Source organism: Aedes aegypti, chromosome 2 (genome assembly GCF_002204515.2).
Source record: "Aedes aegypti strain LVP_AGWG chromosome 2, AaegL5.0 Primary Assembly, whole genome shotgun sequence".
Classification (NCBI taxonomy): Eukaryota; Metazoa; Arthropoda; class Insecta; order Diptera; family Culicidae; genus Aedes; species Aedes aegypti.
The window spans coordinates 87916633-87988721 of record NC_035108.1 but is presented as its reverse complement, the minus strand read 5'-3'; the positions used below and the strand labels follow the sequence as shown (position 1 = coordinate 87988721).

The 72089-nt window shown below is 37.0% G+C and overlaps 1 protein-coding gene across 1 annotated transcript; it reads left to right on the top strand.

The window, feature by feature from the left end:
* Positions 1 to 46205: 46205 nt before the first annotated feature.
* On the top strand, positions 46206 to 47205 carry LOC5571838 (serine protease SP24D). Its single transcript, XM_001659920.2, has 2 exons — positions 46206 to 46488; positions 46549 to 47205. Exons 1-2 carry the CDS (start codon positions 46259 to 46261, stop codon positions 47072 to 47074), a joined length of 756 nt encoding a protein of 251 aa, XP_001659970.2. The 5' UTR covers positions 46206 to 46258; the 3' UTR covers positions 47075 to 47205.
* The last annotated feature ends 24884 nt before the right edge of the window (positions 47206 to 72089 follow it).

The following is a 72089-nucleotide window of genomic DNA, read 5'->3' as shown; positions in this document are numbered from 1 at the left end:
TTTTCGTAATGGAAATTTCTTTGACTTCCCTGGGCATAAAGTATCATCGTACCTGCCACACGATATACGAATGCGAAAATGGCAGCATTGGCAATGAAAGCTCTCAGCTAATAACTGTGGAAGTGCTCATAAGAACACTAATCTGAGAAGCAGGCTCTTTCCCAGTGAGGACGTGAATATCAAGAAGAAGAAGAAGAAGTATTTTGCCTATGTATAAGGCGTAAGGAAAGGCGTGCTATAATGATGGAAGAAGAGTAGAAGCTCAGGGAAACGGTTTTCTGTCCGTTTCTGGTTCTAGCGATTGCTATGAACGAATAGTTTAAGTGTGATAGGTTAAGATTGGAAGGAAGAAGCAAGTAAAAATTACAACTACAAAGCTTTAGAAAAGGAACTAGCCTAGGATTGAACCCATGACCTTCTGCTTATGAAGCAAAAGCGGTAGCCATTAGACCACCAACTCCGTCAGCTCCGTCCATATGCGATGAATTTGAGACAAACCGAATCAGGTGAGTACTATGCAATAGCTCATCAGATTAATTCAAATGCCATCTAATCCGTTTAATTTGAATAAATGTGTTTTAAAATGCTATTCAACCAAGCAGAAAATCATGATACTTATTCGAATGAAACACTACTTAGGCACTTTCAAGTTTCACTTTGGCATGGGTTTTTTCTCGAAATCTGAATTTCAGTTAAAACGATCACTTCAATACGACGCATATTATAGTCAAATATAAATTATGTGACTTTCAAAAATGCCCCTGCATAATCGTATCCAAAGTGCCAAGAGTGGGATCCAGCTCTTACTTGTTGCGAAATCATATTTGACGATGTTGTTTTTGCACAAACTGAAACCCCGCCATAATTCATTACAGTCCCACCAAGCTATTTGACATTTCTGTCAATTCCCGCACCAGAAAGTGGTCGAGGAAATTTTGCTCGGTCTGCCGTAATTAACGTTATTTATTGGCTCATAAATAATCGGCAGGATTCCACACGAGAGAAAAAATCCTGTGAATGTGTGCGTTAATTGTAATCAGCAGGTAAAACCACATCATCGACTGGATTACCCGAATCGGTGCAGCTGGCGAAATGTAATGTCTCTCGCCATGACATCCATGTGGCTTGCACTTTAAACCAACCGGCTCCCATAATCCACCAGTGCATATTTGCTTCAAATTGTCCTCAGTCAGCAAATTAGCCCGAAGTATCCTTGTTCTTGGCATGAAACGCTGAAAATGACCATGTGGATGACGAGGATGACGGATGCTAGCAAAGCCTATAATGGTTCAATACTAACAGCAATTATCAGCCATCAATTTCAATTACGAGGACCATATTTGCCGTCATGTGTCCATCTTATGATGGCTGCCTTCATCGGAAGTCCACAGGCTTCCATTCTGAGTCAGCTCAATCCACAGGATAATGATGTGTAGTAGATGTATGAGTCTTCCATGCTGCATCGCAATGCTTACCACAAAGGGTCCAATTTCGCCGGCCAAGACGTATGTGAGCTGTACTTGGAACATATATGAAAACACTTCCAGGAATGTGCAAATAACATTTTCTAAGATTGTTGGCCCAGAGCAAATATATATTCTACTGATTGAGTGTGCGCTGCTCCTCGGTCACTCGGTTATTCTCGACAATTGGGCTGCATCCATAGGAACAAACTTCACCATCCGAACTGCAAGTTACTACAATGGCTTGGAGGAATTTGAGCTCGGATGCATTTATGATGAAATGTGCAAGTTTCATTCCGGTGTGTTAGATATTGAATGTAAAATGAACGAGAAATTCAGTATTCAGAAACAAACAAATTTATAAGATAATATAATTAACATTGAAATTTGTCAGAAAAAGTCAAAATTGGTTTACTCGAAGAATTTCTCCAGAGATTTGATTACGATTCCACAGGATGTTTTCATGTTTTGTGATTATTTGGATAGTTCTATAATCAAATACTTTAAAAAATCCCAGAGAATCGTAGTACACAACAAAAACTTAATAGTAATATCTCGTCGTTTTAGCTGCACATTAGTCCTGTCGCAAACATGGTGTACAACTAAATCTTTTGAACGAAAAAATATCCAGGCCCTGATGGTTAAAAATCGGAACAATCAAAAAAAATAGATGAAATAGGAAAATAGCATAGGATTTGAATTCTGACCTAGTGTGCGGGAGCCACGTCTGATAAGCATAAACATAAACATAGATGACTGTACAATTCGTAGTTGCTACTCCGTGATTGACCAGAACAATCGAAGTTGCTCAGAGATTTAATGAATGGGGCTTGGGATCAGTTTACCATTCTCAACACAAATCGAGAGCACAAAATTTAAAAGTCAATAACGGCACTGGCCACGTCCTTAAGGTCATCGGGGAAGGGAAGGAATGTTAGTGTGACTACCGTAGTTACTAGAGACCGAGATCACCTCTGCATCTCCACGGTTGTCATGGAAAGGATATTGGGTTAGCCGTGCGGTTAGTGTCACCAAGGCACTAAGCCGTATCGTGCTAGGGAGTGTAGGTTCGATTCCCGCCTCAGACCGAAAAACTTTTCTAGAGGAATGTTTTCCGACTGTGCCACTGGGCGTTGCAAGCTAGTCCGTTGTCTAGTGTGGTGCTTCCTTCAAAGGGCAAATAGCCCACTGGAAGCATTAACGTGTAGTGTCTCTCTCTTCTCTTCTCTTCTCTTCTCTTCTCTCCTCTTCTCTTCTCTTCTCTTCTCTTCTCTTCTCTTCTCTTCTCTTCTCTTCTCTTCTCTTCTCTTCTCTTCTCTTCTCTTCTCTTCTCTTCTCTTCTCTTCTCTTCTCTTCTCTTCTCTTCTCTTCTCTTCTCTTCTCTTCTCTTCTCTTCTCTTCTCTTCTCTTCTCTTCTCTTCTCTTCTCTTCTCTTCTCTTCTCTTCCCTTCTCTTCTCTTCTCTTCTCTTCTCTTCTCTTCTCTTCTCTTCTCTGCTCTCCTCTACTTTTTTCTTGTCTTGTCTAACTAAAAAAAAATCTCGCGCATTTTTTTTTCCGAGTTTGAATGTGTTTCCAAGCATAATCTAATACAGTCATCTCTCCCTTACTCGATATTCTGTATCTCGATATTTCCCCTAACTCGATGGAATGCGCGGTCCCTTCAATCTAGCATGCTTTGATACCTCTGTAAGTCGATACCTCTCTAACTCGATGTTCCCTAACTCGATGCTATCTGTTTCAGTTTCCCAAGTAAGTTTACCTCTCTAACTCGATATTTTCATGAAAAGTTCCAAATGTCCTCCAAACGTTAATACATTACATGAATTTGATTATTATGATTAAATTGATAGTAAAATTAAAGTTTACTGCCAATTACTGGGTGCTAAAATTTTTAATTTTTACTGATCGGTTCAAAAGTGTCACAAAGGTAAATGTGGTAAAATTGTATAATTTTTCACGAGAAAATAACTATTCGGAATGCATTTTGTCAAAATAACAAGAAGTTTAAAATTTGAAAAATATGTGTTCTGTATCTCGATACCTCCCTAACTCGATGGTCCCTTCAATATCGAGTAAGGGAGAGTTAACTGTATATCTCTCAGCAAGTATTTGGAATATTAATGTGCAATTTCGCCATTTTATTGGTTTCAGACGCCTACAGCCACCAACAAAAAGTTAATTCAGTATCAATTATTTTTTAATTCAGTGAAAAATTTCTAAACCTATATAAATAAAATGAAATAGTATTTGTATGTCACGAGATGGTCTGAGAATGAATCCGACGTGTCCTTGAAATAATAAATAAGAAAAGAAAACTAAGAAATGAATCGGAATAAGTTAAGGCTTGAGCTTTATTAGCCGCCCGTGGTTGCTACTCCAGTATCGTCAGATCAGCAATAATGGTATACCACGTCAGAATGCAGACCGATGAGGGGAAGGGAGAGGACTTGATGATGCCAGATTTACCCCAGATATACCTCTGCATCTACGCTAGTTTAAGCGGGAAGGTATAGGGTGATAAATTTATGGCAGAGAGGCCTGCTGTTTGGTGAGCAGACTGCCTTTGTATCAGGCGTAAGGAAAGGCGTGCTGTAATGATGGAAGAATGGAAGCGTAGGGAAACGGTTTTTGTCCGTCTTGGGATCTTGCAAATGCTAAGAACGGTGATAAATCAAGTGTGATATATATATATGTGAAGTAAAATTTGAATCCATGATTATAGACGATGATCTTGAACTTTTTATCCGTCCTAATAAAGTGAGGAGAAGGCAGTTTCAACGCACTCGCGATCCTGCTATGAAAATTATATGGCAGGATTTGCAGAAAGAAATAAAAAACGTTTTTCACAATTAAGAAAAAAAAATTCTCAATTGGACCCTGGCTCTAAGCGCTTTTGGAAATTATGTATCTAAAATTTTGAAAAACCCTCAGAAGCCAATACCGGCATTGCAAGAGGAAAACAAATTATTACTAACCAATTGCGAAAAAGCTCAAAACCTACTTTGCAGTTTGCAAACGCGCACAATTTCAATTTAGGACTTATTAGTCCAATTGAAAATCAAGCTATTCAAGACTTCGAAAATATTCTCAATCAAGAGAACATTTTCGAAAATTCCTGGTAAACTGATTTGGAAGAAGTGAGAACTATTATTAAAAAATTCAAAAATATGAAAGCAGGAATTTTCTACATCCTCATCAAGAAACTTCTAAGGTTGAACTAATTATAAAAAAACGGCCAAAAATCCTGCAGAAGTTTCTAGCTATCGTCCAATCAGTTTGCTTTCCTCCATCAGTAAACTTCTTGAAGTGGTCATTCTGAATAGAATGGACCACTCATCAACTTTTACGTGTAACAAATTTGATCCGTTCCAACAAATATGAAGGCTATTCTACTGGTCTTGCCCTTCTAGACATAGAAAAAGCATTCAACAGTTTTTGGCATGAAGGCTTGATTGTAAAATTTTAAAAAAAAACTGTAATTTTCTAACAAACATTGTGTTTGCGGATGACACAGCTCTCTCCACCATCTGTAGTCGATTGCAAAAAAGTTTGGATATTTTTTCTTCTAATGCTTCCAAAACTCAACTAATAATATTCCCACATAAACCAAAAGCTCTTTATTTGAAACCTTCAAGTAGACATGTTGTCACGATGAGAGGGGTTCCAATAAATTGGTCAGATGAAGTTAAGTATCTAGCGCTCATGCTAGATAAGAATTTACCTTTCAAAAATCACATTAAAGGCATTCAAACCAAATGTAATTTCTCTATCCTCTTATTAATAGAAAATCAAAACTTTTCTTAAGAACAAGCTTTTGATATTCAAACAAACAAAATATTGTATGCTGTACCAATATGGACTAGCTGTTGTAACACCAAGAAGAAAGCTCTGCAAAGAATTCAAAATAAAAATTTGATAGTGATTCTGAAGCTTCCTTCCTGGTATAGTACCAATGAGTTACATAGAATATCCAATGTTGAAACAATGGAACAAATGTCAAATAAAATCATTAATAATTTTAGGAAAAAATCGTTACAATCTTCTATTACCACGATTAATGCGTTATATATTTAGGTTAAGGGGCCCAGATAGCCGAGCGGTAAACGCGCAGCTATTCAGCAAGACCAAGCTGAGGGTCGTGGGTTCGAATCCCACCGATCGCGGATCTTTTCGGGTTGGAAATTTTCTCGACTTCCCAGGGCATAGAGTATCTTCGTACCTGCCACACGATATACGCATGCAAAAATGGTCATTGGCACAGTAAGCTCTCAGTTAATAACTGTGGAAGTGCTCATAAGAACACTCTGAGAAGCAGGCTCTATCCCAGTGGGGACGTAAAGCCAGAAAGAAGAAGAAGAATATTTAGGTTAAGTAAATTGAAAACGTGTTTTTTTCTCTTATAAGCAGGTGAAATCAACTCACCTGTAAAAAATCTGAACTGCTACGGTAAATGAAATGTAATATGTTGCTAACAAAATGTTAATAAAATCTAAAATTTGTTTTACCAAATTTGGATGATAGTATTGTCTAACACAGAACACCTAGATATAAGAAATGGATGTAATGTTTGGAATGATACTAAGGCTGATACAAATATTAATTTACCTTTATGTCACCAACCCCCCCCCCCTTCAAAAATCCGAAAATATAGAAGGAGAAAAAAAAAGATCCATCTTTTTCAAGACACAGGCTAGGTTTTTTCAAACTTTTAAAGAAAAAACTGGTTGAACAATGATCTAGAGGACAATTGAGATAAGTTTAACAACTTCCGTTAAAAAAAACTCGGAAAATAACTTTTGTTTTTCATTTTTATTTTTTGTTCATTATTTATTTTTTTTAAGAACTCCTGGAGAAATCTATGGGCAAAGCACAGGAATCCCTAAAAGCATCGTTAAATTAAAGTGTTGTAACGATTTCTTACTTTCTGACAGTAAAATAACTAGAGTAATAAAAATATAGTATTCCTAAAAATGCCATTTGAATGAGCCATATAGATTTTGAATAAAGCGTGTAATTACAGAGATATGGACAAACAATTTTGTATGATTTGTAGAGGGTAATCCCAAACTTTTGCACGGAAGTGTATCTTGATTGTCCCCTGTTGAACTCCAAAAACAAAACAAATAAGGAAATTGCTAAAATTTTGCTGATTTAGCAGGAACTTTACCAAGATTTTTTTGAATATGTTTATAGCTCCTTTAAGAACACATAGAATAGCGTTCAGTAGATATCTAATGAATTTATTAAAAGGTTTTTTAAAAATTCTTGTAGAAATTACTTGAGGAACCACTTCATTGATTTTTCCTGAAACTCCTTATAAAATAACCAGGATTTCTTGTGGTAATCCGGGACGCAATTCATTCCTCCTGGGATTTCTCCGGGATTGAAGGGCGAACACGAAATTATTGCGACACCGAAAATGTCATGCCAATTTTCTTATAATTTTTAGAATCAAACCAAAATTTTAGGGTAGTTTTATACATACATTAACTTCAAAAATAAAAAAAAACTTAACTTAATCGATGGAGCCTTGAGTGTAAAATTGAAGGCATTTTCGCTTGATGCCCTCCATCAAAGTCTTTACAGTGTCATCCGGTTTCAGTTTTTTTTTTCATTTTCTTAACATGTCTATCTCGTCTTTGACTGTCTTCTTGCTCTTCCGAAGCTCCCGCTTCGTTTTTGCCCAGTACTACTCCACCGGGCGCAGCTCCGGACAGTTTGGCGGATTCATGTCTTTTGGAACAAAATGGACAGAATTGGCCTCCTACCACTGCAGGACACTATTAGAATAGTGGCATGATGCCAAATCTGGCCAAAATAGCGGAGCTTAGTCGTGCTGCTGCAAGAACGGCAAAAGGCGCTTCTAGAGGCACTCTGAATTGTAGATCTCGCTATTTACTGTGCCCTTTGTCACGAAAGACCCACTCCTCAGTCCGCAAAAGCAGATGGCCTGCCAAATGAGATATTTGGAGGCGAACTTTGACATTAGCTTCTTCTTAAATCTTAAATCTTCATCCACATTGAACTTGCTCTTGCCGGTGAAAAACTCTAACCCCGGAATTTGCTTAAAATCGGCTTTTATATTCGTTTTGTCGTCCATCACACAGCAGTCTTCTCGTAGAGCTTCCGTGCCCGAGTTTTAACCGTCGATTGTTGCCGCTCATCGCGGTTTGGGAAGTTCTGTACCTTGTAAGTATGTAGTCCAGCAATCTTCTTTGCATTCTGGAAAAAACTCTGCGACTTGCCGATCTGTTTAGCCAAATCACGGCTTGAGACGTTGGGATTTGCTTTGATCATCCGCTTCACCTTTCCCTCCGTCTTTTTGTTCTCCGGTCCCGGTTTTCTTCCAGCTCCTTTGCCGTGGTCCAACGTCAACCGCTCTTGGAACTGCTTCAACACTCTGGAGACGGTTCAACATTTTTCACAACTTCGGGTGCGACAGGTCAGGAAATTCCAGGTGTTTGGAAAGAATTTGTTCACTCGACTCGCGTTGGTTCACTTCCATTGTCGTTAAATCGAAAAACACGACTTCGAGTTTGACAGCATGTAAACAATGCACATCATTGAGAAAATATGCAAAATTTGGTTGATTTTTACCCAATTGTAGAAAAGTTATGCCCTGTTGAATGTGTCGCAATAATTTCGTGTTCGCCCTTTACGCCGAGAATTTCTCCATGGGTTTCTGGAATACCTACAAGGAATCCCTTTATGGATTCTTCTAGGAGCCCCTTCAGGGATTCAGGAACTCGGATTCTTCCAGGAGTTCTTTCAGCCCTTTTTTCAGGAGTCTCTTCAGGGGTTCCTCTAGAAGTTCTCCCAGGGATTCCTTCAGAAATTCCTCTAAAAATTCCTTCAGGACTTGCTCCAGGAATTTCTTAAAGATATCTTTTGGGAAATTTTAGGATTTCCAAAAGGTATTCCTCCTGAACTACTCCAAGGATCCATCCAGGATATCCTTCACAGATTTAGTCCTCTATGTCTGCATATTTCCTCCTAGGATTTTTCTAGTGTTTCACCCAGAAACATCTAAAAAGATTTTTTCGGTATTTTTTCTACAATATCTTCCAGGGATACCTTCTTAAAGTTCCCCAGGAACTATTCCAGAGATTTTTGCACTAATTCAGTGATTCCTCCAGGTGATCTTGTAGAAATTCCTTCAAAGTTTCGTTCAGGATACTCTCCAGAAATTTCCTCCGTCAGTAATTACTCCATAAACTCCTACAGCATATGCTTCAGGAATTTCCTCCTCCATGGATTCCTCCAGGAATTCTTCCAGAGGTTCCTCCAGGATATTCCAAGACAAAGATAAAACCATTCATCTACATATACATACTGAAATTGTTCCAGAGGTTACTCCAAAAATTGAATAGTAATATGCCCAGGAGTGTTTTTCCGAATCCCCACCGAAGAATTCTTAAAAAAATCTATTCAAGAATTCCTGCACGAATTTATCTTGAGGGTTTTCAGTAATTCGTTAAGGGATTTTTCCACTTATGCCTCCAAGGACTCTTTGAATTACTCCTCCAGGGATTCTTCCGGACATTACTCCAGGAATTTCCTCTGGGAATGCAAGAGTTTTCTTTAAGGAGTCCTTCAAGATTTCTTTCAAGGATTCCACCAAGAAATCTTGCAGAATACTATAAAGAAAATCATGAAGAAATAACTGGAGGATATCTCGGAGACTACTGGAGGAGTTCCCTTAGAAATAAATTGCGGAATGCCTGCATGAATCCCTTTTGAGTCGTGGGAAACATAGTTTCTAGAATTCCTACGGGAGTTTTTTTTTCACGGATTCCCCCAGGATTTTTCGTAAGAATAGGGTCCTAAAACCCTTTCCCAATTTTAGTGCCAAACGCTTAAGTTTAGGCCAAAAACACATGTTTACTCAATTTTCTAATGTTTTCCATTGGTTTAAGCCCAAAAAAACATTTTTTTAGATTTTGTCACATCCTTTGGCCTAAACTCAAATTTTGGGTGTATTTTGTTTTCCGTGTCCCTTACGAAATGTCAGATAGGAACAACCCCAGTGGTCGAACTAAAACCCCTGTGGTGTTTTTGTCGACTAAGCGAACGTCAAACATGATCCAAAGTGTCAAGGTTCATTTATGGACCAAATTTTTAAATTAAAGTTTAAACATGATATAGCCATTATTTAAGCGGGAAAAATTGCTAAAGTAGTTACAGTAACATGCTTTTTCGTGTTATTAAATAAAAACAAGATTTCATTAAAAATTTTAGGACCCAATTCATGAAGGAATTCGTTAAGAGGTTCCTGAATAAATTCCTTGTGGATCTTTTGATGGAATCCCAGCAGGTCTTAGAAGAATCCTTTAAAAACCCATAGAGGAATCCTTGAAGGAACTCGTAGAGGAATCGCTGAAGAAAATCGTGGTGAAATTCCTCAAGGAGCTCCTGGAATCGTTGAAGAAACTTCAGGAAGAATGCTGTAAAGGAATCCCTAGAAGACCTCCTGGAGTTATTCCTGAAGAAACTCCTGGAACAATCTTCAAGAAATTCAAGGAGAAATCCCTGAATGAACTCCTGGGAGAATACATAAAGGAACTCCTGAGAAAAGTTTCTTGAGGGTTTTGTACTGCAGAAGAACTGCAGGAGTATCCATAATGAATCCTTTAGGGATATCTCCAAGAGTTTGTTCCAAAAATTCTTTCAGGAGTTCCTCCTTATTTATATACGAATTCCTCCCTGTTTTTTTTTCAGTACTTAGGGGCTATCCATTTATTACGTAAGACATTTTTTGGGGTTTTTTCAACCCTCCCTCCCCCCATAGTAAGATTTTTTGTATGAAAATTAAAAGAAAATTGTATGGCGCGTAAGAAATCTCAGACCCCTCCTCCCCTCATAAACCCTTACGTAATTAATGGACCGCCCCTTAAAGAATACCTCCAGAAATTCCTCCAATAGTTCTTCTAAGATTTTTCTAAGGATTCCTCTGGATGTTTGTTCTCTTATGTTTGTTCTGGAAGGTTTTGGAAATACTGTTAAAATCTCTGAGAAAACTGAGATTTGTTAGAGAAATATCTTAAAGAATTCTTTAAAACTCACAGTAAAATTCATGAAGAAACACCTGCATGAAATTTTTGACATTCTAAAGATGTATTTGAAAAGTCTTTGAAGAATTTTTTGACGAAATCAATGGTTAAATTCCATAGGCATCCTAAGAGGAATACCTTAACGAGTCCTTTGAGCATATCCTGCAATTCTGAGAGAAAATTTTGAAAAAAATGCTAGAACTGGTGAATCTGTGAAGAAATTCTTGAACATTTTTTCAGGGAAACCTTTGTAGGGAATACTGAATACTGATTTGCAATGAACAAATAATGGATAGTATAATTTTATTGAATATAGGTCACTCCTCTACATTCGAAGTGAGTTATTTAGAAATGGGATTCCAATAATATCCCGGCATAAGTACGTTCGATTGAACTCATTAATGACCACTATTGACCATCATTAAACCCATATTCACGTTCCCGAGACCCACATCAAACATACAAGTCTAAGCTATAAAATCCCGAATGCTATTTAGTGATTTTGTTCCTGATGCTACGCAAACCTCACTTTTTGTTTTCCCGTTCCTGGAAAATTACAATAATCCTGCATCAGCTCACTCGAACTGTTTGGTGGTGTACTTTGCGGCCAGGCCCAACTGATTGTTCCACCGCAGCGTTCCCTTTTTTGTTCGTAGTTCGGGACTAATATCCAATAATCAACGCCTAATTGCAAACGCCAACTGTTGGACGACAATTAGTAGCTGTTTGTTTTTGGTATCCAGAACTGCATCTATTATTTGTAATGGTTGACTGCTTGAATAATTGAAACCCAATGGCGCTTTCCATTCACACAACTTACACCATTCACGTTAATCGAATTGTAGTTGATTATATAACTTTATCCAGGCCAACTACTCCGTGACGAAGGTAGCCTCGAGAGAGAAGTGCGCAATCTTGAGTGTCAAAAGGGCAAAAAGTTGATGGCTTTGAGAGAGAATCTGCATGCCAGGTGGCAGCAACGAAAAGTCTTTCAGTGATACATCACGAACTTAGCCATGAACACTCCGTCTGTACTTGCACAGAATTTGCATCAGCGTATCAAGTGAAAGCAGCCGAAGAATATCAGTCCGTTATGCTCCCACTGAATACGCTAATGGTGGTTCATTTCCCTTTGCGGCTTCAACTTCCTTACTGGAAACATGCATCAAAACTCTCGACTCCCACTCTTTTTCAGGAAACTGACAGTGATTTATGGTCTACCGGGTAGAACCTAGAACCCATCATTATCCATACGTCCACAAGGGCCACCCAAAACGCATACGTGAGAAGTCTCCAGGCTGACGTCAACCGCTGGTTAGCTGAGCGACCCTTCATCCAGACAAAAAAATTAGTCCTTCTTGCCACCTTATCTTCCAGCCAGTCGGATTTTTTTCGCCGATCAGTGATATAGGCGTACGTGCCTCTCGGTGAATCACGGTGAATCTATTTACCCTGTCACTCGGTGGCTTATCAACTGCGAACCGAAAGGACTTCCCTTTGCTGTCTAGCGGCCTATGTAAAGTAAGCTTTCAACCCGGCACACGGAGGAGTAAGTAGAACAAAATCTTGACTATAATTATTAATTTGAAATGTTGAGTTTTTTGGTCCCATTATATTTTTAAACATTTTCAAAAATTTTGTAGTTATATAGAGGAGACATTGATAACATTGAAATAAATGATATCGTGGAAAAAAATATTTTCGCATATTTTATCATTAATGAAACCAAACCGCAAACGGAGTAATTCCGTGGAGTACCAGAGTGCCCTACCTACACTACAAGAGCAATTGTGTAGGTGACCTTGTTTTTCTCCGAAATAGTAGGTTGTCCTTCTTTAGTCTCAAGCCTGAGACTAAATTAGGGAGTTTATATTTAGTATAAATTATCACCCGTATGGATTCGCATTATGCGTTTTACCCAGTGTATTTTGTACTTTTCCGCCTTTGGCGTCTTTTAATACATACCGATCTGATTTTCTCGCTTCTAGTCTTTTTTGTGCTGGGATTGCAAAAAACTTAATCCTGCCTAGTTTGGGTAGTGGCTACGGTAGAAAAGCTCAGATCAATCTTCAACACAAAACACATCAGAGGAGGTTGAGAACTAACAAGACACGACCGCTTGATGTTAACTACGCCATTTTATTTGTAGCAGTTTCTGATTTCAATTCCGTGGCAATTTTTCCAGCATATCTCGGAAGGAGATCACGCATTTGCCCCAAAAAAGTATATGCTGAATATAAGCAGGATCTAAAGTAAGGTGGTAGGTCATTTGGCATAAAGTCGTTTGGCATAAAGCCGTTTGGCATAAAGTCGTTTGGCATAAATTCGTTTGGCATAATGGTCATTTGGCATAAAGTCGTTTGGCATAACGGTCGTTTGGCATAATGGTTGTTTGGCATAATAGTCATTTGGCATAATGAGTCTGAAACCAAGAATTTCTTAAGATGAGATTCGGGCTTGTTTTGGAGTCAATAATTGACAATAATTGATACAAAATGTCACTTTATTCTACAAAAATATGCTCTTGAATAAACTAAAGCATATTAGGAAAGTTATTGTCAATAATATTTCATAATTTATGCAGAAATTATCCTTCTTTCAAATATTAATTTTTCTTTTGAGTTCCGCTATTGGACTAATTTTTTGCACTAAAAATTTTGATATATTTAGCACAAATTTACCCTTCTTTCAAACATTGTTTTTTTTTTAATATGATGTAACCATTTATAGGCATAAAACTATTCATTTGAAATTGAAACAAATTTCACCTTCTTCTATACATAGGCTGTTCTTTTAAGATTTCTTTATTTTTTAGATATATTTTTGTTCCCAACTGACAAAATGGCGGCAATTGATAACATTGATCTGCTCAAGTTATCAGCGAAAAGAGAAATCGATTACTGCAGTTACTTTGATGGGATGTGCTACTTTTCCCGTAATGTCGGTTCCCCGAATGTCATTACCCCGAACGCCATTATTCCGAATACCAGTTCCCCGAAAATCCCGCTTCAACAAAAAGTCCGCTTCCCCGAAAAGTTTGTGGCACTCATACTTGTCGTAACTTTAAACATTTCAGGGTGATGAGCGAACTGACCATCTGATATGCACCGTTCTTTATTTAATTGGCGGTTCTTTCGAGTTTCACTGTCCTCAATATTTTTGCCAACATGTGTATAGCCAAGAATGACAGAATACCAGCTTCTTTTGATTGCTTATCGTTCTTGCTCGTTAACCTTCCAGCCACTAAAGACTATTATAGCACCTATTTAAACTGCATCACTTTTCGGGGAAACGAGTCATTCTAGGAACTGGCATTCGGGGAACCGACATTCAGAGAAACGACATTCGGGAAAAGTAGGACAAGAGCTATGATTCTGAACGCAATTTTTGATGTCTTTTCGTTTTACTATGCCGCAATAGTTTTTGGCGTCCAATCTTCTATTGATTTAATCATAAATTTTGCCTTCTTCTAAAAATAGGCTGTTCTATGAATTTATATTGTTTTAAATTATATTATTTAGTCAAGCGAAATGATTTCCATTAATATATTTCGCAATTCTTGCAAGATGTGCTGTTAGAATAATAATTACTTTAGAACCTGTAAAAATTCAACATATTTTTTTGCAAACACAAGATCTCCTTTCAATATATGCTGGAAAAATATTATTTCAATCACAAATTTTCCCTCCTTTCGATATTAGACAGCGTTTTTGATGTACACTTTCAAAATTAAAATTTATATTGAATCGTTCAAAAGTTTTGCCACATATATTTTCTTTCAAAAATGTGTTTTTTTATTTGAGTTATGTTGTGAGAAGATATTCAGTGTTAGAGCCTTAAACATTTTAAACGAAAAATAATGTGCTCTCGTAAAAAGTCTATTTTTGCATTATGCTGCAATAATAGATCTTTGGATAAGAGCTTTTAATATTTTGCAAATAAATTTTTCCTTCTTCTACCTAGTAATTTTCATCAAGTGTTACGTACAAACTGGGACAGAGCTTGATCTGTAGCAAAATATGTGCGTTCCCTTTATTAATTACTATGAACTTTCTTTGGCAATTTACTATTTTCAAATATGTTTATCACAACAACTCAATGATACTTTATGTTCTTTTTGCTATGGTGCTGATCTCAGTAAAAGCTTCGAAAATGCCGATATTCATTCTAACTCAATCATTATGCCAAACGGCCATTATGCCAAACGACCATTATGCCAAACGACTTCATGCCAAACGGCTTTATGCCAAACGACCTTATGCCAAACGACTTAATGCCAAACGGGGTACAATCCTAAAGTAATTATCATTCTCACAACACATCTGGCAAGAATTGATAAAACAGTAAAACAGCTTTTCTAAATAATAAAATTTAAAACAGTTCATTTTAATTTATACATATATACATATACATATAATATTTATACATATACATAATATTAATACATATAATATACATAATACTAATGAATACATGAAAACGACTTGTTTAATTCACGCAAGGCCCTTAACAATAAAATCAGCAACAAACTGCGGTTCCCGTAATAATTTACACCGAAAAAAAATTTTTTTTTTACTACTAAATGTGAAAATTGTGACATGTTTGAAATGTCATAGCTTTTTTGTTTATTGGTTTACCATCACCAAATTTTTATGGTAGATAGCTAATATAATGGACCGTTTTCCCTCAAAAAATTACGTTGGTATTCCGATAGGGTTTTGAGATATTTGAGTTTTTGTGTCAAAAATTATGTTTTTTAATGCAAAAAAAATTTTTTTTTACTGCGTGTATTTTTTTTTTTTGGAATCTTTATTTAGTTCTCTAACTTTGTTTCTTTAGTTGTCTAACAATCGAACGAACCGTTTTTGCTGTGCAGCTTTTTGAATATTTTTGAACCATTTTCACATACACCCTTTTGAAAAGTTAGTCGTGACTCAACTTGAAGATTTGATATCGGAAAATGACGATTTAGATGGAACTGGAAAACTGTGCAAAGTTTCAGCTCAATAGAAAAAAATGAATTAAAAAATTTACCAAATTTTGGTGCTGTTGCTTGGAATCACTCAGTTTCCCAAACTGTAGGTCGCGACCCCCAGGGGGGTCGTTAACCGATGTTAGGGGGGTCGAGAGAAAATTTCTTGTTTTTCTGTTGGAACTGCTTAGGAACAATTTTACGTGGAATTGCGTTAAGATTTTTCAGCTATTCATTGTTAACCATCTTCAATGTCATCTTTAGTTTAGATAATTGTTCTCTAGAGTTCACTAGCTTCATTGTCATCTATCACTAGGGCCGAATATATCCTTGAAAAGGGGTCTCTTCAATTGAACAACTACATTTTTGCAATTTCTCATCGTAATAGATTTTTTTCCATCACGCCAATCTGTCATGAAACGGCCTACTTTCCTGCACTGAAGTGTGCAGTACGGCAATAGTCATTATGCAACTGAAACCAGTGTTGTAATGATTCATTACACAACGCTTTCTCATTACGCAACTGTTTTGAGTTGCGTAATGAACACAACAATATTTCAGAAATTGTAAAATAATGGTGAATGCATTGGGATATAATTTCTGATACTCTGAAGTGGTCTTCCACGAAATTGCACAACATTTTGTACGTAGCTCGTTGCAGAACTCGATTTTCACAGCACTCATTGTAATTATCCTACTCGGTAAGCCTCGTAGGATAAATCTAACGGCTCGTGCTGTAAAAATCATCAATCTGCAACTTGTTCCGTAAACTACTATTATCAAAGCCTAAAGGTTAAGCGGGTACCTTTTTTATATATCGAGGAGAAGCGATATGGTGTATATTTTCCAAATTTTGTGCTTGGTTATCGAAATAATTAAAAACTATTGTCACTATCTTAAAGTGGATTCACGGCACGAGAAATATTGTGAAAAATTGACATAATACTAAATTTTCATCGTTCTATTTAGGTGGGTCACGAAAATTAGGCCCAACTACTAGGTGCGTCGCACATCAAAAAAGTTTGTGAACCTATGTCCTACATTATGGAAGCTTTTGAAGAAGCATGTCCTCGGTCTGTAAAAACTGCATACGAAATACTTCTTTTGGCTCTCGATTAATGTGATTGTTCAGGTAAAGACTTTAAGAAATCCTGAATAAGCTATAACTTTTTCTCATATTAGGGCATAAGAAGAGAAAATCAGAACATATTTTTTGCCATAATTGACCCAAATTACCCCTGTGTGTGGCGATGACAACTGCCACAGCTCGTATCACACGGCAAAAGGCCGTGCCGCGTCCTCCTCCTAGTATGTAAAAAAAAGGAAACCAACGAGGTAGAAAACCATCCGCCCGACGGGACATGACGGATCTGTCTTATTCACTTCCAATAATAGATGATCCTAATTACTTTCCAGAGCTTGACGTTGAACAAGCGGAAAAGTCCATCCCCCCGGATTTGCAAAAGGCGGGAAAAAGTGGGAACGGACACATCGACTTAACATATGTTTCCGTCGACGTTATCCGGATCCGGATCTGTTTTGGACGGAAGGGCGAGAGGGCTGCTTGTTGGAAGAAAGAGCTTTTCGACTGGTTTGAAATTGAAACTAGTTTGTTCTCGAGTTAAAGCTGGGATGATTGATGGTGATTTATGGGTTTTCTAGCGAAAACAGTCGGTAAATGGGTGGGAATTTCCTTTCCGGACGTGTGTCCAGTGGCAAGGCGAGATATGATTATTCATGCGTTTTGCGAAGCAGAACGGTTCACATTTTCGGACGTGCCCCAGATCGGATCGGGTGCAAATTTGGCCTGGAGGCTGAATGGGACAAGCAGGTTAAAAGATTCTGTGTGGTTGTGGGTCAAGCCGTCGTCGTGTCGGTTGTGGCTTTGAACTTGCTGACCCATTGTCGGAAAATATGTACGTAATCGGATGATTTAGGGATAATGTGCAGGCTGGGGGAGCATGACGAATATTTTCCCTTGAATTTCTAGATAAACGAATGCATTAGGATATATGGTATAACCTAATTCCATATTAATCATGCCATTCAGATAGTCTATAAATCAATCAGCATTTCATAATTGAAAATTTGTTGTCGGATTATTAAATCGATGGAAATTTATTCCTAATTCATCTGCTTTGGAAACTATCAAAATCAATCGCTGCGAAAATCTACATCTGTAATAACGTTGAACCAAACATAAATAAATGAGATCCTTGTCCTAATCCTTAAAAATAATATAAGGTGATGTGCTATTATCCATCGTATTAAGCATTGATCAGTGAGAACTGCAATTTTCCAGTATTGCAGTGAATGACGCTGATACAAACCGATGCCAAACAATTCTTTCTCAAAACGGCTTTAGCATTGTACAATAACATTTTTATAAATCTTGATCTCTTTTTGGAAATAATGCAAAGAAAATGCATCTTACCGTATTCTCAATCCGTCGTATCGTTTTCAACTCCGTCGCAATCAGTTTCCAGATTCGTCTCACAACTTACGGCTCACTGTGTGTATTGAGTGGTTAAAACACAACATATCAACGCTATAAAAAATGTTTTACTAGAATATATAGATCTACGGGCATCTCCCTCCATTCCTTCAGCATGATGGAATATACTAATTTCCTTTAAAATTATTTGTTCGTCATCAAAATTCACCCCAAACAGCACAATTCCTTCTGACCTTACAATTATGGCATTTGCTCACAGTACAGCGAAAACAACACTATCAAAGGATCCGTATTTTTACGTCGAGCGTCGCGCACACATTGATGTGCAAAAGCTATTTTTTTCTCAGTACGACGGATTGAACTTTGTTTACATTCTCAATTATACGCGGCGGTTGAGGAAATTTCGTAAAATTTGGTGATTTTTTGAAGCTTTACGGCGTGTGATTGGAATGAAATCCTTCAGTGAAGAAGTACGAAGGTTTTCCATAGTGAAAATAAGTGCCCGGCGAAGTAAGTCACCCACGGGGGCGGGAAGAAACTTGTGTTGGAAAGTGGTGTGGCTCAGTCGTTCGCTAAACATTTCTCTCATATCGTGTTCGTCCATGCGATTTCAGTGAAATGGATGATTGAACTGAAGTTATTTACCGAAATACAGTAGTTTTATTGCATTTTTGGTGTACAAGTGTACAAACCATAACAGCTTTCACAAAATTACACTTGGATAATGAATCTGTGTTGCAGGTAAGTTTGAATATCCGCCGTAGTTGAACATTTAAAGTTTGATACGACGAATAGTAGCGCTTACGACGAAGTAGAACAAAACCCTAGTGCTTCACGCACTTTTATGAACTGTCACTAAAATTCTTTTAAGAAGTTGTGTGTATTTTGCTTGGTTGAAAGCAGAGCACTTCTAGATTGTTTGCTAAAACCCAATGTGAAGTTGCGAAAATGTTCTAGAAGCAAACATCGTACCGTACGTCAAACAAGGGAACCCATCTGAATCTATTACGAAATTCTTCATAATTTTTGGGAATGATATTCACGCAACGTGGTATGAGTAAACTAAGACATCACCCAAGTAACCACAAGCATTATATCATTGCATTAATTTGATCGAAAGTCAACATTTTTTACATTAATAATGTTATCATGCATTTATTCAATAACTGTCAAGCAATGATTCATTTGATTAACATTATAAATGCTTTGTTGCATTATTTTAATTCACCATTATGTTAAGCGTTTAGAGTGAATATACAGTTATGCTGTCATATAAGATTATAAGATTAACGCACTCGAATCTGTAATAAAAAAAAAGTCAGACGATCGAGCACGTTGGCACTCGCTCATTATGTTTTGTGGGATATGGAAGAAGAACAATTTTTATAATGAAATGATTTTCTTCCATCTCGAACCCCTATTTCATGATCTTAGGATATATGTATTCATTTAGAATTATGTTGTATTTTATCTATGAGACTCTTTTAGTTATATGGAGCGAGAAGAAATGTTGATCAATTTCTCTCCACTGAAATCCTTTCAATGCGCTAGGACTTTGTTTTGTGGGTTAATTTCTGTTATTTCCTCTACGAGAAAGAATGGTGATCAAATTCTTTCTATCGATGTTTCATTTGATGCGGAAAGGAAATCACTGTTGTTTAATCGCCAAAGAGAATTCTTTCTATTCGTAATAACTGGGTGAATGGTGATGGTTTACACACACAGTGGCTTCGTTTATAAGGAACTTTTATCCTACCTTATTACATCAGCAGCTTTAGCACAGGACACCAACACACCATCATCCTAGTTGTGGGGTCGGAACATGATTCCAACAAAAAAAATCATTGATATGGTAAAGGAAACCATTGAAAGTAGCCAATGGGCTCATTATTTTGTTTACTTTTAACGCATGCCCCAAAACACATTATTTTAAGCTAATATACATCATGAACCCCCAAAATACAACCATAAATGCTTTAGTAGGGCTTGTGCTTAAAACTGCTTTACCAAGTATTGCATTGATTTGGTTGTTGTGGAGCCCTTTCCCACTTTAATTATGCTCTATAAAGCTCTTAACGATTATGTCACTCTAAAACAAAATCTGATAGCACACTATAGAGCAAACATAAAGTATTCATATATAGCTTCGTGGTTACTTGGGTAGAGTCAATTCTCGAATTTCGTAATGCGAGAAAATTTGAAACTCTAGTGCTAGTGAATCTATGACAAAAGGTCGGAAGACAAAAAATCGAAAGGACAGAAAATCGAAAGACAAAAGGTCGAAGAACAGAAATGAAGGGACAAAAGGTAGAAAATCTATTTTCAAAGATGGAAAAATTTACCACCAATAAACCATTTTCGACCCTTTGTCCTTTCAACGTTTTGTCTTCCGACCTTTTGTCCATAAACCGTAGTCAACCGCCTGACAACCGTAAAGTTAAGTTCTTCAACAGTTTCGTACCGTCAATGGGGTAACAAGTAACAATTGGCAACTTCGAAGCTACATAGATGAAAAAATTAGAGAGGCGATGAGGCAAAAACAATCTGATATCCTAATCACCACGTAATGAATACCACATTTATTTAATAATAATTTGTTTGCCTAGGATTAGGAGAGACGGAGAATTTACGTTTTTTTTTTGTGTCTGGGGTAGAGTTTCATGTGGGATAACATGTAACACACTTAAAAATAATTATAAAAACTTAGCCAATAACGTGTGTTTTGATTATTCAATAATCGGCTACAGTAAAAGCATGACAATACGCAAAAACAAGGTACCTCACTCTTGGAATACTAGCTATTATTGATTTAGTATTGATGTATCGTAGTAATGAAGAATGAATTTGTATAGAATTAGGTCTCCATACGTGAAAATTTTAACAAATTACAAGTCTTGATGACTAGTGGAGAACCATCCAAATGTCTTAGTGCAACTTTTTTTTTACAAATACAATGGAATTATCGGCATATTCTTCTCATAACTATTTTTATAGATATTTTGATCAAAGCGTCGTATCACATATTGATGTGCTATGGTCAATGTTTGTCTTTTGATTTTGCTATCATCAAATTTCATTCAAAAAGTTCACAATGGCAGATCTGCAAACTCCCTTTTAAACAGATTTTTGAAATTAAAAATCTTCAATGCTGAAATATAATAATGCAGATCATGAAAATTTTCTTATATTTGGTACAAAATGTGTAGTTAATTGGTTGACGTACAACAATTTTAACATTTTTATAGCAATTAATATTCAATTTGGCTTCCTCATGTATTTTTGATGACAAGCGGCAAAATATATGGAACAACTGACATAAAAATGGCTGTTTCATGTTACCCCACAAGGGTAGTTGAAACATATTTAAAATTTTTCAATGTTTATGCGTAAAATTAGCAAAACTTTTAGCTAGTCCCTTTGAACACTACTAAGTACTGTAACTGATATCAAACATCTCGTCTTCCGTTTGTGTGGTGCGACGAACGATTTTCAGTCTTGGTTTTATACGACCAAACGTATTATTTTATTTTATTTATTTATTAAGTTTTACATCAATTAACTCGATAAAACCTCGCCAACAATATTTCGCCAATTCACTCCGTTCATGGTTGCTGCTCTCCATCTTCGACTGAGACCCACGCTCTCCAGGTCCTGGTGCACCTGGTTATTCCACCTAGCTTACTGCGCTCCACACCTTCTTGTTCTGACCGAATTCGTGGCGAACACTACCTTTACACGGTTGTTATCCGGCATTCTTGCAACATACCCTGCCCAGCGTTTCCTACCATGTTTTGCCACCTTCACGATACTGTGTTCGCCATAGATTTGAGCGAGCTCGTGGTTCATTCGTGACATTGCTTCCTAGGCGGGTCTTGTCGTGCTCAGTTCTGCCTACTAGCATGTACTTTGTTTTCGACGCATTCACCATTAGCCCGACTTTTGTTGCTTCGCCTTTAAGGTGGGTGAACAAATCTGCCACCGTTTCAAATTTTCTCCCAATAATATCCATGTCATCCGCGAACAAACAAATTGTCCAGATCTCAAAAAAAAAACGTGCATCGACTATTAAGTTCGGATCTTCTCATGGCTCCTTCAAGCGCAATATTGAACAGCAGACACGAAAGTCCATCACCTTGTCGTAGTCCACACCGAGACTCGAACAAACTGGAGTGTTTGCCCGAGAGCTTCACGCAGTTTTGCACACCGTTCATCGTTGCTCTAATCAATCTTGTGAGCCTCCCGGCAAAGTTGTTCTCGTCCATGATTGTCCATAGCTCTACACGGTCAAAACGGTCAAAGCGTCATACCTTAGAATTCGATGAACTGGTGGTGCGTAGGCACTTGATACTAACGGCATGTATGGATGATTTGCCGCATGGAAAAGATCTGGTCCGTTGTCGAGCGGCCGTCAATGAAACCTGCTTGATAACTTCCCACGAACTCTTTTTCTATACGTGATAGACGAAGGAAGATAATCTGGGATAGCACTTTGTAGGCGGCGTTTAGGATAGTGATTGCACGATAATTTTCACACTCCATTTTGTCGCCTAGGGCATATAACGCCTTGCTTCTACCGGAGGAGCATTTCCTAGATTCTGACTATCAACAAATGCAGACAAGCGGCCAATGTTGAATGGCAACCTTAAATTCTCCCATCGTGGGAGCTGGTTGGTTTCCACTGTCCGCTGTGCTGACGTAGCCATCGCTTTCGCTGTCCTGGCTTTCTGTGACTGTGTTCTCTGCGCCATTCAAGTGTTCATCGTAGTGCTGCTTCCACCTTTCGATCACCTCGTGTCCGTCCGTCAAGATGCTCCCATCCTTATCCCGGCACATCTCAGCTCGCGGCACGAAGCCTTTGTGTGTCAATGATCGTTAAATGTTCCAAAGCCTGAACGCTTGGAAAAATATATAGGGAAAATTCTTAAAGTTTTCTAAAAAAACCTGAAGATTTTTTCAAAATCCTTGAAAAAGCCCGATAAGCATTTCTATAGAAATTGCCAGGATAATATTTTAAAACTATCCAAGGAAAGTTAGTGGAAAAATCCTTGGAGCATTTTTTTGGGCAATCTCTGTCGAAGACTGGTTGCTGGTTCAGTGTCAATTCTGTATTATTTCCCAAAGCGAAATGGAATTATCAAAGAAAGATTTTTAGAAGGAACAGTACGAACATATCTTGAAGTGATTCTTGAAATGTATTAAGCGTTAAGCGTTTTTTATTTAGTTTCACAGCAGGTTTATGGCAGATTCCTCGTAAAATCCACTACGGAATGTTGGTGAAACTTTCAAATGATGTTCGGTAAGATCTTCGGCAGAAGTCTGATTTTCAGTTACACTCCAAGAATTATAAAAAAAAAATTCATGATTCAACTTTTGTTGTGCCCCATTTCTCCTTGACCATCTCAGATTTTATCTCCCTCTAAATTAACAGTTTCCTTTTGATATTCAAAGATTACCTGCAAAATTTCAGCTCAATTCATTTAGATCTCAAGCGTCGTAAGAAGTTTTTCGAAATTTGGCATGTTTATTAAATCTCTAATGGGAGAAAATTTGTTCATAGTGAGCGGTGATTTTTGAAATGAAGACAAACAAAAACAAATTCTGACAGCAGCTGTAATCACCGCTGCAGACGACTTTTGTGATGGTTGAGTGATTATAATAAATATCTGCGAAATTTAAAACACATTTTGAGAAAGTGATTAACTCTCTTATTCAATTTCAACAATGTGTCTGGGAGATACGCCTTCGCTAGTGCTATTGTCCCCATTATTTTTCCGTAAATGAGATTAGGTATGCAAAGGCTCGAGTATTTTCCAATACTCGAGCTAAATTATCTAATGGAATCAGCCTTCCCACCCTTAAGGTGAAGATATATCGAAGCCAAAGTTCAAATTTTCAAAAGCACGGATCTGGAGAACCAAACATCTGTTTGAGCTGAAAACCTAATCGATTGGTCACCACCAGCTAGTGACCAATCGATTAAGTTTTCAACTTGAATGGATGTTCGGTTCTCCAGATCCGTGCTCTTGAAAATTTGAACTTTGGCTTCGATTCATCTTCACCTTAACAGAGTGTTCTAGTCTAGTTTAGCATGTGGGCTTTTCAATAAAACTTGGCATCATGGAAATTGACCCTCTGCAATAGATACCTACCAACGCTAATAAAGATTTCACTAACATCGTACAACATTACAAGCGCACTCTTATTCATTCTAGCTTTCAATATACTTTTTGAGGATTGAAACATGCACAATTACTATGAATAGACCAAACGTACTGACTGAAGTGATAGATTTTTTTCAAATATTTTCCTAGTTAAAGATACCAAAATAATAATGTACATTAAACTATCTTTCATGCTTATGGTCAAGCAGGATAGAGCGCAGGCATTAGTTTCACACAGATCCAATGTCTTATTATTTCGACTACTGCCCATAAAGGCATAACTGTCCCATATGGAATTAGTAGGCATTGAGAAAACAGTGCTCAAAGTTTGAAGTTTGCATTTTCATTCAAATGTTTATAATTTTCTAGTAAAGTTTCGAATGCATCACCCCACAGAATACTCAATTTGCTAATATTGATCAGTAAAAAATATAAAGTTGAACATAATTCCAGTTTTTCAGATGCTATTGGGGTTCAAAGTTCATATAGAGACTGTTATGCCTTTATTTTCCAATATGGGACTGCACCAACTTCATATTTTTCCACGACATTTTCAAACAAAGTGTATAAATTTTCATATGCCTAGTGAAGTGCATATTAAAACATGAATGTTACGACGAAAAAAGGTGCTGGTTCGCAAATCAATATGGGACAGTTATGCTTTTATGGGCAGACTACGATACTAGTGCATTTGTGGAAGTAAGTTTAATGCCCAAAATTTGATACAGTTAAAATACTGTAGTGTAAATCATTCGACATACGACATCACAAAAAATCTGATTCAGCATTTTATATTCCAACTCCTGGTAAATGCTGAATCCGGCTAATCAATCATTCAAGAAACCTGGAAAAAAAAGTTGAAATTAATTAAACGTTCAGTGAATCATAACACAACTGCAAAAAAACTACTGTATGCTGTCAAACCTGGATGATGATTGTTTTTTTTTTTTTTTTCAAATGACACGGCATACTCTGAATATATTTTCTTGTATGCAAGCTGGCCGCGTTCAATATTATGGGTGGTCAAAATATGCCTAATTCCGAAAAACTCCTTGCGATGCTTGAAATTTGAATGAATCGAGCTGAAATTCTGAAAGCTGAATATGAAATAGAAACTGTTAATTTAGGGGTAGGTAAAATCCGAAATGGTCGGGGAAAAATGGGACACTCTAATAAACATGAATTCTTAAAATCATATTTTTTCATCTCAAATACAATAACATTTACCTTTGTACCAAATGAGTGAATTTTTTTTTTTTTTCGTCGGCAAGCGGGAGGAAGGGGGGTCAACATGAATCATGACGTTTGACGGGAATACGAGTGAGTGATGAGTTTGTCTACGATGGATCCTTGCTGGCGGCTGAAAATAACCTGAGAGAGAGGAGACAGCTCACTGACAACTGGCTTGTTTTCTTGGCTTCTTTGATTTATTCTTCTCATGTTTGGGTTGTGAACATTGGTCCGGAGAGCACAAACTGGGTCAAAACCGTTTTCACATCCCATTTGTTATCAAAAGGAATTCAAAAATTTAAAAAAAATCAATAGCCATTTGAGTTCAATCTACAAGATTTATAAATTCAACGATTTAATATGCGAAGGCAGAGGAAAACAAACTGAATTTTAACTCACTTCAAGTTTTTGTTTGGCCAAGTTTTGACGGTTTTTCGCGCTCTGCCCTTCGAACGTGCGGTTTTCCAGTGACAGTTGATGACAGGTTTCCTTGACTTTTGGGTGTTCGCAATCGAAGCCAGCTCCTCTCTCTCAGATAATAACGTAAGCCATGAAATACGAAGGAGAAAGTAAGGCCTACTATGGGCCCAAAAAAAATGTGCCAAAAACGATTCGTTCAAGCACTATGAACTCCCAAGAAATAGCAATTGCCTTTCACATCTCCCAAATGCCTCCCAAATTGGAAGAGTAGTGTTTGTTCCATCAATTGGGTCATTTGCTCTTGCGGTAACGAGCGATGAAACCGGAAGCACACTTGGTTGGCATGTTCGAGTAAAATCGCGAATCCGGTTAGGCGGGATTATATTCTGGATCGGATCATCCACTAAAGGTGATTTATAGGATATAGTATAAGGTAAGGACCTTATCCCACTAACCCAATATCCTTTCCATGGCAACTGTGGAGATGTATAGGTGTATTCGGTCTCTAGTAACAATGATTGTCTAACTAACATTCCTTCCCTTCCCTGATGACCGCCCAAATTCTGAGAAAATTGGAAACCCTTGTGCTGAGTTTTCAATCTCGCTAGTTTTTCGGACGACAATGGTTCCTAGTAGAGATGGGCAAAACTGTTCATTTCAGTGAACGGATCCAATCCGAATCACTCAATTTAGTGATCCGGATCTTTTGAACGGTTCAGTGGCTTAGCGGCTCGCAATTAGGCATTTCACGGCGAAATTCTCTCTCTTTCGCTCTTCAACAAAACTTGAAAACAATGCTGCCAGTACCTGTCAACTTTGACAGGTACTGGCACCGTTGTTTTCAAATTTCCCGAAGGAGAGAAAGAGAGCGATTTTCTGATTACGTCACCGTGCAATGGGCAATAGAACAGCGAATTGAACCGAGCGAACGGAAAATGAGCGGTTCGCTCTCTGTTGCGCGACATGTGTCGTTCCTTTCGTATCTTTCTCTCTCTTCGTATATTCTTCACCAGAAGCTTACGATACACTTGGCCGATTTCCCCTACCCGTACTAAAAGGAAGCAGTAAAAAATGTGCTTGCCACTCAAGTGGGCACTTTTTATCTTTATCTTACGTCTTCCTGAGAGCAAGTGAGCGGAACAAATTTGTCCGTCTATGCTGAGAGCGCAGAGAGCACGGTCTGGAGAAAACAATATTTGCATGAGTGGCGTGCCGCGTAAAGCAAGGCACGTGTCAAGCGCAGGGATTGAATCCTGAGAAAATTGAGAGAATCGCTCACGTATCGCTCTCTGTAACTATCATAACATGCTGCACATTATGAGAGACTGTTTATTGTATACTGCTACAAGTTTGATCAGATTGGGGGGATACTAGTGCATGATAAAACCCCTCTAAACATGCTTCAAGCCTGGGGGACACTGTTGTTATTGGAAGTTCGTGGATTGTTTATCGTGCCAGTAAAGAAAAACACCTATCCCACAAGCGAGAAAAATGGATTTTATCATCGCTCTCTCGTTGGGGCTCTCGCTCGCTGCTTCCATTTATCAGACTTGTTACACCTTGCGATACAATGACGATCGATTTATTATGGTGAACTGATAACATTACTCATTTTCGGTACGGATACCATTTCAATTATAATTCTGTAAAATTCACCCTTGTGGAAAACCTCACACGGAAAAAAAATAATTCCCAAGTCATGATTTACAAGACATGAAATTCATCATTTGATTAGGTCATGATATCAGAACCACAAATCATAGAAGCGTAACATCTAGACTGACAACATTAAACGGGGTGCATTGCATAATCTCAACAGTTTTGATCACCCTTAATTCAACTGTAGCACGTAAAATACGGCTAAAGGTTTTCCGTCTCCTATTCCGTTCCCTGGCTCAAAAAACAGACGGCTTTAGCGCCACCTCCGAAGAGGACCGTCTGTCGAGTTATGTTTGCCCGGCAAGAAACCCAACCTCAGGGCGGGTTTGTTTTATAAGAGTCCAAATAGCAATTTTGGAAACGATACAGAAAACTCAAAAGGTATAGTGGATCGAGATTTCTCAGTTATAGAGGTCGCCTTAAGCGATTCTCAAAAAATAGTTGATGCTGACCGTCGTTCTACCGACACAAAAAGACACCACTCACGAGTATCATCACTGGAAGAACTCACTAATTCAAATTTCCCTGTCCGCTTCAGACACGTGAGTGGAGAGACTGATTTCCCAGGCAGTCTATCCTGGCGTACAATAAACAGAAAAAGAAACAGGTAGAACGACGCGAAACGTGAGAAATCTCGAAGACCAAAAAAACTGTTACAGGGAAAGCACTAACATATTACAAAAATACATAATCTGGTTGAGAACAGCAAAAACATTTAGAAATTTATTCAAATTTGATAACCTAGGTTTTATTCATAATTGTGTGTTCCTTTCCTCTTCTACTTCTTCTTCCTACTTTCCCTAATGTGTGTGCGGATTTGCTAAACTAATTCTATCGACATTTATCGATCATTTTCTTCTTATCTTCGAGCTCGGTTATTGTGTGGAGTTTTAACGCATGCGCATGGTTAGTTTGTTTTGGCTTGTACTCACGGACCCTTTTAGATGCTGCGATGAATGCCGCCGGCAAAGCAGAAGCGACGGCCGTTCAATGGGCTGGCAAAGCAGAAGTGCCGGACGAAGAATGGGACGGCAAAGCAGGATTCCGAAATTAGCACATCGACGATGGTGGTATTGCGGCTGTCACTCCAAATACGGCAACGAACTGCGACTTTTTGGATTTACTCCTTGATGAAGTGTCGCACGCCGGAAATCACGTGCGTCGGTGACGTATGACGCAGTTGACGACGGTGGGGATCGTCGGGGGCTTCACACGAGGCCTGTCCACGAAGTAATAGAAATGGTGGTGGCCGCTCTGTCGGAACGGTTTGTTCCCTTCCGGCTTTCCCCTCAAACCGGGACTTCTGAACGCTGAAGCGTGGGGTCGAGAGTAGCGTTTAGCTTGCAGATGCGGTGTGCCGAGCTTGTGCCGTAGATCGCTAGATTCCGATCCTAAATAAAAAGCCGTCGAACGGCTGTTCGACGCATTAACAAAAAAATTCTCCACACAACAAAAAAAATCACAATTACCTTTTCTTATTCACAAACGCACACACAAACTAGCTTGACCGCACGTAACCTTTGAACTTGGCTAACGAACTTTACTATATTACAGAAAGGAACAAAAAGTAACATTAATTTTAATCTAAAAGACTTCTCACATTTTGAAACTATTACCAATTTAAACACACCGCGACACTAAAAATATTCACGCACTCTCGCCTCTTCCACGGTCCAAGTCAAAATGGACGAGTAGAGATTCTGAAAGTCCTCAGATAAGGTGTGATTTTACATCTTCGTGGACGGAAGTACGTAAAATCACCGAAGTAATTTCACGACCTTTTCAAACGACGATCCTCATCAACTACGAATGAGAACCGATTGAAGCGCTATCTCTTTCGCTACCATTCCATCTGAATGACCTGTATCGTTCCGTCTATTTTTGGACTCCGATCTATTTATAACGATCGTTAACGTTCGGGCTTGAACTTTGAACCTTAGGCTTATTCGTGTTTCGTGGTGTAGTGTGTAAGGCGACAGGGACTTTTATTTGATATAGTATTGGTAGAAGGCGACTTGTATGCAAGTTTTGTATGCGGTTTTGGAAAAGTGCATTTCATTTTGAACTGTGATATTGAATATCGCATATATTTAAGTGAACTATTGAATTTGTTAAATTTGACAATGAAATGATATATGATTAAATGAAAAATAATTTAACACGAATAATAAATTAACATTGAAGAACATGAAAAAACAATATAATTATGTAACAATTTATGTACATCTATATTTATATTGAATAAATCTTAAAATAATATTTACAAAAAAGTGACCATGCTACACAACATATTAAAGTGGCAGTGAGGTATAGTACGGGACTTAAATTCAGAAGGTTCTTGGTTCGAATCTCGCTAGAGCTTTTTTTTCAAACATTGTCGATTATAAACGGATGCGCAACTCATGATTTTAGGCATGTGATTCATAATTCCGAGCAAACCGCAACCAAAAAAAAACGCATGTGTAGCGTTACGGCAATCTGATATCATGAGTCCAAATCATGGTGTATTTTCATAAGCTGGAAATACTCTGAAATCATGACATCATGATTCATAATCTTGTTTTTCGATTCTGATTCCTACCCGTGTATAAACAGAATCTGTGTGCAGAACTCTATGTGAACTCCAGATTTAATACGCTTTTTGAACGTTTTTTTTTTTAAATACCAATCGTTTGTTTTATTTCAATGTCAGGAACGGTAAAGGCCCACCTATTCTGGGAAAAGGTCACGTACAAGAAACGGAGTGGCAAGAAATGGAACACGTCAACTGTTTTCAAGAAACACGGTTGGTTTAACAGCAGCTCAACACTGTTGGATCCTGTCGCGGTGTAGTAGAAGGACGCCCTATCTGTAGTAATTCGTAAGTCCTCCGAGAATTTTTTTTTCGCAAATTTTAAGGTTAAAAGGTGTAATACGCCCCCCCCCTTAAGGAAAAACTGCTCTATCGCAGTATCAAATGCATCACTCCTAAAGTTTTTTATGTCAATGTGTTGCTTATTTAGTTGGTCATGCTCTGCATGCAACTTTCTCTTTCCAGGTTGCTTCTAAAAAGTGTACTAGATGTTTTTTTTTTTGTAAACCGTCCCAATGTTTACATTTCAAAACAACCCAGGCAATATGCCCCTCCCAAAGAAAAAAGGTCCACAGCGTTGTAGAAATGTTTCCAAGGAGAATTCCACCACTTGCTAAGCTTAAAGGGGTCCATTAGCAGTCGTTATCCGGTAAAAATTTTTGCAATAAGTACAAAAGTAAAGGAAGGGCTTCATTAACGGCAAGGCTTGCTTATCGGACGCATAATTTTACGCCAAAAACCTGATTTTCGATATTTTTAGAATTTCTTTTGATTGTTTATACTTTTCAAAGAACATATATGCGGAACATCATTTATTCGCGAATAGTTAAGAAATGTAATCATATGTAATCGTGTAAAAGAAGCTTCAAGGCGTATTACACCAAGTTACCCTACTAATTTGTCCAAAAAATTTGTTCTAAAATTCCGGTAGTTGTCAAAACTTGCGCTCGATTGGTTAGCCGCAAATCCGATATCATAATTGAAAAGTATGACAATATACATTGCATTCAGATTCTAACAATAACCAGAGAATACGCGAAAGATTGAAAGTTTCGTAATTGAACTGAGGTTTTATTCACAATGCAGTCATAACCAGTTTCTAGGAACCCCACTTGTCTAACAATTTGCTCGACAAAATATTTAAACTGGTAGTTTTCTTGTGCTGCACATTTCAACTTTAGATTTCATAGATGCCTGAAACGATGGAAACGTTCTGATTATATCAGAAACTTGATGCTCAAGCTCGACTTTCGATGTTTGCGTATCTACTTTCTCCTCATCGATAATTTACCGTATCAATACGTCATTATCCCGTGTGCACATTTTACTTTCATGGCACATATCAATTTTCAGTATTCCCGTCCCGCACATCTGTCTCAAACCATACTGTTTCATGTTCATGCTACTACTTACCATGTGCACATCCAAGCAAAAGATACTTCATGTCCATCCGGGCACATTACCCACTGACTACCAGCACATGCACATAAGCACATACAACAGCCGACCGGTTTTATAAATTTCAACTGGTAACGCTGAATCGACAGCAATAACCACCCGGCAGGCACTCGATAGCAAACCGAAACCAACCGACCGCTATCAAAAGACGTTTCAGTGCGGTTGACTTGAACCGATAGAAAGGACCCAAAAATCGCATTACCTACTCTCCGCCCTCTCCTCCTACAGAAGTATCACCCAGATTGCGGTAGAAATCCGAATTTTGTTCGTTTCCGATCGGTGGACGGGACCGCACCCCCTCCCACAAATGTTCCACCTCATCAAAAATTGAATCGCTTCCTCCGCTTCGGTCGGAGGATTCCATCGTTGAAAGTTATCGCTCGGACACAATCCGGTGCGCGGGGAGGGGGGGGGGGGGGGGTCAACAGGGTTTGCTGATGGGAGTAGCCAGAGGGGGGCAGGGCTGAGCGTTACCCCATGGTAGACCACCAAAGAATTTCAAAATAAGCTGCTTTGTTATTAATAATAATAGTTTTTAACAATATTAACAATTTTGCCAAGAACATTACAGTACAAAAGTTAAGGGTAACCCCCAAAAAAATAGTTTTAAGTCCATATCTCTTTGAATACTTGTCTAATCACACAAAAATGATGCGGAACGTGTCAAAATTGTTCAATTGAGGTCATTAGCCTTCCTCTGATCGAAATCCTGGCTACGCCCATGGAATCGTTGCCTTTTTGTCGGTGGCGTTCAGTTTCGCTACCTTTCGGGCAAAAAGCTTTAGATGCGGAAATAAACCGCATACACTCGAGAGGGATGCCCTGTGCCATTTTACTGTGCGCGATGGCGAAGCTATTTCGAACCCAGATCAGTCCCATCCGTTCCGTCGACTAAAAAGCCACCATTCAAGATTGATGTTCGAAGGTTTTTTTTGGCGACGCGGGTGGCGGTAGGTGAAGAATACTCAGTGGCCGGAGGCGTATTGGCTGTCAATTGAGATGTAAATCCAGGATATCCTCCGATGGCGTAAGAGCATTTCAAGCTCCATGTTCTGTGTAATTCCTGTGTCCTTGTTGTCGGTACGATGGAGACATCGGTTTGCTCTCGGCATGTCGTGATGGCAGGATATTGAATTTTTAAGACGAAGCCGTTGAGATTCGTGGTATGAATAGAAAGTAAATCTTCACGTGAAGTGAGCGTTAGTGAGTAGAACTCCGTTTTACACGTGACACTTGTGTTCTTAGGGGCCTTCCTTAACCTAGTGGTAACATCCATGACTACAAAGCAATGCCAAGATTAAATGGAAATATTTTTGACTTCTACATGATATACAAAATGCAAAAATGGCAACATTGGCAAAGAAAGCTATCAATTAATAATTGTAGAAACGCTCTTAGAACACTAAGCTGAGAAACAGGCTTTGTACCAGTGAGGGTATAATGCTAAGAAGAAGAAGAACACTCATGTTCTCAGAGATGATATTTGTAGATATAGGTAAAGCAGTCAACATTCGTAACTCTTTGAATTGGAAGGACTTGTGTTTCTTAGAAATCTACACTTAAAAACCGTAAACATGACTGAACCGAAATGAAAATTGAACTTGGATGCATGTTTCATCATTGGCGTAGGAACAGGGGGGGGGGCATGGGGGCCTGGCCCCCTCCAGAATCATCTCCGTTGCAAAAATTACCGTGATATAAAAAAGCGGAAGTTTGATTCTGAAAATTCGTTTTTTTTTTCTGAATATTCCAAACAATGCTGTTTTAGCATAAAGCAGCATATTCACTGCATTCTACTTTGTTATGTTTTTGGAGGATACCCTGCTCGAGGTGTGTGGTGATGATTTCCCTAATGAGAATTCACAAAAGAAATCCATACATTAAGTTCAACTCGTATAATGTCCGAAAAAAATATTTGAAAATATATACAGAACTACTAAAGGAATGTTTCAGACAGTACATAGCGGGAATTTTCGTGGGAAAATGAGACTTAACTTTCAAAGCATTTCGGCATGGCAAAAATTTCTTTAGATGAATGGCAAAAACTTAACCTGTTGCGAAAAAATGTAACCGTAGTGTTTTATTACAGCTCTCTTTAATGTAGATTTGATTTTTAAAGTGTTTTCGCATTGATAAATGTATTGCTTGAACTTGCTATATTGCTTAATTGCTATATTTTTTTTCAAGAAAGCTTAATATTTCATTTATTATTTGATTTATTTTCAACAGATTTGTAGTAAAAATTTTCAAAAATCGTTTCGATATTCTTTGTAGAATTTTAGTTTAAACAAATTCCTCGAGGAACATTTAAGGGTGGCTTCAGAACCTTTGCAAATCTTTTCGAAACTAAGCAAATGATATTGTGGGACTTGTTCATACTTTGAAAGTGAATTTCTCTTGGTGGACATCCTTGCCCTCTATATAATTTTTAGCGAAGAAAAATGGCAATTAGAATCCTAAAATCATGAAGCATGTATGCTGGAACCATGAATAAAATTCATGGAAACATAAGCACTATTCATGGATTTAGTCATCTGTCATTTATGATTCCAATTTTGTTGCTGAAAAGAGGCAAGTTGAGTCATGAAATCATGAAGCAGGATCCCTGAATCATGAACTCAGTTCATGAAAACGAAACATTATACGTCAATTTAGATCCCAGTTTATATTTGCCATTGGTAAACAAATAAAATAAAGATTAAAATTGTTACTGCTTTTGTGCTGATAGTTTCGTAATAAACAGTAAAAACATTCCACAAATGTAAACCTAACGAGTGTGACATCTTTAGCAGGAACGCGAACATTCGGTGGTTAGGTTTGTACGCAAAATGTTGTTTCGAGCATCAATTGAATTGGTAAATGGTCCCTGGGCTGGTGGATTGCATGAGTCATGGAACACTCCTTAACAACTCTGCGGATGTAGAAAGTGGAACTGGATAATCCAGCTGCCGAAGGCCTTTGGTGACCTGCTCTGTTATAGGCCTTTGGGTTAGCATCACTTCCGAACAGTTAAAATCGCCGACGAGCTTGTCAAGCAAAATCTTCACTCGAAGTCAAACATTGCCCGGTTCTGCAAAGTTAGAATTAAGTAAGTACATTGATTGTGTCGTGAAACAATGTGGGAACTCACCAGAATTTCACCAAGAATGTCCTCGATATGAGGACAAGATCCCGAAGAATTTAAACTTTTTTATAATTTCACTAGAAACGATCACCGATCACCATGATACACGTTGACCAAGGTGAAAAAAGTGACAGTTAGATTTGGGTAACGCCCTGAGCATACGAATTCTTGCATAATAGTCACGATTTCATGACTTTTAGTCAAGATATCATGAAACATAAAATTTTATGATATCATGACTTTTTGTTCATGAATCCGGCAACGGATTTTTTCCGTGTTGATTCCGGAAATGTTCCCGGATTTACCTGTATAATATTACCTTATGTTAATTAGAAATTCTTCTGTGAATTTCTTTAAAAAGTTTTTCCATAAATTTTATTACAAATTCTTCTGTGTTTTATATCCTGCAAATAAAGAATAAAATAATATGTTAATCAGTCCACAGTTCGGGAAGTCTCCCTTCTGCGCCGACTGCAGCCAGTACTTATAGCTCAGAAATACCGTAGGTACGAACAGATAAAAGGTACCAAGCCAAAAGGCAGAATAATTAATATCACTTGAGATAGGTAGACATGACAGTCCTTTCCCCTTTAGAAACTTTCTAATAACTCTTTAAAAGCCAGCTACAAGTTGCAACAACTCATACAACGAACAATCGAAAATATATCCAAAGAATTCCACGATCTTATTTAAAATACGCAAATTTGCTAATTCCAAGACTACAACAAAACATTCAAATCATTGTATTTTACTGCTCAACATTACATTTGACAAACTCGTCAACACTAAAGAACAATTTCGTTCATCTCCATACAGCAATCGCTTCACAAAAGAACAACTATGTTCACAATAAACGACAATTTCGTCAGCTCTGAAGAACAATTTGGTTCAACACAAATTGGCAATTTCACCACACTTTCAAAAACATATACAATTGGCAATTCGCCACCCCAAAGAAAATCGATTATCTTCAACACACGTTTCCATGATCCTCGTCGCCACTTTTATATCCTGCAAATAAAGAATAAAATAATATGTTAATCAGTCCACAGTTCGGGAAGTCTCCCTTCTGCGCCGACTGCAGCCAGTACTTATAGCTCAGAAATACCGTAGGTACGAACAGATAAAAGGTACCAAGCCAAAAGGCAGAATAATTAATATCACTTGAGATAGGTAGACATGACACTGTGAAGTTCATCAAAAGTCCTTACGAAATATTTCCAAAATACTTCACAAATTAAAAAATTCTGCTATGTATTTTTAGAAATTTTGCTTCAAATCCCCGGATTATTCAAGAATTGGAAAGAAAACGGTTTTTGAAATGTCTCTTGCCTTCGAATCTCCAGAGGAAATTTGTTGGAAATCCTCAAGAAAACTTTTGCTTCCAAAATTAGCATAGCGGTAAAGGAATCTGTTGGGAAACATGAAGCGAAATCACTGGGAAGGGGAAAAGGTTTGTTATGATATTCATAAAGATATTTGTATTGATCATTTTTAAAACACTTTAAAAATTTTACCAATTACCTATTAGTAGAATCCAGTGGCGCAACCAGGGGGGGGGGGGATTTGGGGGTCAAAACCCCCTCCAGAGCTGGAAAAAATGTAAGGCCTACAAAGTTTATTTTTGAAATTTAACTCTATCCTAAAACTACTTAGCAGTAACTTGGTTTTTTTTTTCATATTGACCCTATCAGTATCAGTTTTTAACATTTATTTATTTCAAAGTAATGATTTTTTTATTCTTAGATTCCTGTAAATTTGAATAACACAAATTATGAACTGCTATTATATAATACTAGTGGTCCCGGCAAACTTCGTCTTGCCATCAAGTAGGATGTTATAAAACGCTTTTGATCGTCCCATATAAAATGACAGTTTCGTTCGCACTCGTTTTTTCAACTTTCCCGGTTAATATCCTGGGATTTTTATACACACAAACACTTCGGAACCCTTGACGAAAAACACTGAGAAAGAATCATTCAAATCCGTTCACCCGTTCGTAAGCCATTTCGTGACATACAAACACCATTCCATTTTTATTTATACAGATATAATGACATTTTCTTGTCTTTTCTGAAGAAGTTTGTCAAATGGTCAAATATATTGGGACCTTTTGAAGAGTTGATCAATACGAAGTATCAACATTTTCAGTTGCTGCAGAATTCATCCAAATTTTATGATTTTCTAGGCAAAGATTTCTTGACTTTTAAAGATTTAGTTGCCGAATGATGCACTTCTGTCTCCTTTGAAGATTTTGTAGGTATTGATCATGAACAAAATTTTATTTTTATAACAATGAATGAATAGTAGTCCGATTTGTCCCAATATACGAATGGACGCATAAACGTCCAATAACAGTAGTAAACCAATCAGATTTCAAAATAATCCAAAAACAAAGTTTAATGGCCGTGTAGAAAATTTTGAGGTGTTTACACATACCGTCGTTGGGGGTGACAATGGGTCAAAAAGGGATATATGCGATTTATTTTTTTAATAACTATCGCAATTTAACTCCAATAAACTTAAAATTTGGTGTGTATGTACTTTGATGGTACATAAACAACTGGTCAAAAAATTAAAGACAAATATTTATTCACAGCGGCACCACAAGTGAATGAAAAATGACCCAATCTCACCCCATAGAGGGGGTGACATTGGGTCACTGTAATTGAAATAACTTGTTTTTAAGAATATGATTTCAAAACCATTCGGAACTGAAAAATATTGACAAAAAACGATGCAAACAAGACAAAAAGATATATAAGATGTTTCATAAGTATGATAAATCCACTTTAAAGAAAGATTATACTGAAAATGTAAGAGCTATGAGAAAAAATATGTAAACCCAACATTTATCGTCAAGTTTACATAAATTTTCTTGGTTTTTCCCTCAAATTGTCTTCAAAGTCTCATCCCCATTGCTATAAAGCCCATTCAGTTTCCCCAAAGGTGTACTGAAACAATGATTATTTTAAACCTTCGCAAATAGTTAAATTTCGGTGCGACATTCCACGATCAATAAATTTCAGGCAGAAGTTGACGTCATAATCCCAGTATTTCAGCGATCCAACTCATATGTACTTCCGTGAAATGTTTCTATAATATGAAAACACTAATAAATAATCAAATTTAGAAAAAAACACCCTTTTGATAAAAATTTACGATGTTGCTGCGCACGAAACACAGTTGCTGGTTTGAGAAATTGTCAAAATAAGTTGTATTGTTATTTAATGCACGGAATACTTAAGTAGACTTGTTTGATGTTTCAGAGATGCTGTATTTAGCAAGAATAAACATATCTTTATGAAAAAAAGAGAACACCTGGCACCGTAAAATGTCAAAAAAGTGGACTTGGAATTTCATTTACTATCGTTCTTGCTTGACCCAATCTCACCCCCATTTTCAATGTTTTAGACATCGTACCGAAAAAATGATTTTTTTGTAGGAAAATCGAACAGATTCCGGAAAATACCTGTGATGTGTAATGAAAAGACTTTCAACATTCTACTAATACAACGATAGAGGCTAGAGTACATGCGTGATACTTTGTACAGGAGAAATTTAATGTTGTAAATTTTATCTAGTTTCAACATGCAAGTTTATTGATGTGGTAAACAAAAACTACTATTTCTAAAAATGTATATTGTTATGAATTATGTGTAATAATATCTTCCCTAACATATGAATTATTTATTTTAGTAATATCAGCGTTATTAGCTGAAATATTTCACAAAACATATTTTTCCGTTTTGACCCAATCTCACCCCCTAGACCCATTGTCACCCCCATCGACGGTATTTTCTAATAAAATTAACACAATGAAACATGTTTTTGACCTTCGGACTTGCTTATCTGCACTTTTAATACAGCAACAAACACACTCCCAAAAATTAATGTGATTTAAATTTACGTCTTTTGGATTCACATGAAAGAAGCGAGCCGAATGACGTAATTCGTGTCCTTTTACATGTAAAATTACATTTATTTTGTTCAATACATCTTTAAGGACACGTTTTTGTGTAGTTCCATCACTTATATAATGTGCCATTCAGTCATAACGAGAATGGCGTCAACAGAAATTTTCATTATTTTTAAGATTGTGGGACAATATTTTTTTCACCAACAGTTAAGTTTTGCTATGCTTATTTACTTCCGACCTACCGCAACAATAGTGGCAATGATTTCTATTGCACATTGCTGCCATTAAAGATGGTTCTAATAGTTGAAAAATTTGAAAACAAATTTAAAGAGTACTATATTTATTGTAGTTCTATATAGTGTAATCTTTTTTATCCCATTTAGCTATGCGTGTTTGAGAAGTAAACTATACTTGAATTTTTCAACTAATTATTTTCTTCAAAAATACGTTCTCAAAAAACATTACCTTCAAAATTGCTAACCCCCCCCCCCCCAGAACCAAATCCTGGTAGCGCTACTGGCAGAATCCATATTTTTGGTTTGAATTTGTGTGCAATACGAGGGCGGATTTCTAGAGGCTTTCTGGTAGAATTCTAGAAACAAAAAGATGTCAAGGAAGGATAGATTTCTAGGATAATTTCTAAAGAAGATTCTGATGGACCTTCTTGAGAAACTTCTTAATCCTGTAATTTACTTCTAGAGAAAAGATTATAAATTATCTCTCATTGTACCATTGCACATCTATTGTTCTACCTGCATCAACATTTTGTTGTTTCTCCTCCCTTAGCATGACGCTTTGAGGAACTTTGTACTAAAATTTGTCCATACTCCAAAAAGCAACATTTTAAAGAACCTAAAGTAAGATCAATTATAGGAGTTTTGAAAACATTGCAAAATTCGCATGGTTCCTGATTTCTGAAAGTCCATTAATAATTTCTTAACAAATGTTCCAAGCAATTCAAAAGTTTCCACTAAGATTTAAATTCATTAAAATTTTACATTTTCACGTCAAATCTCTACAGTAATACAAAATAGTCAATAATAACCCCTTCAAAAAAGTTGGAAAAAAGGGGCTCTACATCAATATGTGCACCATACACATTATAATTATTTTACAGGAATCCATGAATTTCACCGTAATCTCAACAGCTGAAAAGTTCGGTGAAATAAATTAACGGCGTACGGTACATTTTTACAGTAATTTGTAAAATTTCACCGGAATCCATTAAATTTCGACGGAATTACGGTGTTTTATTTTACCGAACTATTCAGCTGTTGATATTACGGTGAAATTCATGGATTATGGTAAAATAATTTAAGTGAGTAGTATTATGAAACATCAGAGTTTATACAAAATTTTAACTAAGATTTTAGTTACAAATATTTTAGTGAAAGTTCCATCCGTTTTCATACCAATCATTTTCTGTTATAAAAGACGTAGTAAAGAAAACAAGATTTTTTGTAGTGAATCCTAAAAGCACCATTTAAGCTTTTCTGTGAGGTACATTGTCAACAAGTTTCAGACATTTTGCGGTTTAATTCTTGAGTTTTACGACAGGAATTTAGTATTTTTGTTTTTTGTTTCATATTTAAGCTGCAATTTTTCAAAAAATACCAACAAAGTTCTTTCAAACCTTACTTTGTATATGTTTAGTTAGAAATCTGATATGAAGTGCTTCGTAGAGGAATTTGTAAAACAATTCCTTAAAAATATTGAGATATTCTTGGAGTAGTTTTTGAACAAAAAAATGGAAAGTGGATAAATTTTTAATTGCTATTTATGAAAGAACCCTGAGGTTACCATGCGCAAAAAATAGAGTTGTTTATAAAACTTGAAAGAATACCTGATGAAACTTCTGGAGAATTTTTTTGAGAAGTTTAAGAATAAATTGCCAAATATTAGTAAATCTGGTGAAAACATTCTTCAAAAAATAAAATAAAATCGTTAGTGCGATTTAAAGAATAAAAATTTCTGGAAAATGCTTAGACGAATCTTTGGTAATTTAAGGGAATCAATGAAATGTTTTCTAAGAAATCCCTGAACAAATTACTCGGGAAATCTGGGAAATCTTGAAGTATTTTCGCGGGAGAGTTTTCGAAAAAACAGTTGAACGTATTCCGCTAAGCTTTTATAGGTATGTTAGAAATGTTTAAACATTACTTAGTTAGGCATTTGAAAAAATAATAATAATAATTTTGAGTTTTGAAGGAATGCGATGAGAATGATTTTAGATAAATCATAAAAAATAACTATCTGTGAAAACATGCAGATAGATTATCGGAGAACTTCTCTGAGAAATCATAAATAACATTTTCCCAATTGAATTCTTTTTAATTGCTTTTAAAATTCTTGTAAAATATGACGAGTTATTCTTGATGTAACAGCTGGTAGAATTATTTAGTTTTTTTTTGCAGAAATTTTTGCTGCGATTTTTTCAAACAATCCTGCTGAGAACTCTAGAAGAAACTTCAAAAGCAAAGTTGGAAAAACTGTTGTGAACTTTTTGAAGAATTCGTGAAATGAATCCTTGCTTGTTGATTTTGAAGACGGTTTTGGTGAGACTCCTTGATTTTGTACTATTTTTTGGAGAAATGTTTATAAATTCCTGAAAATCGTAAACAAACTATTAATGAACACAGGAGGATACTTTAAACTAGCAATTGGAATTTATATGTACTAAGTACCTAGAAGAAAATGCCCAACAATGCAGTCTCTGGTGGAATTCTTCAAGAGATTTTTTAAACAATTCGATAGAGATTCTTTGAGAAATTCGCTGGTGAAATTAGAAAGTCTGGGAATAATTCTCAATGGGAATCCCAGCACGAACTCAGTGAAAACTGGTAAAGAAGTTCTTGGAGAAATCACTGAAAATTATGAACATAATTCATGAAAAAATTTCCTTCTCACAGAAATCTCTTCAAAGCGTATGGTTGAAAAACTGAAAAATCAAGCAAGGAACACAAAGGACATTCCTTGTGAGTTTTTTTGCTAGAATTCTTGAAACATTTGACTGGGTTAAAAAGAAAATGAATCTTAGCGAAAATTTATATTTACAAATATCACTGATGTGCCGCGAAATGAGACAAAACAACAAATTAATGAAATCAATACAAATCTGTCAAAACTACGAAATTTGTGTAAATCGTGATTTTTGCGACCGACATTACTTATCTGTAAAACAAGTATTTGCTAGGTCCCCCCTAGGACCCCTCCAGAAAAAAAACCTAGCTACGCCAATGTGTTTCATAGGATTCGCACTTTTGACTACTGTGATGCTACTCTTTACGAAGTATTTTTCAAGCAATCTTAGTATAATATGTCAACCAAAACTATTATCAAATTAGTGCGCATCGTACTCTAGCACTGTGCATTTCATTCCACTAGTTTTTATCATTTGACAAATAAGCGTATTTCGACCTCAACTGTAAGGCCACCAAGAGTCGTGTACAAGACTCTATCTAGGTCTGAAGTTGAGTCTAGTTCACAACATTGAAGATGGCCTAACAGTTGAAGTTGAAATTTATTGAAATTTCCTCAACGACCGCATATAATTGAGAACGTAAACAAAGTTCGTTGTACTGAAAAAAAAACGAGTGTGCGCTTCAATGTGTGCGCGCTGTACAGCGTAGATTACGGTTCCTTTGATTGTGTTGTTTTCGCTGAACTGTGAGCAGCTGTCATGATTGTTCAGGCAAAAGAAATCGTACTAATATATTTGGACTGTGGTTGGCAAATGGCTGGGCATGGCGTACCATTGGTACCTCACGTACCTGAAGGAATAAAATAGACCCCTCTGTGCGGTCCTTAGTCTCTTGCCCAGCAACTCCTATCTCTATCTCCTCGCGGTACTGGCCGGGGTACGAGTAACCTTAGGGAAAATCGGGTAACCAACCCCGGTGGGAACTATGGTTGTATGCTGACAGGGAAAGTGGGTTTGCTTTTGCTTTTGCTTCTGCAAACTTTGAGCGTCTGTACTCCATGTTAGGAGCGGCTCACAACAGCGTCTGTTCCCCATGTCAGGGGCGGCTGATCATCGTCCGAGTGCCAGAGCTCTAAGCTAAACAGCGCACTATAGCCCTCCGAACATTTAAGGAGAATGGTCCTTCGAAAATCAAGGGGGTTTCTGTCAGGCCCTGCAAGCCAGCCGTAAAAAAATCAAGCAACGAATAATTAACGAGAGAATACGAACCGGGACAATCGGCGAAGACCACAGCAACGGAAAGGGACTAACGATTGGAAGCGCGGTACGTGGAACTGCAAATCTCTCAACTTCATCGGGAGCACACGCATACTCACTGATGTACTGAAGGACCGCGGATTCGGCATCGTAGCGTTGCAGGAAGTGTGTTGAAAGGGATCAATGGTGCGAACGTTTAGAGGCAACCATACCATCTACCAGAGCTGCGGCAACATACACGAGCTGGGATCGTGATGGGTGATATGAGAGGCGCGTGATCGGGTGGTGGCCGATCAATGAAAGAATGTGCAAGTTGAGGTTCTTCAACTTCAGCATAATCAACGTGCACAACTCTCACTCTGGAAGCACTGATGATGACAAGGACGCTTTTAACGCGCAGCTCCAACGCGAGTACGGCCGCTGCCCAAGCTACGACGTCAAGATTATCATAGGAGATCTAAACGCTCAGGTTGGCCTGGAAGAGGAATTCAGACCGACTGTTCGAAAGTTCAGCGTTCACCGGCTGGTGAACGAAAACGGCCTACGACTAATTGATTTCGCCGCCTCCAAGAATATGGCCATTCGTAGCACCTACTTCCAGCACAGCTTTCCATACCGAAACACCTGAAGATCATCACAGCAGAAAGAATCACAAATCGACCACGTTCTGGATTGATGGCATTTCTCCAACATTATCGACGTCAGGACCTACCGTGGCGCTAAAATCGACTCTGACCATGTGATGGTCAAACTGCGTCCAAAACTCTCTGTCGTTAACAACGTACGGTAGCGACGGCCACCCCTGTATGATATAGCGCAGCACCTTGAAGCTGCATTACCGGAAGAGGGTGAACTGGATGAAGCCCCTCTTGAGGACTGCTGGAGAACAGTAAAAGTAGCCATCAACAATGCAGCTGGGAGCAACGTCGGGTACGTGGGATGAAGTCGACGGAACGATTGGTTCGCGAAGAATGTAGGCAGATTCTGGAGGAGAAGAATGCATCGCGGGCGGTCCTGCTGCAAGGGATCCGACAGAACGTGGAACGTTCTAGACGGAAACGGCAATAGCAGACCCGCCTCTTTCGGAAAAAACGCCACTTGAAGGAGACGGAGTGCGATGAGATGAAACAGCTGTAGTGGTCTCAAGAAACACGTATGTTCCATCAGAAGCTCAACGCATCCCGCAACGGCTTCGTGCCACGAGCCGAGATGTGCAGGGATAATGATGGGAACATCTTGACGGACGAGCGTGAGGTGATCGAAAGGTGGAAGCAGCACTTCGACGAACACCTGAATAGCGCTGAGAGCACAGGCAATGGAGGACGAAACATCGCAGGAAATGCCTTCGTCAGTACTGTGGGCAATGGAAACCAACCAGCCCCACTTTGAGGGAGGTTAAGCTCCACATTTTCATCGATTTCAAGACGGCATCCGATAGTATCGACCACGAAGAGCTATGGAAAATCATGGACGAGAACAACTTTCCCGGGAAGCTCACGAGTCTGGTTAAAGGCAAAATTGTGTGAAGGTTTCAAGCGACAAAGTGATGGACTTTCGTGCCTGTTGTTCAATATTGCGCTAGAGGGTCTTTCTAGTTCGTCTACCTTGGATCCTTGCTGATAGCTCGTTATTGTCAGCCGTGAAATACGGAGGCACATCATCTGTGGAAGTCGGGCCTACTACGGGCTCAACAAGTAGCTGTGTTCAAAATGATTCACACCAGCATCAAATGTAAAATTTACAAAGCACTCATAAGGCCGGGAGTCCTCAACGGGCATGAAACGTGGACGATTCTCGAGGAGAACATGTAAGCACTTGGAGTCTTCGAACTTCGGATGCTTAGGACGATCTTTGTCGGTGTGCAGGAAAACGGTGTGTGGCGGCGAAGGATGAACCACGAGCTCGCCCAACTCTACGGCGAACCTAGCATCCCGAAGGTAGCAAAAGCTGGAAGAATGCGCGACGACTGGAAGGTTTAATAATAAGCTAAAAATTGAAAAAAAAAAAAAAAAAAAAAAACAATGTACTACAGATGACACGCAGGTTTCGTCCTTTTTGAAGAGGCCTGTGTCATCCGCCAAAATAAGTTTTTTTGTATCTCTTAAATTGACCGATTTAGAGCTATTTTCCTACGGTAACATAGGGTGGACCGAACAAAACTGGTTTTCTGGCTTTAGAGCTTTCATTTCAAATTTCTCATCAAAGTAGTCTATGAAACACTTTTAGAGCTTTAAAAAATTCGTAATTTGGTGAGTGAATAAACTCGCTATCTCCTTTCGTTTGGGAGTAATTTTTGTTTTTCTCTCATAAACATGCCTACTTTGATAGTGAATATCTCTGATTGGGGCAAACATAAAAAATATATTTTGACGGCTTTGAAAAGACAAAATTAAATTGTATATTATATCAAAAAATTACAGATGTGTTATTTTTGTAATTCTAATAAAATGTCTTGAAAAACAAATATTTTTTATCACAAAAACTTTAATAAGTTTTGAACTAAAATAGATATCAACAATCTTTTGGCATGAAAATTTGCGTTTTGTTAAGTTCTAAAAGTCGTTGATAGACTACTTTGACGTGTTAATTATTCTTCTTTTTCTTCTGGGACAAAGCCTGCTTCTTAGCTTAGTGTTTTTATGAGCACATCCACAGTTATTAACTGAGAACTTTCTTTGCCGATTGTTGCCATTTTCGCATTCGTATATCGTGTGGCGATGATACTCTATGCCCAGGGAAGTCAAGCAAACTTTCCATTACGAAAAGATCCTGGACCGACCGGGAATCGAACTCGAATGAAGACACCTTCAGCATGGCTTTGCTTTGTAGCCACGGACTCTAACCACTTGGCTAAGGAAGGCCCCTTATGAATAACATAGAATATCCAAATTTGAAACATTGGAGCAAATTACGAATTAAATTATCAATTATTTTGGTTGGATATAAATAAAAGCATTTTATATTTCAATGCGCCTGTTCTGAAGTGCTGCGTGGGATAAAATCTCGCATACTCTGAGATAACGCCCTAAAAGCCATTGGTAGCCACGTGTGTAGCTCGTTGTTTCTGAGCAAAAGAAAGAATAAGCATCCAAACCAATATCACGAGCAGGTAGATAATGATCCTTTCTTTCTCATAGCGTTGTTAAATAGCATGAAAATCCATTCAAATGCGCAGAAACAACGAGCTACACACATGGCTACCAATGGCTTTTAGATCAGAAGTTATGCGAGAAATGTTATATTTATTTTTAAACTAATCGTCAATAATAGATTTATTGCGTCATACCAAATTAGTATGTTTCAACCTAACACAAAACCACTCAGATATGAGAAATGAATTCTAAAAAATTGGTAATTCGACTACCTTTTTTGGAATGGTTACACTTAAGTTTGCATAAGAAAGTTTCTTCAGTTCCCAGTTATAAATAGAACAGTTTTGAGATCATCTCTTCAAATTCCATACCTATTACATCTAGATTCCCACCCCACTTGATTAAATCCCAACACTTGACTAAACCGCTCCAAATGCTATAAAAGAAGCCCATCTCACATCGTCTAATCAGTTTAACCCACGGACTCACATCGCACAAACACTTCATGATGGCCACCTTGATAACCTTTTCGATGGCACTGGCCATCATTGTTGCAGCATCGGTAGCAATGCCACCTCCTGGCGGAAAAATCGTCGGAGGCCAATTCGCCGATCGCCATCAATTTCCCCACCAGATTGCGCTGTTCTTCGAAGGTCGCTTCCGCTGTGGTGGCTCCATCATCGATCGCAAATGGGTCCTCACGGCTGCCCATTGTATTTTGGACGAGATGACTCCGTAAGTTATTTGAACTAACGCTCAACTGATGTGAGATAATAATTTGGATTTTTTTAATAGACTTCCAGCAAAGGATATGACCGTGTATGCTGGATCCGCCAATCTCGAAGAAGGAGGTCAATTCTTCACGGTGTACAAGGCCTTTGCCCACGAAGAGTACGGCGACAGCAAAAACGATATTGCTTTGCTTCTGCTGGATGACGAATTTGAATTTGATGACACCGTGAATAAGATCGAACTGTTCAGTGGAGAGTTGAAAAATGGTGACGAAGTTACCATCTCGGGCTTCGGGCGCGAAGGCACGGAATTGCCCGCTTCTGAACAGTTGAAATTCAACTCGATGTTTGTACAGCAAGATGAGGTGTGCGAATATTTGATGGCGCAAACCGGGCCAGGATTGATCTGTCTGAACAATGACGCCCATAACGGAGCATGCATGGGTGATTCCGGTGGTCCAGCTGTATTCGAAGATAACCTGGTCGGAGTGGCCAACTTTGTGCTGAACGAATGCGGCACCGTATATCCGGATGGCTACGCCAAGGTTTCCTTTTACCGGGAATGGATCGATGGAGTGATGAAGCAGTAAAGATACGGGAAGCGCCAATATAACGTTTATGTGCATTCCCTTTATAGGGCTTCTCCATTGTTGGAAACACTTGAAAATGGCTGGCAATAAAGTGTTACCACGTTGCAACAAGTGGTGTGACTATAATGAAACTCTAATTAAAAATACATACCGCCTTACTCCGGGATCTGGTTACTGCTGGGAGAAACTATAAAACGGATTATGGCTGTTGGAAGATGGGAAACAGTATTGCGGTTGTTACTAGTTCATTTACTAAGAATATTCCCGTGTTATAGGAGGGATAACACCTTGTTGGTGTACTTGAACGAGCCTAGTAAACCCACACTAAAATTAAAAAAAGCTGCTTCAGCAAACCTCTTTTTATGGACTCAAGTTTGAATTGAATTCAAAATTCGATAATAACATTTATACAAATCATAATGCTCATGATTCAAGTTTTCTAAGTGAATCGTTCGAAACCGAGTTAATTATCCAGTCGTAACACTTAGGAAGCCGCGTGGGAAGCTAATAAAATAAAAATCCATATCTTATTAAAAATCAACAAACAAGTCGAGCAAATGCTGTTTGCTGGATGCAAGCGAAAGGGTATGTGTAAATGTGGGTGCTATTGGCATAAATTGTTGTCTCTTCCGCTTTACATCCACAATAGGGTGTCCGAGAAAAATAAATCAAACAGGCATGCTCAACCCTGAAATGAAAGATGTGCTGAAATCTACACATTCTTTTCAATGTGAATCTATCGTGTTGATTGGCAAGGTAAAATAATGTGTTAAGCTTATGATTCTGTGAAAGATTATCTTTAGTTCGATAGTACAGTATCATACATATGATTGCGACGTGTTTTGCAATTGCAATATCCATCACTTGTAGAACTACTTTAGTTATATCGGACTAATTGTACATATAAAAACTGTGGCGAACTTAATTTGTAAAATTCAAGCGAAGAAATCTTTCAAACGAATGCATTTATATATTCAGGTTTGTTCCATTTAAAATGCAACAGTCTCAAAAAAGAGCCAAAAGATCAAAAAGAGCGTTCAAAAAAAATTGTTCAATCAATGGACAAAAAATTTCAGGCACCCACATAGTTTTAGAGTTTAAAATTTAAATATTTGGTGTATATTGCTGTTAATTTTTATTTAAGGTGATTATAAAACGAAGCCAAACTTTGAATTTTCAAGTGCACAAACCTGGAGAATCTGACAACAGTTGGTATCGAAAATCAATCAGATTACTTGCTTGGTGGTGCTGACCAAGGGGATAAATTTTCAACGCGGAGCGCTGTTTGGTTCTCAAGTCTTGTGCTCTTGAAAATTTGAGGTGTGGCTTCGATCTATAACCACCTTAAATCGATAATTTGAAATGTATTTAATCATCAGAAAGGGTTACAGTTTTGATCTGTTTACATTTCGGAGTCCTAGCAAACACCAAGGAAAATAATCCATTGACAATTGTTGGGCAATTAGAATTATCTATGAAATATGTGACAAAAACATATAGATAACCAATTGAGACAATTTAAAACCTGAAACACTAAAAAGGAAGCAATACTTAAAGTAACAGAAGAGATCATCGATTAAAAAGTACATCGAAAGTTTGTTAGTTTTTGACTGATATCGAAACTCGATTTTTTTCTGAAAACACTTAGATTTTCCTGAAAAATTAATAAACACAGATCGTGCTCATAACATGAATGCCTTTATTTTCGTCACATTGGCATAGACTACGCGAAGGAAAATAACCAAAAAGCTGGTGATTTTTTTTTACACAAAATGTCTTAAAATTTGTTTTCCAGATTTTTTTTACAAAGAATATTGAATATTTCCAAAAACTAGCAATGTAATAAGAAAAAGTCGTTGTGGGATTGTAATGTGTTTACACATGGAGTGGAAGATAAGTGACATCATACCGTTTCAATTAAATACTGTAGGTGGATACAAAACACTCCATATCAAGTAACGAATCGAGATCGAAACGAAAAAAAAAATCTCCAACTAACACCTAGACACATGAGTTGTATGGATAGATTTAAAGAATAATATTTTTGCAATAAATTTGCTGATGAATCTACTTTTATTACTTTTTCCAATTATATTGGATTTGAGTAGGGGGAGATCCCCCAGTACCGGACACTTAAGCCACTAAATTCATAATTCGAAAAATATTGATTTTATAGGCTCGTGTTACCCATTTATGATAAATATTATCATTTTTATAGTGTACAAAAATAAATTTGAAAATATGAATAGGAATTTTGACATTGCGTTTTGATGATGAATTTTAGTACCAAATTGATCGATCTTGAAAGGTGGCACCCAATACCGGACACGGTCTAGAAAGGCCTCGAATTCTGTAAATTTCAACGTCATTGAATGTGTACACTATAGGAATAGTGTATAATTACCAATTCAATGCATTTGCAACATTTACAAGAATAATTTGAGTTTTTCTAAGTTTGCAAGATGCCTATCAAAAACTTCTTTCATATTTGATGAAAAATAGCACATTTTGCGATGTTGTTCTGAATGTTCATTCATCTTAATTTTTTTGCATGTTTGATACCATGATCGACGGAACCCATGAAAAATGAAAGTATTTTGAGACACTGATACAAATAATTACAAAGATATTGTTATATGATCAAGCTGTCCGAAACTGAGGGACAGGAGGTGCTTTACCAAAATTGAAATTTGTCCATATTTACTTCAATTATGGTACAAAATACATTCATACTATCAAATTAGGATTATGTTCGATCATGCTTGCGGGATCCAAATTATTTTTTCATATTCAAAATAATTACTAAATAGGCTCAAAATTAAGGAGATACGTCAATTTTAAAAAAAATTTCAAACTTTTCTACTTTTTAAAAAAGGCATGCATATTTCAAGGATATGTTATTCTACGCAAACATTAGTCTACATAATAGCTTACTTTTCTACTAATACACCATCTTGATTGGACCATGATTTCTCAATGTTTCGATTTTGTCCGGTATTGGGTGCTGTCCGGCACTGGGGGATCTCCCCCTACACGAATTCGTTAAATTCATACACATTTATTAGCAACCAGTGCGGAAAAATATTAGTGTGCAGTTGAGGATGGATTACCAACTGGTGAGCTCGTTTCATTCTTAGAATTACACATTTTTTTGTCATTGTCAAACAAAATACGCGCGGAGTGTTGACGCACAAAGCGAATAGGCCCTTTGGATAGATAGGACTGAACAGATCCATACTATAATAACCTGACAGATGGCATTTTTCTATAGAGGAGAAGAGAAGAATAGCTCACACGTTTTTGCCACAAACTTTGCAATATAATTAGTTTTTTTCCTTATTATTTCAATATAATTAGCCAATAGGCGATTAAATTGTTAGCTAAGTTGCTTCTACTATCAAAATAACCTCTTGAGCATTATATCAGGTAAATATCGATAACATTGAATTCGTTATGTTGATCTAGATGTGGTATACTTAACAAAGTTTACAATTATGTATCAATTCAGGAAGAATCACGTTTATTTGGAAGAAGAGCATATTTCAGTACCCTTACGAAGTTGCGATCAGGTGTTAACCGTGAGTAGCAGTTTGTATTGGCCAAGCAAAATGTCTAAGAATTACATTGAAATACACAGGTATCTACTACAAGCTGTCCTAGCACATATTTGAGGTCGATTTCTACTACACCACTGTAAAACTTAATTGTAAGTACTAAATATGTTCAAACTACACATTATTAACATGCGGTGCTTCATTAGAAGTGTCGAAATCCTTTAAAATACATATATGTTTCTCTTTTCGTCATCACTAAACACATATTTTGACTGGTTAGACGTTATGAGTGTTGACGTATTTTTTAAAATCTTCTGTCCCAAACTTCTCATGTCGATAAAAAAAATGCAAAGAGTTACTTTTATGTAATTTTCATGCAAACTATGTATGAACTACAATTTTCGACATTATTCCTGTTTTATATCATTTCAATATACCGTTTTGCTTAAAACTGCCGAACGCTTCAAAAGCCGGACACTGTGTTTATATTAACATTTTTAATCACATAAATTTAAATTTTACTATGATACTTATGCCTTGGCTTATGCACAAGTACATTCCTCAACTTAAATTGTATGCTATTCAGCTTTTTACGTTAGCTATAAAACAACGGGTGTGAATTGAATTTGACATTCCTTACCTAAAAGTTTTATAGCTGGGTCTTAGTAGGCTGTTATTTAAGGTTGTTGATTGAACTGTTAATAATTTTCACTGTTTACATTTATTTGTACATATAGTAGTAGTTATATAGTACAGTAGTAGTTCAGGAGCATAAGTTTTTGATCATCAAACATTTTACTACCTTTGGCGTAACTTATTGCATTCATTTCTACCAAGATGGCAACTAAAAGCTGCAGAATAAATAAAAATACAGTAGACACGATGAAGACCTTCAATTATAAATGAGTTGCCGTTCGTAAACCTTGGACCCAGCAAAAATTTGAAATGCATTTTGAAATGTTAAACAATGAATTAACATCTAGATGGACTTACTTCATAAACCGGACATGGTTCGGACATCTACACATTATGTTAGGCTTGTTCAAACTTAGTGTTATTCCTTAAAAAGGAAGAGTCGAGACGAGTTGCTGCCTCCTCGAGAAACGTGAGACGACTATTGTTAAACAAACAAGAGAGAGTCTACTTTTTTCACCTCATCCAACACCACGTACACATCACCCGAATCATATAATAAGCATGATTTATTCCATTATAAATAGAAGCCTTTGGAAAAAATGTGTTTTTTTTTTCTCAATATTTTCGTAATCAAAAAATACTTAAACATGGGAGAGGAAAAAGATTAAATTTTCCTAACATCATGGCTTAGTTTGAACACCAGTAGAACACCGACGTAGAACACAAGAAACAACTTAACCGTTAATCGGCATGATTGCACATTAAGCTTTTATCTGTCGATTTTCTAGAAAAATGTCGCTAGGAACCTTTTACGCATAGAATATCCGATAAACTCATTGCTAAGGCATCAGGGTGCTCAGTGGTAAAGATAAATCAATTTTCCAGTAAATAATTCCACTAGAGAAAACATTTTAACATCTTGTTTTTATTCCAACTCGTAAACCCAAGTAGAGTCTTCATCTATATAAATAAAAATGGAATGGTGTTTGTATGTCACGAAATGGCTTACGAACGGGTGAACGGATTGGAATGATTCTTTCTCCGTTTTGTTCGTCAAGGGTTCCGACGTGTTTGTGTCTATAACAATCCCAGGATATTCCCCGGGAAAGTTGAAAAAACGAGCGTGAACGAAACTGTCATTTTGTATGAGACGATTAATAGCGGTTCTCAACAGCCTACTTGATGGCAAGACGAAGTTTGCCGGGACCACCAGTAATAAATAAAAATTTGATTCTGCCATAAATAAAATTATAGTATAGGCATGAAATGACAGAAGGGGGTGATCCAAATTTTATGGTATGCTAGCGTGAAATGCGTATCGATACTCTACACATTTCAGTCCTGTGTTTCATTAATGTGAAGTGAAAATACCTGAAAAAATATTCTAATAGTTATTATTTGTGATGAATTCTCGGTGTCAGGATTGAGAAACATATTATTTAACCGCTTCGAAAGCCGGACACACGCAAATATTAAATAAAAAAGAAGCTTAATCCAGATTCTTGGGAGCTGTCGTGTCTAAATAATGAAGGAACAGCAATTTTGGAACATTAACGAGAAGAAAATGTTAGGTATATATATTCGTTTCTAGTGAGTTAAATCAAGGGCATTACCATGCATGAAACTATAGGTAGTGAATTGCATTGTGAATCCAGGCGCTTGCAATTTTGGAGCAATTTTGCCAAAAAAAAATTACCTCTCTGGCAGCTTCAGCGATTTTCATGATTCGAGACTTTTGTGATTACGTATAGTAAACTGTTCAAAATCGCGAGATTTTAAGTTTTGAGTGAATGAAACTGCTCCGTAGCTGCATAAGAAAAATACATAGTGAAAATTTTAGACAATTCAATCAACAATCTTGATTTGGAGCCTACTAAGACTGAGCTATAAAACATGTAGGCAAGGAATGTCAAATTCAATTCACCCCACGTTGTTTTATGGCGAGCGTAAAAAGCTGGATATTTAGTGTCTGGATTTCAAAGCATCACTAAAAACATCTTTTGAATGGTTTGACATCATGGATGTTGGCGTATTTATCTCGAGGCAGAAATGCAAAATTAGTTTTAAGTGAGAATCGTATTCTTCCTGTTGCCACAGGAGCGGACGAAGTTACGGGCCTCTTTTTAGTCAAACTCTTACTTAATTTCGGAGTAGTTTAAATTTATAAGGTTTCTTGTATATTTTACGAGTTTGGTGTTTCGGCTGATCAATTTTCATATTAGGTTTCATGAAAGCAACTTAGTTGAAGTGATCAAATGTGGATAGTGTTCAAAATGAATGAAAAATGTGTACAACAGTCAAGACCGCAGCTGAAGGGTTAACAGTGTGTTGGAAGTATCAAGCTTGGTGACTTCAAGAAAAAGCAGTAGGACAGCTACTAAGGTCTCGATGAATGGAGCAGTGTACCCCTAGCGGACATTCAATTCTTGTTCAGATACTTCGAAGTGTTCGGTGAGAGCTTTCCATTTACCATCCTTCAATTTAGTAGAAGACTAGTGATAATGGTTTTAAGTTGATGATCGATGGTCTTGGCTTACTAAAGTAAATTTCTATATAATGGGAGAGGGACAATTTGTTTTTTTCGTTTCAGAGAGCGAGTAACGGCGCTTTAGCCGAGGCTATAATGCCAGGACATAAGAAAGAAATATCTTTGTCCCTTCCCAGGAAACCGATCTCAACTATGGAATGTGCATTAACTTTCTTAGCAACGCCACTTCCAACGATTCGATCTATCTCTCCCTGAATGAAACGGTTGGTACGGTTGTCCCCGTTTCTTCTTTCCTTAAATTGAAAAATTTTCGTCTATCACGTTATTCATTCGTGGATAATTTGATCGCCGTGAATTTCGCAATTACCTTCAAACCCAAGTCTGCACAGTGGGCCTGGCCATTTTAATACTTGTATCATATTTTCGATATGCTGCAAATATTAATGCTGACAAGAAAACACTAGAAGAAATTATGGTGTTTCCAGGATGCTTTTCATTATTGGCTGTGCAAGCACTTAGATTAGATTAGATTAGATTAGATAAGGTTTCTTGTATATTTTACAATTTAATGTTACGTTACATTTAGTAGTCCTACATGAACAATTCGTCTGAATGAAGTGTAACAATCGTGTTATGTGAAATCGCGGGCGGTTCTGAACGGCTGGTACCTAACTCGCTGGTACCGAAATCGCTGGTTCGGGTTGCCAACGCACGTATTGCTTTAGGTTTCCTCATGCTGTACCTCTTCTCTCGCTCCGTGTACTCGGTTCACTCGCTCCGTGTCATTTATCTGGGGTCAATCATTGGCGAACACCCAATTATCATCCCCAGATAAATGACACGGAGCGAGTGAACCGGGTTATCACTACCGCAATCCGAGCATCTATTAAAAAAGAACACGCAGAATGGTCCAACAACATACAATATATAGCGAATGCTGTTCGTAATTCGGTGCATGAAGCAACAAACTTTACGCCATACTTCGTGCTGTTCGGACGTAACATTGTGTCAGATGGAAGGGAATATAGAAAACTGCGAGATGTTGACTCAACTAATAATCATCAACTAAAAACAGAAGAAAAGGAAAAACTACTAGAAGAAGTCAGGGAAAATCTTAAAAAGGCATACGAAAAGCACGCTTCATACTATAATTTACGCTCCAATAAGAATTGCCCAACATACGTGGTAGGAGAAAAAGTCCTCAAAAAGAGCATGGAGCAATCAGACAAAGGGCAAAAGTTCTGCTCAAAACTGGCACCGAAATACGTCCAGGCAGTGGTTAGGAAAGTAGTGGGCAGCCACTGTTATGATCTGGAAGACCTAAATGGAAAAAGGCTAGGAATTTTCAATTGCAAATTCTTGAAGAAATTAGTTCAGTAGAGCTGATTTCTTACTTGGTCAAGCTATGTAGCTCTCAACTAGTTGAGTAGTGACAATTGCACCATGATGCATTAGCTCTGGTTGCAGCGAACATGCTATGCCACCATTTGTGAAGTTTAGCATCAGACGTAGTCTGATGCAGCCCCCACAACAACTCTATTTACTGGGGGAATCCTTGGTGCGAGGACACCGTTCAAGCCCAAGAAGAAACTTCACAAGTGAGTTGGTCAATGTTATCTATCGACCGCCTTAGGATAGTAAATTCTATTTACAATCAGGCTTGTTCTGGAACTGCCTATCCCCTCGACAAGAAGATAGAGCGAGTCCTCGATGAGTGCATCAGGACGATGACCTAATTAAACATAAACTCTGAGCTTAGAAAGCGCTGACGAGGAGTACCTTAAAGGGAAGTTCAAGCGGGAGTCTGAGATCGGGGATGCTCAGACGTTGATCGCATTAAAGACTCGGATGTCGTCCAAAGAGAACCGACAGTGAAGAGCAATCTAAGTCAATCGAGCTTACAGAACAGCCAAAGTTGCAAAAAGAATGTAGATACTAAGGAACTGTATTTTAAAATCCTATTCAGAGTCTTCTAGATCGTGAAACCAATCAAAAATGACGTTTTTCAAATTTAATTCATATACGTGACCAATCAAGGGTATTTCTTTCATTCGATGAATGTTAGCAAGTAGTGCACATCGAGTCTTATGACTAATTTAGTACTTAAGGCTAAATGATTTATTACTCTCATTGTAAATATTTGTGAAAGTCTATAAATATAATTTTTATTTATTATTTATTAGATTGTTTATTTATTAATAATATATATAGATTATTTATTTGATGCTTTATTTACATTAATAGATGGAATATTTATAGCTTTAAGAGATGTACTTTATTTTTGTTTTTCTTTTTTTTTTGCTTATTTATTTATTTATTTTCTTTATTTATTTGTTAGATGATTTATATATTTATTAGATGTTTGTGTATTTATTTATTGCCCATGAATATCGAGGCGAAAATACGCTTGGAAGCTTCATTCCGTTTCGTCATCAAAGTGCCCATGAGCTTTTCCACATATGCATCGCTAGAACCGTTTTGTGGTAACGCCACTGTCTGATTGCACCTAAAAGAAAGCAAAATAATTAATGCATGCTCAATTATCAATCTGCAACTGGAATCCAACTTATCTGTCCAATGTAAAGCTCTCATCCAGAAACTACAATTCCCGTCCAGTCGTAGTTCCAAAAAACAGGCTATTTGTCCAGCATTTCTTCAGCAATAGGCCGTTTCTCCACCAAAATAAAACCAAAATCGATGTCTGGTTCTGTACCGCATCCATCTCATCCATTCCATCGTCTACCTGAAGACAAACCAATCAATATACATTAATTCTTACCGTTCAAAATCCAAATGGTAACGTTATTACTTTTCTAAATTCACAATTAAAAATATAGTCTACTTCACTAATAACTAAAACTGAATCCACTGTTAAAACCACAACAACTTCGTAGCAGCTCATAATGTTTTGACGTTTCGGCGGTTCATTGCGAGTGATCGATGAACATGTTCATAGTTCATTAGCTGGGGTTATGTCGTTCATTTCTCACAAGTTTCATTTAGTCGAGTTAGTGTCTCGACGTGAGAAACATGAGAGAAGTGGTATGTAGAAAGAATGAATTCAGCATATGTCGTATGTTGGGTTAAGTTATAATATGAAAGTGCTCTCTTCCTAGCCAATGCATTTGGTATAGAAGTTGATGCACGATCATATGTATGATAAATTGTAGGTATTTAAGTTTGTACCTTAGAAAGATGGTGTACCGAGGTTTAGCCTCGATGTTCGATCTGAGGGCAAACAGTGAGGTGAATTTAGTTTGAAGTATGTTACTCATCATCAGGTATGGGGTAGCTTCATTCATAGATGAGCCGGTTACGTTGCGTATTGCAGCCTATGTGGGAGATTGGATAAGATTCGATCTCTAATCGATGTTGAGTTCGTTGTCGTCATTTTAGAGCATGGCTGAGCAAGTTTATTGATTACTTCAATGAACCAAAGAACCGTACTATATTGAAGATTTTGAGACAACCATTGTAAACTTAGATTATATAGCTCATTTTCATATTTATTTATTTACATGGTTATTATTTAATTACATATTTATTTATCTTGTATGTAGTTAATTAATTTATTTATTCATGTATTTATTATTTATGTATTTATTTATTTATCTATTTTGTTATTTATTTATTCAGTCATTTTTTTATTTATTTATTTATTAATTTATTTATTTATTTATTTATCTATTTATTTATTTATTTATTTATTTATCTATGTATTTATTTATTTATTTATTTATTTATTTTTTATTTATTTATTTATTTATTTATTAATGAACGTATTTGTTTATTCGTTCATACAATTGCTTGTTTATTTATTTATTTGTTATCCGTTAAATTCATATATTGATCGGATGTTGCGTTTTGATTGAAACTGTGTTTATATTGATGGAAATTTATGTATGAGAATAATTTATTTACAATGTGTTTTTTGTCTCTAGTTAAGTAATCTGTTAAGTTTGAAGTTACGAAAATTTCTAGTTGTCCATCTCGTCAAGGGTATACCTGAACAATCCATCCTCTAGTCCAACTATTTCGGGTTGCTTTGTTCACCACGATGATCAGATCTCCAACGTTTATCGGTGTGACCTTCTTGAACCACTTTGGCTGTCTGGCAATGACTGGTAGTTATTTCCGCAGCCAACAGTTCCAGAAACGGTCGAGCATGTGAGCATGTTAAATGTGCTTCCAGTTTGTCCGCAATGCTGCACCTTCGCCCGTTGACCGTCTACAGGGTTTCTTCTTCTGGATTCCTCTTTAAGGCCATGTTTGATAAACCAGACAGGACCGATCGCACCAGCCTCTCCCATAGTCCTCCCATATGGGAGGCATTAGGAGGATTCAGCTTCCATAGAGTTTCCGTTTCCTTGATCTGAGTAGATCTCCTGCGGAGCACCAAGACGGGAGATGAACTTGCGTATCGTCATCTTGCAGGGCTCCGTGGAAAGCGTATGTGCGATTTCTAGATGGACTGCTCGTGTACCTAGACAGGTGAAGAGAGCAACCCATCTTTTAGAGCTACCACGCCCGAATCGTACCGTGATAGGTCCAAAATAGTCCAATCCAGTGAACGTGAAAGCTCTCACGTATGGTGTAACACGAGCCGTTGGCAATGGCGCCATAGATAACACTTGTGGCCTAGACTTGTAAATTTTACACCAGGCGCAGCTATTTGCGTAACTCAGAAACATGTAATTTCGGCCGCACTTCATTATTTAACCACGGTTTCGCTGTTTGCGTGCCCATACTTTCGATGGAACCAATCGATAACCAGCCGTGTAACGAAATGGTAGAATCGCAGGGAACTTGGTTTCGTAAGGAACGCATTCGGCTGATGAGTGATTCCAAGCAACAGCACCAAAATTTGGTAAATTTTTTAATTCATTTTTTTCTATTAAGCTGAAACTTTGCACAGTTTTCCAGTTCCATCTAAATCGTCATTTTCCGATATCAAATCTTCAAGTTGAGTCACGACTAACTTTTCAAAAGGGTGTATGTGAAAATGGTTCAAAAATATTCAAAAAGCTGCACAGCAAAAACGGTTCGTTCGATTGTTAGACAACTAAAGAAACAAAGTTAGACAACTAAATAAAGATTCCAAAAAAAAATACACACAGTAAAAAAAAATTTTTTTTGCATTAAAAAACATAATTTTTGACACAAAAACTCAAATATCTCAAAACCCTATCGGAATACCAACGTAATTTTTTGAGGGAAAACGGTCCATTATATTAGCTATCTACCATAAAAATTTGGTGATGGTAAACCAATAAACAAAAAAGTTATGACATTTCAAACATGTCACAATTTTCACATTTAGTAGAAAAAAAATTTTTTTTTTCGGTGTAAATTATTACGGGAACCGCAGTTTGTTGCTGATTTTATTGTTAAGAACCTTGCGTGAATTAAACAAGTCGTTTTCATGTATTCATTAGTATTATGTATATTATATGTATAAATATTATGTATATGTATAAATATTATATGTATATGTATATATGTATAAATTAAAATGAATTAACAGATTACACGAAAATATTTTTTTTTACCAGGATATTTTTTTTAGAGTATGATCGATGAGTTTCTAAATGTTATATATAAACTTTAAAAGTTTTGGATTTGGGTATGCGTTATGAGATCGTGAAAACATTTTATTATTACTTATTTATTTATTTATTGTTATTCAATTTTTTTACAATATCGAACACTTTTGCATCATTATCAGTACAGTTCGAGTATAGTTTTGCTTTAATTTTATTTTCTGACAATGGAATGAAACAGTGAAATTTTTGGGTTCCTTGGATCGTTTTCGCGTTATTATATTGCTCGCTGAGCTCTGATGCCGTTAATTCGTACTCTTCAGTAGTAGTAAAACAAAATTATAATTTTGTTAAATCTTCTTCTTTTCTGCGATTCGCCCAATCAAATAGTTATTTTGCAGTTTTAATTGGATGCTCACGTTCTTTGGCTAAACGTGCTCTTGTGGCCATGCGCTTTATGGTTCCTCCAATAGCATCACAAGGACCTTTGCCATGTGACGTAGCAAAGAAATGCCATTCTGCATCAATTCCGTACTTTGATTTAAATTGACATAGGCTCGAAAAATTCTTACGGTTTTTGTACTGCGATGCTGCTCCATCAGACATGAAATATATCTTTCTGATTTCTTTATCCTTATCAACGCGTAAAAAGTTAATCATTTTGGCAATGAACAAATTTACAGATACTGAGTCGTGTCTTAAATCTTCGGAAATTATAATAAAACTAAAATGTTCAATTTGCGTACTTCCATTGAAATAAATAACGAATGGATGAATTGTAGCTTGTTGTACGTTTCAGTGATGGGACTGCACTTCATCTTGCAATACAAAGCTATAGTTTTCAGAAAAATCACAAATGACTAAAAATTCACCATCTTGTAATGTATTTTTCGTATTTTTTAAAAAGCGGGATTGCTCTGTTTTAATAAAGTCGTGAGGAATTCAACTTCCTAATTTCAAGCAAAAAAATGACACAAACTCATCTACAGGTTTTACAATAGTTTCTAGGTCACATCTATCCGTGGTCACCCATTGCTCAAATGATAACTGATCAATATAATTTTCTTCAAACTCAGCGAATAAAGTATTTTCCAATGATGAAGAATCTGGACAATCCGAACAAGATCGTAGATAGCAATTTGATGTTGTATTTTCACACAAAAGACTACCAGTTAACATTTTAATATCCTTTGATAAATTGATTCTTTTCAAACTATGTAAGATTAGGTTAATATTTTCGTGTGTTGTGCACACACAAACATTATGTGTTCCTGAATTGGATAGAAGCTTGCATTGCCTTGGACGAAGGCTTGCAAATGAGGAAAAACCTACCTTAATATTTTCGTTAATTTCCTTGAAGCGTGTATACGCTTCTTTCAAAGTAGTCATCATTAATCGTTTTTGGATTGCTTGACGCTTTCCATCTTTTTTTACAGATACATAATCTTTTTGGCCAGGCATAGCTCTACTTACTTCATCGTCTTCAAAATATTGAATTATTTTTTCTTTTGTCTCATCTGTTAATGAAGTACTCGACCTAGCATTTTTGGTTGCAAGACAGTTATTTTTGAATTGTTTTGCCTCTTTTGCTGTATTTCTATTGGTTTTGAACTCATCAATGGCGTCTTGAATAGACCACGAGCTTGGCAGCATCGACAAAATCAATAATTTTTCTTTCCTTGTCGTGGCTAGATTCGAGAACCTTTCCTTCATATTCATAATTACCTCATCGTAGTCTGTATTTTCCACATCCTCAGGTCCTAATTTGAAGAGGTTTCATCGTACAGCTTCGTTGATTTCACGGTATTTTTTCTCGGGATAATTGACGTAACCCATCTTCGTCCATTTAATCGGAGTCACTTTTATTCCAGCTATCCCTTCGTTGAAGCGTTCGATGTTGACCTTCTGGATGCACTCATCTTCTGATTGATTTGTTGAAACAGATGTCGCTGATGGTACCGTGGCAAGACTATCTGCACTTGGTACTTCTGGTAACTCCTCAGTTGTTGTCGGTGCATCTAGTAATTCCTCAGTTGTTGTTGTTTTCGAACTTCCTGCAACCTGATCCACCGATGATGTACAGATTGCCCGTTTGTCAACGTTTAAACGGCAGGACGTACAAATGCGTAAATTTGTATTCAATGTAGACATTGGAGCATAACCAGCCCGCTTTCAGTTTATCTATGGTGTTTTCGGTGATATTTCGTAGCTCTTTCGAACACTTTTTTTCTGCAAACGGCCTGCAACAGTTGAGAAAGCGACTACTCATGTTGCTCGTTAGATTTTAATAAACAAAATCACTTTTAAGTTTTTACTGACTAGTTTGGTGTCGTTTGCTTGACTGAAGAAAAATTTTACAATTAAATCTTTTATAACCATAGTGGTAGTATATTTTTAGCTTTTTCGTGAGTATGTTCATGGTATGTACCTATCATGTTTTTGATGTTGTTGAAGTTACTTGCTTTCTCCCAAATATGATTAACAAAGTCTATTCTCTACCAAGGCGGGTCTTTACCCAGGTGTAATCAGATTTTAACTTTGTGGAGAAAACCAGCGCCGAGAAAACCGACCTGCTTTACGTATACTAGATCACCTGGGTATAGACCCGCCTTGTTCTCTACGAGGTGAACTAGTCGTATACCTGTATAGAAAACTTTTTTTGTAGCTTTTGTCTTCAATATTAGATTTCTTATAGGTTTCTTTTATCAAAAGGTTTCAACACTATTGAGAGAATTTTTCTTCACTTACGTACAATAAAAAATATGACACTATCAAGACTTTAGATCACAACACTGGATCGCGTCTAACTTTCTAATAGATGCTATAATAGTTATGAATAATTAAATAAAATATCATGAAAACAACTTGTTAACCTCATGTGGTTAACAAAAAATTCAGCAACAAACTGCGGTCCTAAAAAAAATAACAATGAAAAAAAAAAAAAAATTTCACTAAGTGTCAAATTTGTGAAATATTTGAAATGTCATAACTTTTTTGTTTATTGGCTTACCATCACCAAATTTTTATGGTAGATAGCTAATATAATGGACCGTTTTCCCTCAAAAAATTACGTTGGTATTCCGATAGGGTTTTGAGATATTTGAGTTTTTGTGTCAAAAATTATGTTTTTTAATGCAAAAAAAAAAAAAAATTACTGTGTGTATTTTTTTTGGAATCTTTATTTAGTTGTCTAACTTTGTTTCGTTAGTTGTCTAACAATCGAACGAACCGTTTTTGCTGTGCAGCTTTTTGAATATTTTTGAACCATTTTCACATACACCCTTTTGAAAAGTTAGTCGTGACTCAACTTGAAGATTTGATATCGGAAAATGACGATTTAGATGGAACTGAAAAACTGTGCAAAGTTTCAGATATTTTTGAAATGGTCGATCAGAATCGACTTACATGCCTCCGTGGAATCCCTCAATAGTTTCTAGGTCACATCTATCCGTGGTCACCCATTGCTCAAATGATAACTGATCAATATAATTTTCTTCAAACTCAGCGAATAAAGTATTTTCCAATGATGAAGAATCTGGACAATCCGAACAAGATCGTAGATAGCAATTTGATGTTGTATTTTCACACAAAAGACTACCAGTTAACATTTTAATATCCTTTGATAAATTGATTCTTTTCAAACTATGTAAGATTAGGTTAATATTTTCGTGTGTTGTGCACACACAAACATTATGTGTTCCTGAATTGGATAGAAGCTTGCATTGCCTTGGACGAAGGCTTGCAAATGAGGAAAAACCTACCTTAATATTTTCGTTAATTTCCTTGAAGCGTGTATACGCTTCTTTCAAAGTAGTCATCATTAATCGTTTTTGGATTGCTTGACGCTTTCCATCTTTTTTTACAGATACATAATCTTTTTGGCCAGGCATAGCTCTACTTACTTCATCGTCTTCAAAATATTGAATTATTTTTTCTTTTGTCTCATCTGTTAATGAAGTACTCGACCTAGCATTTTTGGTTGCAAGACAGTTATTTTTGAATTGTTTTGCCTCTTTTGCTGTATTTCTATTGGTTTTGAACTCATCAATGGCGTCTTGAATAGACCACGAGCTTGGCAGCATCGACAAAATCAATAATTTTTCTTTCCTTGTCGTGGCTAGATTCGAGAACCTTTCCTTCATATTCATAATTACCTCATCGTAGTCTGTATTTTCCACATCCTCAGGTCCTAATTTGAAGAGGTTTCATCGTACAGCTTCGTTGATTTCACGGTATTTTTTCTCGGGATAATTGACGTAACCCATCTTCGTCCATTTAATCGGAGTCACTTTTATTCCAGCTATCCCTTCGTTGAAGCGTTCGATGTTGACCTTCTGGATGCACTCATCTTCTGATTGATTTGTTGAAACAGATGTCGCTGATGGTACCGTGGCAAGACTATCTGCACTTGGTACTTCTGGTAACTCCTCAGTTGTTGTCGGTGCATCTAGTAATTCCTCAGTTGTTGTTGTTTTCGAACTTCCTGCAACCTGATCCACCGATGATGTACAGATTGCCCGTTTGTCAACGTTTAAACGGCAGGACGTACAAATGCGTAAATTTGTATTCAATGTAGACATTGGAGCATAACCAGCCGCTTTCAGTTTATCTATGGTGTTTTCGGTGATATTTCGTAGCTCTTTCGAACACTTTTTTTCTGCAAACGGCCTGCAACAGTTGAGAAAGCGACTACTCATGTTGCTCGTTAGATTTTAATAAACAAAATCACTTTTAAGTTTTTACTGACTAGTTTGGTGTCGTTTGCTTGACTGAAGAAAAATTTTACAATTAAATCTTTTATAACCATAGTGGTAGTATATTTTTAGCTTTTTCGTGAGTATGTTCATGGTATGTACCTATCATGTTTTTGATGTTGTTGAAGTTACTTGCTTTCTCCCAAATATGATTAACAAAGTCTATTCTCTACCAAGGCGGGTCTTTACCCAGGTGTAATCAGATTTTAACTTTGTGGAGAAAACCAGCGCCGAGAAAACCGACCTGCTTTACGTATACTAGATCACCTGGGTATAGACCCGCCTTGTTCTCTACGAGGTGAACTAGTCGTATACCTGTATAGAAAACTTTTTTTGTAGCTTTTGTCTTCAATATTAGATTTCTTATAGGTTTCTTTTATCAAAAGGTTTCAACACTATTGAGAGAATTTTTCTTCACTTACGTACAATAAAAAATATGACACTATCAAGACTTTAGATCACAACACTGGATCGCGTCTAACTTTCTAATAGATGCTATAATAGTTATGAATAATTAAATAAAATATCATGAAAACAACTTGTTAACCTCATGTGGTTAACAAAAAATTCAGCAACAAACTGCGGTCCTAAAAAAAAATAACAATGAAAAAAAAAAAAAAATTTCACTAAGTGTCAAATTTGTGAAATATTTGAAATGTCATAACTTTTTTGTTTATTGGCTTACCATCACCAAATTTTTATGGTAGATAGCTAATATAATGGACCGTTTTCCCTCAAAAAATTACGTTGGTATTCCGATAGGGTTTTGAGATATTTGAGTTTTTGTGTCAAAAATTATGTTTTTTAATGCAAAAAAAAAAAAAAATTACTGTGTGTATTTTTTTTGGAATCTTTATTTAGTTGTCTAACTTTGTTTCGTTAGTTGTCTAACAATCGAACGAACCGTTTTTGCTGTGCAGCTTTTTGAATATTTTTGAACCATTTTCACATACACCCTTTTGAAAAGTTAGTCGTGACTCAACTTGAAGATTTGATATCGGAAAATGACGATTTAGATGGAACTGAAAAACTGTGCAAAGTTTCAGATATTTTTGAAATGGTCGATCAGAATCGACTTACATGCCTCCGTGGAATCCCTCTGATTTGATGCGTGATCCCATTCTCATAACTTCGCTGGAATCTAAGAACGTCGATAGTTTGTACAATGGACTGCACTTGCTAACTGCTTCCTGTTCTTCTGGCTGCTTATGTTGATTTCGACGAAGAATCCGCTTCTTTTCTTCACTGGTCGGAACTGCTCCATTGCATTGCTTCTGACTGCTGACGAACCGCAGAACGAACGCCATCGTTCCAATTAACTTCTCCCACTTAGAAAAGCGTAAAAAGTCTATGATCGTAGTTGTTGATGGGAGCCGATGCACGCTAACGATCTTCAACTCTTCTGCTGTGACTTGTCCAATCGACTCTTCCGGCCATTCGCACTCTGGGCCATACGTAAATTCCGGTGCTTTGTACCAGCTGCTTTCTTCCTCGAAACAAGGACCACGGCCCACTTAGTGGCCTCAGTTAGCGGAATTTGGGGCAAGTGTGCCACCTTAAGCAAATTATTCTATAACTTTGCCCAAAGCTTATGAAATCCACCAATTTAGCCAACTAACATTCACATCTTTTCATAACCACTGTGCCATTTGAAAAGAAAATAATTTCAAAAAGTATTAGTTTTGGAGCTTCTCAAATATCATCCAATATAACCTATTTTTCGACACTATGGGGCAAGTGTGCCACCCATATGGGGCAAGTCGGCCATTGAATGAACATCGCATGTAATTCTACTTGTAATGAAATTTTCTTTATTTCCTATTATTATTACTTAAAAAGCAGACGCTAATCGATAATTCAAAAAATAATTTTAAGTTTACCGTATTAAGGTGGTGCTTTATAACAAGGTTCAAAACATGCGTAACTCTCTATTACCCATTCGAATAACTAAAATAATTATGTTTATCTCCATTCAATACAATATAAGCAGAACCCTTATATTACGGTGAATATGTATAATATTACACTAGATCAGCACTAAATAACGGTAAAATATTGATGTAGATATGTACAACGGTACTTAATAAGCCGGAAAACATATTTATTATTGAATATTTTGAGATAAAATCACTTTGGGGGCAAACATGTCAATTATTCCCCTACTATACTTCAGAAACCACTACCGGTCCCTTATTTTAGTTTATTATTATGATTTTGTTGATGATGTTTACATTTTTATAAATTTCACTTCAACAATTTTTGTTAACCAAATAGGTGGCACACTTGCCCCAATAAGTATACATTTCAACCAAACTGGATTTCGGATGTAAAACTAAATATTTTCTTCGCATAAATGCCACAATAACTTACACATTTGAATAGTTTCTCGATGTACAGAACGTTAGAAAAATCTGTTAATAATTTACCTTTTACCATGCTATTTAGAAACAACGAAATCTTATAAAAATTCACTTAAATTTGGGTGTCTTTGCAAAAGTCGATGTAAATACTTGAAAAATAGAGCAATTTTCATCATATTTTGATCATTGTATAGTGAACTATAAAAGAACATATTGGTAAGCTCAAAGATAAAATATATATTGCAGTTTTTATCAAAAGCAGGGGTGGCACACTTGCCCCAAAGTCCGCTACGTGCATTTTTGACGGCACTTTTCTTCAGTCTCCACTCTCCAACCTCAGTTTCTCAGTGTTTTCAGATCTCAGTGACCCGGAACGTCACTAACTGCTAAAACTTTCGTGGATAAGACTGTATCCAGGTGAGTACCGTTCCCGAGTTACTCCACAAAACTGTACGCGTGATAGGCAACGTGTGGTTGGACATTATGGTCTTCATTAAACGCATTCCAAAGACAGCCATCTGGAGCTCTAATCTTGGGATGGATAACAGCTTCATCTGCGCCACCTCAGTTTTTGCGGAGACAAGGCTGCAGCGCACTATTCCTTGATCTACGATTCGGAAGTAGGCTACAGTGACGTAAGCCGTACTGCTTGCCTCCACGAACAAATTGTAGGCTTCTGGGCTGTATCCCGGAAAGTAGCATCTGGATATTCTCACTAAAATAGCTTTGAATACGTTCAAATTCAATAGCAATTGATCATCATTTCTTATAAATACCTTTCAGTGAAATATTTCAACAAAATCTCCATACGGAAACGAATGTTCGGAATATGAGTCTGTTTGGGATTTGGGACAAAACGGTACAAAAATGCTTCCATTCTAGGGTTCAGCACCACAACTTTTCGAACATTGTTTTTTTTCTGGGACACCCTAATCCTCAACCTCCCGTCATGGTGGAGAATCCTTCCCACCCACACTGCTCCATCGTTTCGTATTCTTGCCTCTACCTCGGTACTGGCTGCGCCGTTCACGACAACGCCATAAAGTTGCGAAGTCAATTTTCAAGCCATCAACCCGCGCGAATAAACCAGCGAACCGTTTGCCCGTCCCTCGGTGCGTTAAAATTTTCCCGATCTGGGCGTTTGTTCATCGGTAACTCTCATGAATTATTTCCCCAAAAAGACATCAAACAACCCAAACTCATTAAATCATTAGACGCTCCGCGTTCGGGTGCTTTATTTGCTGTTTTCTGCGATAATAATATCAAATTTCGAAAGTAACTTTCAGAAAGTGCCCAATTTGTAATATGCAGTCGACTTTGCATTACAAATTATGTTTCCGATTCATTCCACTATTCAATATAATTCGTAAAATTAACTTCTTTTTGGTACCCATACAAATTGTATGGAATGAGAAATTGCTGAAAAAACTGTAATGCCGATTTTCTCAAAACTAGCTTTGTACTTACATCCCTTTGCTTCGAATCTCATCAACTGTTTCGAGTTTCAAGACAAATTTGATTAAATGACTTTTGCTGTTATTTAACTATGTGAAAGATTTCAAATGGAGGAATCACCGCGAAAGTTTCTTGAAAAATCTCTGGAGACAGTTTTTCATCAAAACTCTTGTAGAATTGTAGTTTTTATAAGCGGTTTTAGAATAAACATCTGATGAATGAACATAAAATCACGAAGAAAATCTCTAGAAGAGAGTTATGAAGGAATTGTTATAAAAAATTAGGAACATAAATAGAACAATTCCTGTTGACAAAATTGTAAAATAATCTCTGTTAATACTCAGCTATATCTCTGGAAGAATACCATGAGGAATCCATCCAAAATTTCAGTTGAAGCCCAGTAAAATGCGGGGAATCGTTCCTAGATTGCTCCAAAATAGAATTACAGAAAAAATAGTGGATGAATTCTAGAAAATTGTTACACTTTATATTCATTTGAACGCAGACTTAAGTTATTTTCGCGACAAGCAGACAAGTTACTCGATCAATGAGTAACAGTAAATAAGCCCCACTGGAATATTAGTCTCAAATTTATTAGATGCAATGTGCTCTAATCAGCGGATGGTGTGAACAGATACGCTTTAAGGAAAGGATCGGAAGGAAGTTTGTTTTCATGAGATGTTGTTTTCGAAAACAGCCCAATAAAGCTGACAGTGATAGATTATAAACTCGTTCTTAGGGATCATATTTTGTAAAGAAACGAACCATACCAAATTCTCTTTGATGTTGAAATATATTTGTGTGGTTGCCGTTCCGTTCAGATCGAAAGACAACCACAAAGATATCTCTAGGTATCAGGCTAATCGAAGATGTGCATTAATTACGATGTTGGGAAGAAAACAGCATATGTTGTGAGTAAACGTAGTTTTGAATAATTCATGAAGGATTACAGTTGTAGGTAACCTGGAAGCTATCGATTTCGAGTATAGTCTGTCAAGATTTTTAAATGGAGAAATTATCTTTCGTTTAGTTTCGAAAGCAAATGACAGAGTATAAAGTTTTTAAAATGAGGAGAAGAAACATGTGCTAGAAAAAATTGTCAAGAAGCATTAGCGTCCAGCATATCACTACTATCTCCAGAAGCGTCGTATCAGTAGTCTACATAAAACTTCTGCTGATATCAACAACACAAAACGTTAAAGAATCGTGGAAAAGATTTTGATAACTACTTGAACGAATATGGATCGATCAGACTCCAGTGTATAGTAGAATTCTCGGAAAAACATCGAAGCTCCCTTTTACAATTAATCCATGACCAGACGAAAGAAACAATCTCTTAAGCTATCAGTACACATTTTGCCAAATGTGCAAATATTTGCCAAATTTTGACAAATTTATTTGTCATATGTGTACTGACCAAATATATTTGCACAAACATTGATGTTCAAATATTTGTCTAATGTTGTAATAGCCAATACTTGAAGATATGAGGAAATATATATTGCAAAAGTATGTCAAAACAAGTTTTATTTGGTCAACTTTGCAACTCCGTTCAGTTCTCGAGTGGCAAACATGGACAAATAAAAGTTTGTGAAATGTTTGTCCACCGTGTACTGACCTTTGGCAAACAATAGGCAAACGGCAAACGTTAGGCAAACGTCTGAAACGTCAAATAGCCAAATATTTGCACACTTGACAAAGTGTGTACTGATAGCTTTAATAACACGTTATACCATACACGCTCGTTCAAATCTACTCAAAAGAGAGTAACTTTGACTCACTTTTGAAGTTTCAAGTAAGCTGTCAAAAGTGAGTTACTTTATTTTATCAAAGTGAGTAACTTTTTACTCAACCATGAAAGAAAAGGACCTTACTCACTTTTGAGTAAACACAAACATATTTGACTCACTTTGTAAACGTCAAAGACTTGTGAAAAATTCGCGCGCTTGAACTGACAAATCCTCCGTTGTGATGAAATTTCTTCCATCGACGTGATGTCGGACTGTTTTTAATAACAGTCGAGACAAAAGCCGAGCCGGCAGAGCAATGACAGTTAGTTTGCTTGGAACTTCGCTTCGGAAGTCCAACCGGCGAATTCCATATTAGTGTTGCGAAGGTCGGAGTGAAAATTAACAAGTTTTGGTTTTGATCGAATAACCGCAAGAACAAAAAAATTAAACAATAAGTTTTACCGTCGTACTTTTTATTGAACTAATCATCAATTCTTTACAGGAAGGCTACTGGCTCGGTCAAACTACATCCTCCATGACTTTCATCATTACCTTAGAGATTTATAACATCCGGGGATCCATTGAAGAGCAGCGAAAATTTCAACACAAATATCAAATTATTTTACTTGTTATCATGTATTATTCATATAGTTATGTAAGAGATAATGAATAAATGTTATGCTCTTTGTATATTTCTTCTGATTTTATGAATAACATAATACATTTATTTCCAAAAATATTATTTCCTGAAGTGAGTGACATCTACTCACTTTCGCAAATTTCAGATTAAACAAAGTGAGTAAGTGTTACTCCCATATTGACATTTGACAATGTTACTCTAAAGTGAGTAACGATGGTGTTACTCACTTTTGAGCAGTTCCACTTTGTTCCGAAGTGAGTCGAAATCTACTCACTTTTGAGTAGATCTGAACGAGCGTGTACATCCTATAAGCCATTTTATGAGACGTTTCGAATCATATGGTTTCCGTTTGTTTACCAGCTTTGAAAGTTTCTGGCGGGCCGATTTATTTACGATTCTTCTAGCGCTACATTTGGAAGGAGCTTATTCAACAATGGCGCTGGTGGCAGTGTAACAAAGTTTTTAATTTTCGCATGTAAAATTGAAATCAGCAGGCAGAGAAGATATTTTTCATTTACAGGTAACATAATACATGTAAACCGAGTAGAAACATGCGCTGAAAGAGACGGGGACATCATCGCCAACAAAAATGTGACCAGCGCCATTCAGATATCAGGCTAGTTTTTTTAACAACAACAATGAGCGGCCCGCCAGAAAACGTCATTCGAACGTCTCGTAAAATGGCTTATTGATATTGACAGTCTCGCAGAAGCATCGCTTTGACACATTCTCGGCACCGTGTCACATTTTAATTGAATTGCAATGTTTTATTGTCTCTGGCTGGCTGCACAGAACGCAGCTGTCTGCTCCTGGCAAAAGGAGACTGCAATAAATCACACTTCACAGACAATCCTCCTATAGGGTAGAGGCACTGGTTTTTGGCCAAAACTCTAGGACTAGTCATAGTAAGTTTAATATCGTTTCACGAAGCAAATCAGCATGCAATATTTCGTGTTTTCATTCAAATGAAAGAGTAATGCTGCTGAATCGTAAACATTTTTTCAGAAGATAACAATAAAAATGATTTTTTTCATATACCTAATTTAGTCAAAACGTTTCCAAATTGACTAATTGGTAAATTTGTTAATCGAAATTTAAAATATGGCCAAAACCACTTAAGGTAGATCATGTCAGCCAACAAGATTTTGAATGCGAAAAGTGTTCTTCCCAGTTTCGATATTTATCTTATAGGGAAAAAGCACTAATTTTCGACCTACAAGAATTCTGTGCCAATGTTTGTCAAAGTATGCTAAAATCGTATAGATGTGTCGACAAACTAGTGCTGGGTCGAAAGCGTGTGCTTTTTCCCTAAACCATTTGTTTTAAGTTTTCATTTGACGAAAATAATGTACCGTTTTGTCTCAAATTCAGAACATGACTCATATTCCGAATAATGGTTATCACGCTCAATGTTACGGGTGCCCTAGTGTAGAGTTGGTTGTTAAACTCAGAGGAAAACAACATGCACTCTGTTTCAAAAACACATAGAATCTGGGTGTAAATTTTTCAAATTGGGTGATATTTCCATGTGCATTTTGATAAGTCTGGAAAGCGCATGTAAGTTTCTAGGGGTAAAAAAGAGCGTGTTTGTAAGTTCAAATGTCACCTGAGCGCAGCACAATGGTCCAGTTTTTCGAAAATCTAACAAAAACCCAAGTTCCAACTTTGTTGTTAGTAGAAAAACAATGTCAATCATCAATCTATAATACCAAACAGATAAGATTATATACGATAATCCGAAAAGAAAGATATGTTTCAACATGTTTGGCGCAAGATAACTACACATATCCAAAAACCTTAATTGTTGCTTCAAAACTCGCCTTATCCATCTTCACCACAAAACCGTGCAAATGAGAGT

What these genes read in the sequence shown, in the direction of transcription:
- LOC5571838 (XM_001659920.2), top strand. Translation starts at nt 46,259, where the DNA reads ATGATGGCCACCTTGATAACCTTTTCGATGGCACTGGCCATCATTGTT. An exon ending in ATTTTGGACGAGATGACTCC is followed by an intron (nt 46,489 to 46,548) that starts GTAAGTTATTTG and finishes TTTTTTTAATAG; the next exon opens with ACTTCCAGCAAAGGATATGA.